The sequence below is a fragment of the Populus trichocarpa genome, chromosome 4 (genome assembly GCF_000002775.5).
Source record: "Populus trichocarpa isolate Nisqually-1 chromosome 4, P.trichocarpa_v4.1, whole genome shotgun sequence".
Taxonomy (NCBI): Eukaryota; Viridiplantae; Streptophyta; class Magnoliopsida; order Malpighiales; family Salicaceae; genus Populus; species Populus trichocarpa.
The window spans coordinates 4,039,526-4,104,293 of NC_037288.2; the positions used below are offsets into that span (position 1 = coordinate 4,039,526).

Consider the following 64,768-nt stretch of genomic DNA (forward strand, 5'->3'; position numbering starts at 1 on the left):
TAACTTTGAAATCTCATGATTAAAATCTTTATTTATCCTAAGTTTCAAATTAAACCGCATGAGAGTTAGTTTGACACGATCCAGTCAACTTGAAATGTTCAAAGACAACCTGGATGACTGGTAAAAACATGGTTTGATTTAAAAAAAAATGGAGGTGACTCTTTTTTTATATATACATAAGTATTGAGAAAGAAACATATTGGATCAATTCGGGTTTCGTGGCATAACCTGCCAAACTCATGACTTAAATCATAGATTCCACTGAATTAAATAACTTTTTTTAAAACTACTTTTTATATAATTATATGATATCAAAAATAGTCACTCGCAAAATTAAATACCAACTCAATATTAAGATGTTTGTTTAAGATAACGATAACTCTATATAAAGCAAAAAAAATAAATTACAAAGTCAGATTTTTTTTCTTTTTTTTTTGTAATCTATGAACCTTTATAAGTGTAACCAATCAAGATAATGTTGTTAGAATTTTGAAAAACTAATTACATTGAACTCGTGTGCATCAAATTATGAGCAGTAAAATTGGAAGGATATATGATAGAATTCTTGGCATCAACCTAGTCTGTATTTTTTATATATATTATAAGTAATTTAACAAATAAGTATATTAAACAATCTGTACAAGTGTGTGTATTTATATATAACCAATAAGCCTTTATTTATTAGTTTAATATATCTGGTTTAATTTTGTCTATGATTATATGTTTGGTAGTTGCTTTCTCTTATAAAGTTAAGTTTTATTCTAGTTTTGTTATCTTTCATTTTCATGTAGTTTATTTAATAATCATGCTAAACTATTTATAACAATAAATTATAATACTATAATATATTTAGTTTGGCATAATTAAACCTAAATAATTGCAACTAACTAGAATATTTCTACTCATAGCTAGACCTTATGTCACTTTACTTGGAAACATAAGCAAGTTGAAGGAGAAAAACAAAAACAAGGATAAAAATTAGCCATACTCTGTACCAAGATTTGTTCAAAGGAGATCCATATAACTCACGGGCGAAAGGAAGAACCAGTCTAAAGTTGCCTGCCCACCAATATCCTTTGCATCATGCATTGCATGTAACACCCTCTTGTGACTGTCGGGCCCTACAAATCAAGACCCAATTGCCGCAATTTAATTATAATTGTTTCGGTGCTTAATTAACAGAAATAATTAATTTGGCGTATCACGCTACTCATCATGATCGTGGAGATGAAATAAGATAAAAAAAATTATTGTTGATTGGTGCATAAACTAATTTAAAAATATTTATTGTAGTTAATATTAGATTACTTGCTTGTAAAACGTTACATGTTAGATCAATTTTATTTTTTTAATGTATAAACTATATCCAGGTGTTACATGTTTTCTAGTAAAAAAAGATTTAAACCTTATGAGTTTTAATCTAGAGTGTCCTGCTCAACTTGATAGGTTAAAAAACAATTTGAGTTAACCTATTAAACTCGCAACTCGTGTCATGTAACTGAGATAACCTAACAAAAAATAAATCAAAATAAATCATGAAACTCAATTCTCAATCAATTCAGTATTAAAGAATGAAATTGAAAAAAATTAATTAAAAATAAGAAAAAAAACTGAGTCAACCAAGATAATGAAATCATATTAATCTTATAGAAAATAGACTTTAAAAGTTATGAAGTCTAATTTCACTAAATATTAAATTATAAAATTAAAAAAAAATAAAAAAATATTTAAATGAACAATGAAGGAACCAGGAACTTCCCTTTTCATTTAGTTTTTGATGATAATAAAAATAGTTGTCTTAAATATTTGATAACTAATTTTTTATTCTTTATTAATCAAAATGTCCATATTCAATGAACTTTCAGCAGCTGCATAATGTGGACGGCAGTACTCTTACATTCATATTTGATCAAAAGAGTTATAGATTTCTATTACCAATTAATAATAATAATAAAAAAAAAAAAAACTAAAAGAGAATGACGAGTAACTGTAAATGTATTTTAGCACTAAACTTAATTTCACTGCCACTGGTGGTTCAAATATTGTTCACCAGGGCAAAAACGACGTTGATTTAGATTGTTCTGACATAAACAGCGCTGTTTTTTAAAAAAGAAATTAAGTGATTTTTTAGAAATATATATTCAATCTGATCCTTAGATTTTAATGTCTTACTTCAATGGTCCCTGCCCTTTATTCGTAATATATCTTGGTCCCTGGATGAAGATAGAAAAGAATCGAGGAGGGAGAAGACACGAGTGAGAAAACTCCAACGAGCTCCATTCCAACCATGTAATCCAAAAACCTTGGTATCCATGTGTCCGTGATTACGAGGAGAGTTTGTTGCCAACGTTTTTAGCGAGGAAAAAGAGATAAGATTTTTTTTTTAAAAAAAAAAAACTATTGAATTTATGTGTTTGATTTGTTTTTGAGAGATTCTAGAGTGAATTAAGATATATTTTGAGGCTATAAAATGATTTTTACATGTTATGGGGATGATTTTGAGCTTTTTAAAGATACAATTGGTGGAGTGGTTAAGTTTAAGGTTGTCAATATGTTAATATGGTTATTTTTTAAAATGATTTTTGTTTAAAAATATATAAAAATATTATTATTTTTTTATTTTAAAAAAATTATTTTTAACATCAGTATATTAAAATAATTTAAAATAATTGATTTTAAATAAAAATATTTTTCAAAACATCATGAAACACAATTTTTATTGAAAAAAAATTGAAATTTTTTTAAATTTTTTTTTTATGTTTTTATATCGATTTAATGTGTTAATTAATAACAAAAATAATTTTTTAAAAAATAAAAAAAATATTATTTTAATACATTTTTAAATAAAAAACATTTTAAAAAACAACTTTTACCAAACTTTTAAACTCCATTTAAATTTCATCGATTTTTTTGTTTTTTTTTTGTTTTTTTTTTTTTATCTTTTGACCTAATGGTTGTATTCGTCCAGACTTGAAGTAAGGGTCTAGGTTTGACGTAAGGGCTTGTCTTTGTCTTGGCCGAGGTTTTTTTTTTCTTTTTTTTATACTAATATTTTTCTCATTTTTTACTATTTACTCAAAATAAATTTCCTTCCATAATTATTTTTTTCAGATTTTTCATGCAACTTCAAAAACAAAGGATGATTGTTTTCCTAATTTGAACTTTTTCTTGTTTATTTATAAAAATTGTTATATGTAATCATTTTCTTAAAAAATAATGATACCACATACAAACTTATAAAATAAATTTAATTATCAATTTTTTTAATATAACATACAAAATGGAGTTAATATAATACTAATGTTTTTACAATAATCGAGGTTTAATATTTAATAATTAATCAATCCAGGGTGCATAGTTTTCAAAAGTTTAATGATAATTAGATCCAAAATGGAGTTAATACAACACTAATGTTTTTACAATAATGAAAATCTTGACGCTATCAGGATTGACATTTAGAAGAGAAACGGTCTAAATAATAAAGATTTAATAGTTGATAATTTATCATCTTTTAATTTATATTAGTTTTCAGTCTCTTTTGTCTTGTCGAAAATTGATCATAGTTATTTGACATGTCTAAATAATGTGATTCCTTATTTTTCTTAAAATTCCATCAAAGTCTCATATAATTTATTGTTTGATTTTATCATTTTCCTATATAAATTTATAATTAGATTTTAAATTATGAAAATAAATTTCAGAATTATATCAATATATAAAAAAAACAGAACAATCAAGTAGAAAATCATAGGATTTATTTTTATTCACGTGGGGTGTCCGGATCAACTTACACGCATCTCGACTAATTTCCACGTGCCCTGAAGTTAACGACCAGGTAAACCTCCAGTGACCATCAATATTAGCAATTTAAGGGCTCGAACCTGAAACCACATGTTCTTCTAATTATATTTTTAAGTGTTATCAATAATTAATTACTTGTTTGTTTGTTTTTTTATCTATCAAAATCATATACATTCATAAAATATATTTGAACTAAAAAATAAAAACATACATGATGTTAAATACTGTAAAATACATATTAAATAAAAGAATTTCTAAACTTAATATCCATTGATTTTATCTCATTCACCTAAATTTTCAAAATTAATTGAAATATTAAAATAGACTTTATAACGTCACTTGACGTAGTGTGCGGGAGACAAAACTAGTGGTAAACTATAATTAATATGCTGATTCGAAGTGATGAAGATGAGCCCCCACATGCTTCTACTTCAACAAATGTCATCATATTTTCCATAAATAATGTTTACACGGCAAAGCAGATTTCGGTAACTCTTATTAGATATTGTTTCTCATTCCGGTTTAATTATAAATTTAAAAATATCATTAATTTTTTTTATATTTTAAAATTATTTTGATGTATTATATCAAAAATAATTTTTTAAAAAATATATTATTTTAATTCCAAACAAGCGTTTAAAGCACACCGTCCACCATAAATATATGGGTTATTAAACAAATAAAATAAAATATTTGTGGTTTGGCCGGAGTTCGTTATAAGGATGCTTCAATGACCTCATCACGGAGCACATCAATAATTTCCGTGGTCCATCTAAGATCCCCATTTTCTGGGAAAAATAGAAAAACAAAAAATCTATGTGCTTAACGTGCATCCCAAGGAATTAAGGAAAATATAAATGCCTAGTAATTTTGGTCTCGTATCCGCCCGCAATTTTTGACTCATAGACATGCAAACGACAAAATTAGAGGTAAATTTCTTGCTGACAAAAGCATCTGGCTTCATCAAATTGCAGGTCCATAAGCCGGCTCTTTTAAGGTAAAATAACGAGTTTTTTTTTTTCTAAATTAGCATAATGATAAAATTTACTTTCTTTATAAAATAATTCTCATTCTAGTATAAAAATAGTGATAATATCTGCACCCATGAACAAATTAAATTAAATTTAAATATATATATATATTTTAAAAAAAATATCTGCACCCATGAACAGGTGAGGTGAAGATGGTTTTCAATTTAATTTAATGAATGAACTGGGTTTTCTTCAAATTTAGCAAATTTTCAGTTTTTTGTTTTTTTGTTAAAACCAAGCAGTTAGCTATGAAAGAGACAGAGAAGAAGAGCTTGGATCCACAACTATGGCAAGCCTGTGCAGGAAGCATGGTTCAAATCCCTCCACTCAACAGGATATAGTCTTTTATTTTCTACAAGGTCACATGCCGAGCACTCTCAATCCCCTGTCAACTTCCCTAGCTAGCTCAAAGAATCCATTCTCTCATCCTCTGCCGCGTTGCCACTGTCAGATTCCTTGCCGACCCTGACACCGATGAGGTCTACGCCAAGATCGGCGTCGTCCCATTACCAGCACCGATGAGGGACTTTGTGGTTAATGATGATTCAGGTCCACTTCCGATTCCAACCCCCCTCTGGCGCGGCGAATTCCAACGCTAAAGATATATTTAAATTGAATTTAATGTATTTTTTTCTTAGATAATTTTTAATATTTAGTATCATCTTTAAAAATCATAAAAGGATATTAACAAAGAAACCCTCTTCATTCAACGCTAAACTCCAAAACACTCTTCCTAGTACAAGCTCTTTGTTGCGCATTTACTTTACGCTGCAAGACCAGTTTTGATGCCTAACCTCTAGGTCATGAAACTACATGGGCGATCTTAAAGTTGCGCATGTAGCTGCTTGCAAATTTTATAGGTCACACATTTATTATATGCAGGATCTTAAAGTTGTGCATGTAGCTATCATCATTTCTATGATAGAGTGAGAATTTTCTTTTTAATTGTGCTAATTTGAAAAGAAAAAAAACTCGTAAAATAACACTGTTAAAAAAGGGCAAAAGCCCCTCCAAGTTTTCTCTTGAGCTAGAATGTCTGGCCTACATTATAATGGCTGATCTCAGCTGTAAAAATGAAGTATAGAAGCGGCGAGATCGAGGAATTAAAATTCCTACTTGGTGTGCATATTTCATTCCTGCTGGATTTTTCTAAAACAAGCATGAAGCTGGTGTATCTGAATCTATATTCTGTGTTGAAGACTTCATGGAATAAAATAAAAAGGGCTTGCGGGAAGTGTTCTACTGTCAATAGCCCTTTTGGCTAGACGTTCTTGAAGCAAACAGAACAAGGGTATAGAAAAGTGGTCCGAAGTAGGGAACAACTAATGGATTGATATAACGATATCCCTAATTGATGTGCCCTAAAAAAAAGTGCAGACAGGGTGTCCATTTGGGCCTAGGCCCAAATGAAACCAAACAACAAAAAGCCCAAAGGAAAGGAAATTAACCGATCAAACAAAAAAAAGGAAGAAGAGCAGCTGGCACGCACAAGAAGGGAGAAATAAAAATTGGCATTGAAATTGAGAAGAGAAAAAAGAGAGAAGGGAAAGAAAAAGAAATACTTGAAGAATGGGACGCTTAAGCATATTAGAGATCTGATCATGACATGTGTTGTATCATTAGAAAATTCTCGTCGAGACATATTCATTAACACCGGAAGGCCACCATCAATGATGGGATAAAGCCACATGAGCCACTCCAAGGCTTGTCTACATGTTGACGCGTGTATTGTGATTAGATCTCAATACACATACTCTTTCTATTAAGGTGTGCAGCTTATAAGATCACTTTATAAACTAAAACAGTCTTTCATAACATGGTTTGAAAGATTCAGTCTAGCAAGGTGAAAACACGGATTTAGCCAAAGCAACTCAGACCATATAGTAGCCTTAATTATTTATGTTTATGATATTATAGTCACAGGAAATAATGAAGAAGGAATTTCAGAATTACAAATATATCTAGCAAATGAATTTGAAAAGAAGGATTTTGGTCGGTTAAAGTATTTCTTGGGCATCGAAGTATACAGATCAAAACTGGACATATTCCCCTCACAAAAGAAGTATTATTGGACCTATTAGCCGAAACAGGTATGTTGGATTGCAAACCTGTGGATACATCAATCGTACAAAATTATTATTTAGTGAAATATCCAGATCAGGTTCCCACAAATAGAGAACGATATCAGAAATTGGTGGGAAAACTCATCTATTTTTCATATACACGTCCTGATATCGTATGTGCAGTCAATTTAGTCAGCCAATTCATGCAGAACCCAAGTGAAGTACATATAGAGGTAGCATTGCGAGTACTTAGATACTTAAAATCCTCTCCAGGAAGAGAAATTCTTTTCTCAAAGAATGATCACCTTAACATCATTGGTTATACTGATGCAGACTGGGTAGGAAATCTGACTGACAGAAAATCTACTTTAGGATACTTTACCTTTGTTGAAGGAAACTTAGTAACCTAAAAAAATAAGAAGCAAAATGTTGTTGCTCTATCTAGATGAATGATAAAAGGATTATGTGAAATATCATGAATAAAGAGGCTATTTAAAGAGCTAGAATATCCTACGAAGACTGGTTGACACATTATAGCTGCTGAGTACTCATGAATCGCTCTCTTTTTCTATAGGGTGTGCCTCATTTCTCACATCAAAACCTTCAAATGAACCACTTTTTTTAAGCTCCTGAGGCTGCTCAGCATTGTCTTCTGCTTCCTCCGATACTTCAATAGCAGCGCGATCACTGTCCAATAGATTATTCGGGTCTAGAATGGAGGCTGAAAGAAGGTGAAGAGTCAAGGGAAAGTGAAGTGTCAAGGGAGGGGCGGGCTGAGTAGGAATTTTTCAGGTTTTTCCTAGCCTTCGCTCGCCATCTTTTCAGCCCTTCAATCACATCTTCTGTGAACACAGCTGGCCTCATTGAAGTACCCATCTGTTTTGCAAGTCACATTTAGGATCAAATTCTTGAATATATAATCACAGTTAGTTGAATAACCGCGCTGTAATGGTAGCTGTTCTAGGTCAATATACGTGTTTTCTGTATGCTATGAAATTTTTTGATGCTATATAGGATCTGGTGATCATAAACATATTCAGATGCATACCTGTGTGACCAAAGCATATAGAGGTAATGTCACATAGCCACAGAGAAAGTGTACCAACACTCCCATGACAACCCTTATGACAATGTCTTCAGTTCGTCGGTGGAAGCATGATCTAAACCCAAATTTGTACTGAATTTTGAAGCAACATTAGAACTGGAATTTTTCGTCCTTCAAACAAACTAATAGAAGAAAATTTAAACAATAAATCACCAATGAATGCTTACCCAAGTCCATGTGAAGAATGCCAATTGAAAGGAGTTCTGCAAAACCCAAAATACAATTTAGAATAGATTCAAACAGCCACATATATATAATTTTTCTTTTCTTTATCTTTACATATACAGAATTGCTGTGCTGTTTTAACAAAAAAAAATTAAAAAAAGGAAAAATTGGTTAAGGTATTGAAGAATGACCTGAAACGATATGAAATGTAGGAGTTGGAGAAGCAATTTAGGCCTACCAAACCAGAAGAGATGGTCACTAGGCCTAACAAGTAAAGTTCCCTTAACAACATGAGATTTATCATGGCTATCTAAGCACATTAAAGTTATGATGGCTTGTAGTTTTGTCCCAACCAGCAACAACATCTGCAAAACACAACACCAAGTTCAACATACAGGTTCTTCATGCACAATTACTTGAATCTTTTTCAAGAATATCAGTAATTATTGGAGTCGATTTACTTACCACTAATGGAATAAATGGAAGCCAGTAATAACTGTAAAATTCTACACGCATACACGGACAAAAAGTTAGAGCTATAAACCTTTGATAGGGTATTCAGGTATATATAGAATCTGATTAAATGAAGTGAGAGTGTATTTGAACATACTGTGTGCATTGAAGAATATGAAAGAAATAGCAAACATCCAAATCCAGAAACTGCAAAAACAGAAATTTAGGCAAATAATTAAGTTTCCAATGTTTGGGTTTAATGTGTTTATAGTGAGCTTTCAAGATTGGAAATTATTTTTCATCATCAGGATGGCTACCTTATCCCCACCATCACACCAAAGTCTTTATCCAAAGCTCTTCTAATGTATCTGTGAAAATCGAAGTTGTTGTCTTGATCAAAATGGGCCTGCACAAAGAGCAGACAAAAAACACCAGTTTGAGTTGATGAGAATTGTTCATTATCCTTCCTCTGTAACTTTGTCCCTATTTCCAACTAGTTGAGGTTGGTGTATCTACCATGATAAATCCATGTCTAAGTGTGAAATAATCCACTTTGGAGACAGAACCATAGAACTGTCTGAGGAAACATGCCTGCGAAAGTTGGCAAAACAACAACATTACAGAAATAAGCAGATAAAATTTAAACATGATCAAACATTCTTTTCCTTTTTTCTTAACTAACCGGCCAGCGAAGAACTGAGTTTTCATTCCAATATCTCAAATGCCGCTTCCCAAATGATGTTTGATGAGTGAGCTGGAATCTCCTGGGATCTGAATGTATGATCAGAAACAGCAAAATAAGTACAAACTTCAATAATTCAGTAGGTCATCTGGTGATTTGTTTTTTACATGCCTTACATAAAGTTATTAAACATGTTGCAAGTCCGGGTCATGAATTTAATAAATTAATTTAAAAATATATATTTTTAATAATTAATTTAAAAAAAACAATATTATTTTAAAAAATTATATAAATAAACCTTTACATCTTGTCAATTCAAACCCAGTTTAATTTAAAACCTTATCTAAGCCTGTAGCATAGTCGGCATTTGGAGCATAGTCGGCCGGTCAAGTCACCAGGTTTAATGATAAGCTTGTATTGTAATTTTTTTTTTGTTTTCTAAATGGTGACCAACATAACCATGAAATTTTGCAAGTAATGTAATCACAAATTTAAATCATGTCGAATTACAGACACGGTCTCAAGTAAGATATTTTCGATTTAACGATGAAATTTTTAGGCCATAACATTGATTCCTGGATTAAACAAAATAAAAGGGTCCCAGAAAGAGTAACGTGACCATTAATATTTAATCTTACCTGTCGAAAATTGATAGTCCAGTGTCCTTGTCTCTGCCTCCCATGATTCCCATCTTCTCATCTGAAAGCAAAACACAAATTTTCAAACACAAGTCCAACTTTCCCATTTCAAAATCACTTGAACTAAGGTTTGTTAAGTTCACACGTCTATGTGAGAATATTTCAGGACAACTTCCATTCCTTTTTGGTGGGCTTTCTTTAATCGATTTTGTTCTCAAGAGTAAATAATTTAATAGTAGATTATGGAAACATCAAAATTGTAAAATGAGAAATTTTGCTTAAAAAATCATTTTCAATTCAATAGTTTAAATTATTAAATAACATCTCATAATATAATTTATATTATTTTTTAATATATATTTTTAAATGAAAAAATCTTTTGGACTTGAAATTTACATAGACCTATTTTATTTTATTATTAATTTTATCAAATAAATAGAAACGATAAAATTCAAACTCGTAACCAAAATTTTAATAATATATTTTTAATTTAATAATTTATAATTTATATTATTTTCTAATGATTATAAAAGAAAAGGCAAAATTTACCTTGGCCATCCCTAAGCAGAATGTGAGAATGCTTGACACAGAATGGAAGGAAGCCAGCACAAAAATCAAGTACTGGAGTTGCGTCATACCTTCCGTGGACAACAAAGAAGCCTTTCCCTGTTCAAGAATCCAGTCGAAATAAACATTAGTGTTAAAGATTGTTCTTCTAAATTATATAAGGATATGTAAATATGGGTGTACAAAATTATACCTGCTCTGAACATTTGGTTTCTTGTTCACTCCAATCACTTGAATCCACGCTACCACAGGGAAGAAAGGTTTCGCCTGCACTCTTTGGGATACATATTTTTGCAACTGGCTTTTCCAACACAGTCATCAACAATGAGATGAAACCCAGTAGCATCAACTCTATACAAACAAAAATTAATAAAGGTTTAGGTTTAGTAATGAATTAGCAAGATAGCAGTCTGTGAGAAATTATTCTTCCAGTTATATCTATATTTTGTAGTGTACGATCACCTGTTTTGATCTTGTACAGAGCCTGAATGAGGTACTTCCTCCTTTTCTTGTTGAAATACTGTGTCCCCAGAAAAATAAAGAAGTGGGAAGTTAATACCAAATGATCAACGGAGATGATAAAATGAGCATGCTTGTATTTCAAAAGGGGTGGTTGATCAATATTCTTGCGTAGTTGCATGTCAAATTCTGAGTGTTATATGTACGTACCTTAGCTAAAAGATGGAGCAAATACTCAATAAAGATGGATATTAATATCAAAAAGAAGCAAACAGTAGCCACAGCCCATGTTGGTGTTTCTTCAAGTGTTTTTGCTTCTACAGCCATGATCTCGTACGACTATTTCTCTTTCTTTCTTTCTTGTGAGTGATATTGGATCCTCAATTGAGTAGCCTATGTTCTGTACAAGGAGAAATAAATAACACTAGAGGATTCGTTTTCCATGGAACCTCTGTGTTTCTCTTTTGTGCTAGCTCTATATATTTCAGGTGGAAGTGAAGACAGGCCGCCAGAGAAACTCTGGGTCCTTGGTGCGTGGTTCTTTGAAATCGTTGCGCGAGTTCTGACATACCGCGTGGGTGTACGGAATCAGAGACGTGTATGCTGAAATGTCAAGTAGTAGAACGGACCCAGTCCATCAAATTGTAACGTCCTTTCAGTACTGTAGACTTCATTTTCACTTTACAATCACCTCTTGAGGACTAGTCAAATTCCTATAAATTTTGGTCCAATTAACTGCTAAATAATATCTTCGAGTAGATGTTCATAGAGAAAAAAAAAACTCTACAGGTAGTTTTTATTTTCAAAAGTGAGTCTTGGCCCTCTTGGGTAATACAATAATACTTATTACATTATAATAATAATAATAATAATAATAATAATAAAATAACTAAAATCATGGAGACTCTTAAAGGTGTTCTAGCATATAATAGCGATGCGAATACCCTTTTTATATAAGATATGGTTTTTGAAGAAATGCAACGTAGGAAAAAAGGAAAAAAAAAAAAAAAAGAGCTCTTATTTAGGTTTATTGGTAGGCTCATTATTAGGTTTTGAATTACATGATGAACTACCATTAATGAACCTCTTCATCTCGGATTTGCTTAAATATAGGTGTGAACAGCATTTAAGATAATTAATTTATTAATTAGGGTACTGACTATATTCCAAATATACTTTACGTGGAAATTAGAAGGGCAAATTTTCCACATATGGACCATGATGAAATACCAGAACCTTTCATTCATATTAGTTCTTAGGTGGGAAAGCAATGGACGACGCCACGCGTAATCAGAAAGCAAAAGTAGACTCTTAGGCAGGGGCGGAGACAGGGCAGGGCATTCGGTTTGCAGTGCCGGCCACCCCTGCTCTCAGGTTCTTAGATTTATGACACCTATTTTTGTCATGTTTTATACTTTAATAATCTGAACATTTACACTTTGGTTAAATTAAGATATGAAAGTTTTGACTTTCTCTAGCCCCAGAGACTCTTGCCGCCTCCAACATCCATCTACCTCACTGATTGACTTAGCTGGGCAGCCAAGCCACCAGGTTTGTCTTTGCGGCTGTGAAGTCTATTAAGTTCATCAGCTTTGGAGATATTTTCAAATATTGAATCGCTGGTAGTATTTATCATTCAAAGAAAAGAATATCATTTGCAATCTTATTCCTTTCCAGATACATGCAAAATAATGCAAATGTCCTTCCAAAACGTAACCGAAGGAAATATCAAACATCATATTTCACTGACCAACATTATTTCTCTCTGCTCAATTATATGGTCCAAATAGTTGAATCAATTTCACATATTGATAACCCCACATCACCAGTGAGTCAAAGGAAACCTTTTTCAATGCCATGCCCTTCAGGCAATACCTCAAGGGTACTGGTCATTGGACTTAGAGTTCTTACATCCTTTACTGTTTGGCAATGCGGAAGCAAAGTTCAAACATCTCGTGTAGTAAAAATAATAATAATAATAATGAGGTTTGAAGTGTTTTCCCATGGTTTTGCCTCTGGCCTATGTTAGCCAGGTCATGCATCAAAAACCATCACGAAATTTACCAGGGTAATATTATTATCCTATCAAGCAACTAGAACAGGAGTATTCTTGTTGTAGTCTGAAACCATCTTCTCCAAGTTCAAATTTGTATATATTGGGGCAGTTGAAAGTTACATGTGAAGTCTCGATCCTCTAGTAATTCAAGATATGTTAAATTTGGCGAACAAGTCCAATATGTCGAAATCACAAATTGGACCAACAACCGCATGGTTCAAACTATAATGCAAACTGATGGTGCTGGGGGCATTTTCATGAGTCTTCGGTCAGTGTTGTTGAAAATATGAACGGTGAAAACTCACAAGCTGCAATAGTTTCTGTTGGAACTTTTTCCTGATACACTAGGAGGACCGTCAACAACAAACTCCAGCTACTTCTACGATGCATGCATGCATCTTATATCTAGATACTCGGTTCGTTTGAACCTCATGAGCATCATATATAATCACACAGTTGCGTTGCTGTTCAGAAGCAGGGGTATGAATACAGTGTAGGCTCCAACTTTTATTCTGCAGGTGCCTTTGCGTTTGTTATAGATATCAGAATACCTTCCAGTCATTGGCCATGTGGGTTCCAAGAGTACAACAGCTGATCTTAGATGGAAACAAAAAGAAAAATGTACAGGAAAAAACAAACAAGAACAGAATAATTCAAAATCTAGTAGGCTCGCATGCATAGAAGAAAATATATTGAGAGATGACAACCTTGTAAAGTATCAGGCGCTATTACAACAACAATTTGGTCCAAATTGGACTGAGCCAAGCAAGTATGAATAGATCATTCTTGAAGGAGGGTTATCATGGGAAACCTAATATATTAGTACAAGGTACAAACAGAATCTGTCGCATAGTCAACGGAGTTAGGATATAACCGAGTTGCCTTGGGAGATTAGTTACATTTTTCACACAAGCTAATACATATGAATCCAAGCAACTGGAGGCATTCCCTTGCGCAGCCTCAGATGCATCAACAGGGTCTTCATTAGTATATACGATAATTTTCAGCATGATGTTGCAGAATTGCCTGCAAAACAATGCCAGAGATTTCAACGAGATCACAGATTGACTCAAACAGGTGATGAAAATGTAAAGTTATTGACTCGATTAAATAATGCTAATACACCATAGTCAGTAAATAAGACCATAAACACCCATCTGACTTGATCCTGAAATTAATTTACGGATCTAAACTGAAACTAATACAGTATCAAGTACCAACCTAAAAGCACACGATGCCACCCTTAACTTTTGCACCAATCATACTGAAGTTTGCCATTTGAGTGGCAAGGCTTGCAGTCACAGAGGTTTTATACTCGTGCACAAAGCTCTACAAGAGCAAATAGCATAGGCAACTGTAGCAAAAAGGCACCAACTGCCCATAAAATCCATCATGTAAAGATCAAGTTTCCTAGTAAACTATCAAATCCAACATTAAACCAGTCAAACCCTTTCAGAACAAATAAATGCCCATCAACTAGTTTATGATCGAGCTAAATGCTGCAAAGGATCCATATAATAGTTTGGGTTGAGGCTTAGTTGTTTTAAATACCTCGTTTACATGTGACTCATATACCCATCACATTTAGAAAGATCAGTTGCCCTGCCTGCTACACTCTTTCTTGTGAACCTACAACTTTTTTATGCTTGAAATGTACTATATGAACTAGCAAAAAGCTTGTTTCTAATAGAATAGAGGCCACTTACTTTGGTACAACTGCTCCCAACTGCATTGTTTATTGCTGGAGGCTTTGGATGGAGCTGTTCTCCAACACGAGGCAGAAAAGAGGATTCAGGATTCAATGGAGATGTTATTGAAGCAATATTGTCTTCCTTGTTGACAACATGTCTATCCTCAGTCAATGAGAAACCAAATAGTCTGCAGCTGCTTTTGCACAACACCATATCTTGACTGCTCCTAAAGGCTGATTGAGCTACAACAGGTTGTGAAATGCCATGCTGAAGATGCTCGTGGGAAAGAACATAAGGATTCGTGCTGCATTGGCTGTCTCCTCTTAGACCAGGGTCAGAATGTGAGGACAGCTTGAATTTCCCCCCATGTGTTTCAGGATAAAACCAACTTTGAGTGTTAGTTGTCTGCTCCTCGTGATCATTGGAATTAAAAATGGAAGTTGGGTTTGAAACTTGATTGCTAGCATGCTGAAACATCAACACTGATGATGGTGATGATACTTGTGTAGGAGGTCGCATTTGAGTATTATAGCCCTGCATCATGGTAGACCATCCATTTCTTGAGCTTGACCTTTGAACACCATCAGAGAGTCCAAGACCACAATTTTCACGAGCCTTGTTAGCATTTGGAATTCTTCTATATGGTGAGCGAGGAAATATTTCTTGACCTTGCAAGACCTTATGGAATCTATAAGATTCATTAAAGCCTATGCCTTTAAAGGAATTTTCAGAGGTGGGAATTGAGCCTCTGATACCACTTCCTATTGCAGCAATCCCAGATCCATGTGAACCAGGAAACCGACTCCTTATTTCAGATGGGTGCTGATTTTGACCATCAACATCATCATAAAGAGTATTAAAACTCATAATTTCTTGACCTTGCAAGACCTCCTGGAACCTTGAAGATACCCTAAAGTCTGATGCTCCGATCCCATCTGTTAGAAAAACATGCAGATTAGTCAAGAACATTGCACAAAGAAAGGAAAAAATAGGGATAGGATATGGTGGTGCATTTGCAGAGGGAAAGCAGATCCTACCAGGGATTGGAAATTCTGCCTTCAATGAAGGCAATCCAGACCTGCTTCTCTTCAAACCAGGTGCCATAGAGTTATTGGAACTAGAAATAGAACCAGAACCAGAACCAGAAACAGAACCAGAAGGCTCAACTTCCCAAGGAGAAACCCTGCTGTGTCTGTTAGCCTCCGTATCATCCCACCTTACCTGAGAAAACAAGGATACAATCGAAAAATATATAAATAGTCATGACACATGAAAAGTCAAAAATTGTAAAGATGCTTTATGATAGGAAAGCTTAGTTGCAAGAGCACAGATAGATTCCAGAAGAAGAAAAAACAAAGCAAAACCCAAAGCCCAGATTGGCAAGCAGGAAAATATACAAATATCCCATTTTTAAACTCACCAAGCAAAATAAATTACACCTACATTTCTATTATTGAAAAAATTCTTTAAATATGTGATATTCAGTAATAATAATGAATATAGAACGTATCATCATTCCAAAGTACCGACTACAGAGCAATAGGAAAATACCACGGAGAAAAACCAAGACATTAATTATTGGTAAGACACTGAAGAACACAAGAAAGGTCCCATGATGAAAGGTAGAAAAGCATCCTGACCTTTGCAAGCTATACATATTATTTCAGTTCTGTAGATCTTCCACACTCAAGACAAATAAAGACTGAGGATGAGGCAATAATGCATCAAAAGTGACAAGAGAAAGATAGAAAAATACTTAAAGCCTAAAAAAGCAAACCCAAGTCTAAGAGCATCCCCACAACTAAATCTCAAAACGAACCTTATTTGTATTACAACAGATTTTCCACAAACATTTAGGAACTTGAAAGTAAATCTTATAAAATATACTTTTCAACAATTACATACCAATAGACATTTCCATTTTGAACCAGGCCATCTAGTAGGATCTAGCTCACTGATTCCAGTTATTAGTCCAGTATATCTGCGAAAAGTATTTTAGTTAGTAATTAGATAACATAGTTAGTTAGAAGCTCCAAGCCCATGGATGGCAAACCTTCTTTCTGCTGCATCTTCAGTTTCAAAACGCATTTTGACCCTCATTCCAGCAGAAAAGGATTGGTCAAGGCTCTTCAAGAACTTATTGAAAGGTATAATGAACTCTGATGAGCTGGCCCTACAAAGTTAAAATTTGCACTTGAAAATTAGAGGAATGAAGAAAGTAATAAAAACCTTAAATGAAGTATTGGTAGCAAAAGCAGAAACTAAGAAACTGTTCTGAAGAGTACACTAGGCATTAAGGATCATTGGCAACCCAGTAAAATTTATGTCAAATACATAATCTCAAAGCTGAATAGAATTTGTTAAGGGATGTGATTGACTATAATTGTAATAAAGGATGTTGAGTAAGTTTTTTTCTTTTACTCTTCAGAAAAGCATTAAGAAGTGTTATACACAATCCCCTTATGGTCAGTATCTAGAAAGGGTAAATTTTTCTCCATAAACTGTATCATATTGCGCACTAAAATTTTACATTTTGAAAGACAATGGCTCATAATCCACCCATCCAGAGAGAAACTCAATAAGCAATTGAGTTCCAGTGTATTCTCAAGTCATGGGTAAATACTACAACAGCTTGAGGGAACAGGGAGCACTTTGGTGAGTTACACAGGATTTTGGAAGAGAGTTAACAGCTTGTTAGACATACCAATCTGGATTCTGAAGCGACTGTTTTGGTAAGAAGTGAAACATGGTGAGCAACAATGGGAATACCTTTGAGGTGGTGTTACACACAATAGAAGGTTAAGAACTTTGGTGACAAGTAAAATGAACACTGGAGACGACATCACCATGAGAGGTGGTATCAGATGATGAGAAATGCAAAAAATCTATTGGAGGAAAAGACATGGATGCTATTTGTTTTCTATTTTCTGAGCATGTTCAAATAAATTGCACTGCAGTAGCTGTATGGAACCCATAATGGAAAGTAAATGACTCAGATTTTGAAGCTTCTAGTGTGACCAAAATCTTAACAATAAGAGTCACATATTACCTCGATGAAATTTCTCAGTTAGGTTTCCCTCTAAAATTGCAGTTCAGTATCTTCATCTATCAAACAAAATGATGTATAAAGAGCACAACATGTGCCAAAACTAAATAATTTCAAGTCACTGGAATGATTGAAAGATGCTGCAAACACCTCATAAAAATTTCCCAGTGATATTTGCATGCAAGCACTCTACCAGTGCAATTCATTCCAAAAGTTTCATTTACTGAAATCAAAATACAGGCTACATATTTTCCTACATTTACTGAAATCAAAATACAGGCTACATATTTTCCTACCAACATTATTTGAAACAAGAAGAAAAATACCTTGGATTGTAGTAAATGCGGAAAGCACTTCTCATAGAAATAGCATTAGCTACATCCGCAAGAGAGCTCTGATTCAACTGCTGATTCCAAAGAGCCGGAAAAGTAGGACCACATTTAACTTGTGCTGCTCTTCGAACTCCCAGTCTCAATTCTCCATCCTCACCCCTGATGGAAGATACCAATGAAGAACCACCAAGTCGGGCTTAGAATATCCTATTGATAAGAAAAGAGATTTATACCTGAGAAAGAGCACAGCATCCCCAGAGACAAGTTTTTTCTTATTGACAAACGCACTCCATCCAGTAGTGAGCAAATGCCTCCGAGGTTGACCTGCTCAAACCAAGAAGGAAAATGCAAACTCAAGAATCAAACAGGGGAAGGGAAATATATAAAATCACAGTCAGCAAGCTATTATTTATCATTTGAGAGACAGACTAAAGTAATGAATCTGAAAATGCAAGTGATATTGCCTCGAGCATACCCCTGTAGATATGTCGAAACTTCCACTCAGAGCCATGCAGATCCTTTGCTACAAGCTCTTGCGAAGGCCTTTGTTGAGTATAATCCTGCAGTAAGAGTACAATCGAGTCAATAACATCCGAAGTTGAGCCAAGAAAGTAAGTTGGTCACAAGTTGAAATCACACATGAAAGGTTATCAAAGAACAGGAATAAAAAAAATAGAGTGTTGTTTACCAGAGGAGGGAAGCAGTCCTCGGCAGCTCGACGAGGGACTGAGAAGCCTCCATGAGTGCTGGTATCAGAAGCAGTTAGTGTCTTGCAGAACATATGCGGTGTTGTTGTCTTCACTGTGGCTTCAACATCCTCCTCTTCACCGTCTCCCTCAAATACCCCCTCCCTCAACTTCTGCTCAATTTCCTGTGCACAACAAAAAATTTGAAACGAAATGAACCCCATCTCAAGAATCTTAGGTTACACCATAATAAATCAAGAGAAATAAAACAAAAGATGCACCATTGGCAACAAAGTAATAAAAAATTAAAATGCAGGACTTCAATTCAAAGAATGGTGCCTATTTACAAGTGATAAGTATTTTGTTTGTTAATTAACCATTTAATTTCTGGTAAAATGAAGTATTGAATCTAATATCTTGAACATTTTGGAATCACTAAGCCAATCACAATTAGAAGCTCAAATAGGAAAACTTTCCCTTTGGGGGTCTTGGTAATATTATAAATTTGTCATCCAAAAGCTCAATTTACTAGATGTTCTTATTACATCCATCAACAATTGAAGTTAAAGTAAGATTAGAACAACACCCACCTCACTCTCAGGAACCAGAGAAACCTGTGCATAAACATCATCACTTGCTGCCTCTGCCTGCCAAAAGGGGGGGGAAACGACATTTTTACCACAAATCTGTCTTAACAGATATAGCACTCCAGTTCCCCAAAAGAAAAACCAGAACAAAATTAAAAGCAACCAAATACATAAATAGGCATCCGCACATTTACAATGCTAAACAACTACAAATCAAATTCTCCACAATTGCAAAAAACAAATACCAAAAATGGAACCCTTTGATTTCCTTTCAAACCAAGTAGCACCAACAATTAAATAGAAGATTTTTTTCCAAAAAAAAAAACACCCGTTTGGCCACAGCAATTCCATCAATAAAACACACAGATAACATACACATACAAAATGACATAAAGACTTACATGGAGCTTGACATCAACAACCCTACAGAAGACATGAGGAGGGAGATCATAAATCCCAAGAGGCAAATCAGGGAGTTGCTCTAAGTGACCTTGAGGGACATACACAACAATACTTCCTCTCTTTGGTAAAGATATTAGTGGGCCAGCACAAGCATGCCAAAGCTCCAAACAAACAGGAGAAGTACCAGACCCAGAACCAGAAGCACTTAAAGCAGAAGCAGCAGAGGACGATGATGGAGAAGATAAAGACCCAGAAGATGGTGTTGTTTCGTCTTCTTCAGTTGTGTTAAGATCTATCATACCCACCATTTTTTGCCTTAGCTATGTAGCCTACCTAAGCAAAAACAACGACAACAAGAACAAGAATAGTGTAGAGTTCTTGAAGACTAATAATAATAAGGAGAAGTTGTTGATAACAATAATGAAGATTTATCAAAAGACAAGTGCTTTTGTGAATAAGGAGAGGTTTCATGGCTGCATTATAGTGCAACTTTGGTAATGACTTAAAAGGAGATTGGAGTCAAGACTCTTAAAAAGAGAGACCCTTTTACTCTCTTTGTCTCTCTCTGCTTTTTTAACATATCAAATCAAAAGCTTTAAAGGTTGTGTTACTCCTGTTAATAATTTATTAAATTAAAGATTTCATCTTTTTACTTATTTCCTTTATAATTTTTTATGGGTTCTCTTTGTTGTTGTCGTTGCTCCTCATGATCTGCAAAACTGAGATGCAGTGCCTGCTACAATGCTGTGAACACTCTGCAAGGATGCGATGTGTGGCAGCAGAGCCAGAGAGAGAGAGAAATGAGAACTAATAAAGCTGTCTTTCTTTTCTTCTTTTTTTAAGTGCTTTTGCTTTTTGTTAGGCGTTTGTTTAGTTAAATACCACTGTCCAACAACATAATACTAAATATTAAATCTAGTAGGAAATGATTAAAAAAATGCTACAACAGTTTATAAATTTATTAGTAGCTGTAAAAGGGGGGAGAGAGAGAGAGAGAGAGAGAGAGTTGGTGTACGGATCCCTGTATTTCCGGGGGGGTGTCTATTCTGTCCCCTTCCATTTACCAAATCTCCCCCATGTCCCTGCATTTCTTAAGACCGTAGAACTCCGGTTGCCATGTTTGGTGTTTGTTCCGGGCAGCGTTTTAATAAGAATATTTTTAAGAAAATAAAAAAATGCTTTAAAAAACAAATCCATATCTATTTATGTTGTTAATCTCGAAAAAGATGAACTTCTAGTTTGCTGTAAACCAGATTTTAGGATGTAGCCAAAAAAACACATTCATGGCAGCAAGGAAGCAGGGGGTAGAAATAGAGAAACGCTTTTCAGAGGGCTTTTTTTTTTTTTGCTTTTTTTAAAGGAGGCCGGCCTCCACTTGTTTGTTTACCGTTGAAGTTTCTAGTTAAACTCATTTGTATTTCATGAGCATTTTGCATAGCTTTTGTGGTAAAAAATCATGGGATATTGCCAAGCTCGAGAGTTGCTAGCCATCTGCTATGGAACTTTTCGGTACTAGCTAGCTCCCTATCTTTTCATCTTCATTTCGAATCTAGTCTGTTGTCTGTTTGAGCATCGATCCAATTGGTCGAATTCGGTATTCAAGATGTAAATCAGTGAATCGAGAGCTATGTAAAGTTACAAAACATCCATGTTTTTCCATCATGATGTTGCTTCCTATTCTGCCTGCTCAAGTTTTGACTCTACCCTATGAAACTATGGTCCTCTAGGCAATTATCGTTGTTTCCTTTGCTAAAAAGCAATGGTTGCTGCTTGTCATTATGCCTGGACTGGACAAAGAGTGGATAAGCATGTATATATTAATTCGAATCGGAAATTTCTCTGCCTTTAATAATTGGCATTCATCCATGCCTAGTCTTTATTAGGTTTAACAGGAGGAGGAACCCTAGCTCCTCTCGCAATCTAATCTGTATTATTTGATTTCATTTCGTTTCTTTTCATTTACAGTGTTGTCTCCTTCGAGTCAACTAGTGTCCACACAATCAGTTGAAAAAAAAGACGAGAGAATTTGGTGCTGAGGTAGCATTCTGCTTTTTTACACGGCCTCCTCGAATGATTCTTAAATCTTATTTCTATAAAATTAAAAATCACTTACTTTTTTATTTGTTGATATTTTTAAAACTTTCCATGTAAGAATTTACAATAATTTTAATTAAATGTATATTTTTTAAAGCTGCAATAACAAAAATTACTACATCTACGAGTGACTTTAATTTTACCATGCCCTGGTCCTCTAGTTTATTTTCATAGATTCATTTATTGTTACGTGTACTTTCTGTAGTTTCGACAAAATCTGTATGTTTAAATATTAAAATGTGTAGTTTAACTAGTCAGATTTTAAGTTTGTTCTTTAAAGATTACTAATTAGAGTCCTACAAATTTAAGGATCACTAAAAACTTATATGATTGTTAACTTCAGGAATCGTGTGATTAGTCGAGGTGCTCGCAAGTTGACCCGAACACCCACGTTAATAAAAAAAATTATCTATTTATTTGGAATAAAACAAAATCCTAGATAACCCTAAATATGACTTAGATTTTCTGTTTCAGACAGTCTAAGCAAGTGGACACCAATAAAATCATCATTATTTGTATGTGAATATATTTCACAAAAATCTAAAAAAAATAAGTTTTGTTTATATTTTTATATAATAATATCAAAAAGTAATTTTAAAAAAACTAATATAATTTTAAATATAAAAATATTTTAAAAAATAACTCCAACAATCTTCCAAGTGGACAAAAACCTCCATAATGGTTGGTGTTAAGGTTTTGATATGGTCCACCTTAATCAGTAAGAACTGAATCAGCACATGTCAGAAAACAATTAATTGGTTTTTAAATACTGTTGGAATCCCATAAATTCAAAGCAACCCTATACCCTAAAAGGAAGTGTAGATATAAAGCTCTGTGGATGAAAATGAACCTAGTAACTAAAATGGGTAATCATTCTTGTACACATTATTATTAGTAGGCTACTAGACGTGGTCCGCGTTACTATGTCTATCCATATTATTATTTTTATTAAAAAAAAAATATTTTTAGATACAGCAATCATGTTTTTTTAGAAAGAAAAACTCTATTACTCAGAATTATAACCTTGATTAATTAAATAATTTGGTTTTATTTTAATAAAATAATAGAAAAATAGAAAACAATAATAAGCTAACAAAATTAGATGAAAAAAAAATGATGATAATAACTTGGAAAATAACCTTTCTTTTGATAGCAGAACAACGATGTGGTTCAATTTTCAACTAATTAAATAAGAAATGATGAAATTGGGTAAAAAAATAAAAAAAACTCGAGTCAACATGAGTTAGTATGATAAACATGTAAACTGAGTGATAAAGGTCAAGTTAGCTCAAGCTAGCCCCCCAAACTCACGTCTCGGGTAATAAAATTAGAATAATCCGATAGAAAAGCAATTGAAAAAAAATCACATGGTCAATTTTTACAAAAAAAAAAATAATGTTGAATAATGAAATCGAAAAAAAAAAATAAGTCAAAAAAATAATATCAACTCCCATTAACTTTTCAAGCTTGTGATCCGGGTCATTAGATCGAAAATGCTATACATGTAAAAATTGTGAAGCCCAATCCTAAACAAATCAAATGTTGAAGGATAAAATCAGAAAAAACAATCAATTACACAAAATGATCAAAAACAAAAAATAGCAACTAAAAAAATAAGGATAAAAATCAAAATATACCATAAATTTAGATGGAATGATAAAATTTAAAACCAATAAAACCTTGATAAAAGGGCCAATAAAAATATTACAAATTAATAGAATAAGGACTTAAATTAAATACCATTAACAAAGAAAAATAAGCTATAATTTTCAAGGGAGGAAAGAAAATAAAGGAAAAAAACTCATCGATGATGAACTGTCCCAGCACCGCTAACAAGCACCGCACCAACAAGAATAGAACGCAGCGTCGCTTCCAACAACACAATAAAATAACATTTTTGGTCGTCAAGCGAAGCCTCTACATGCTAGTGTGTACTTTGCCTTTTCCATTAAAATAATATTTATTCTATATAAAAAGATTAAAATGCCCTCCACAAAAAAAAAAATGATCATAGTGAAAAGACCTAAAGGCCTTTGGAAGCATGTTTTAATTTAATGGATAAAATTATTATTTTACTGTATTTTAAAAAGTAAAAAAATTGAAATACTCTTATATGTTAATTTAAAGTTTTTGACTTAAAAGGTAATTAAATCATTTTATTATTCTTAAAAAATTTAAAAGACACAAACACTCATGTTAATCCATTAATGATTAATGAGTTATGTAAAAAAAACAAAATACCTCCAACACCAAAACTATTGATTTTCGTTAAAAAGAACAAAATAATAATTACAATAACATAATGAAATGAAACTATGTATAAAAAAATCCCAATAATTAATAATCATTTTACAGTCCATTATCATAATCAATCTTAAAAAGAAATTATATATTTTCAACATATTAACGGTTGTCGGTAGAGCATAACTTGTTGATTTTTTTTTAATTTACATTTTCAAGAATACCGTAGCTTAAAAAAAATTATATAATTATTACAGTGTAACCTCTAGAATTGTTGTAGAAGGTTATGGTGTTCAAATATTTTATAATTAAAAGAATAGTATACCTTATTCTCAATAACACAAACTAAATTATTTTCTTCAAATATTTTTTGGGTTATATTAATTTGTCCAAAAAAATCTTTTCGATATGTGTTACTTTTGAAAAGAAAAGAAAAAAACTAATCTTTTCGTTGGAAGGACAGATCAGTCAATATGTACAGTGTATGGACAAATGTTTCACAGTAATGAAAAGGGGGCAGGTCTTTATCAGAGCCATCAATGGCAAAGAACCCAGTCCCTCAGGCCTATGGCTATATAGGCTCAACTTGAATAGCTTGGTAGGTGATAACCCGGTCAAAACGGGTTGCAACTCGATGCCCAGTTGGCTATGACCATGCCGGAAACTCCACATTCCCACTCTCACTCGAGGGTTCTTTCAGAAGAATTGGAGAGTAATTCTCAAAAAGGAAAAAAAAAAGAAAAAAAAAAGAGAGAAGAAGCTAACTAAGATGTTAGATATGGAGAACTGATTCAAAGCTTTCGGTCAAATTCAATCGGTCCCTTTCAGAATGCTTAAAATTAACTTCAGATGCAATCCATCAACGCATCATCAAGTTGACGATAACATTTATATGCAAAAGTGAAGCAAAATAATAATTATAAGACATTATTATTATTATATATTTTATATGAGTTTCTCATTGTGTGAATGGAATGAAATACAAGATAATTAAAATTAAAAATAAAAAGAAATATAAAACCCATGGAGATGTCACTATACTGGTACGTACATGTGTGCATGTAGCAGGTGAGGAGATGGAGTTTCCTTTTTTATATCCATTTATTTATTTATTCATTTTAATTTTGTCATCTTACATTGCCTTGACTAATAATTTAGCTTGATAATTTACTTTAATTTATTTTTATAGAGTTCTCATAATTTTAAAAATATCTCAACATAAAATTGAAGCTGGATTTTATATTAAAAAAAATTTGTTACTTATAAAAAATTAAAAATATTAGGATCAAGATTGATAGCGAGGTAAATGTTTGTCTTTTTTAAGCTGATTATTGAGCGTCTTTTCAAAGATTTTGACCTATAGAATTTTTTTCATTTTTCTTTATAACCCTTTTCGTTTGAAATTTTTATGTTTGATCTAAAATTTTATTTTGTTCACATTTCAATTTCTAAATTTAAGATAGGTAAGAAAGTCACTGAAAAATAATAAAGGGGAGAGAAAACACATTGTCTATTCTTGTTTTTTTTTTAAAAAAAAAGGACAAACAATGCATCATCCACCCATTTCATGAAAAAAGAAAAGAAAAAAGACTTAGCCTTGCAGGCTCAGAGACCTCCTTTTAATGAGTAGGGTGCTTTCGCTCACCCAAATCTAAGTACCCAACCTCTTTGTGAGCTTTGTCTTTTTCTCCTTTAGTCTTAATCACAATTTATTTATATAATTTAATTAAGAATTTATTTTGGATATTATTTTATTAAATATCATTTGATTTTTTTTCCAAGTAACATCACAGAATTTGTTTTTATAACATTAGTAGGCGTTGTTTTCGTACAACCCTTCATAATGCTTTTTTATTTTTAAAAATTTTATTCGGTTTCTTCTTTGCCCATGTCAATTTTTATTATCATAAGATTAAATAAAAAAAAGATTCTAAACACCAAAGTTATTAAACCTGGTCAAGTCTATAATCTGAGTTATGGGTTTGGGAGGTAAACTTAGATTGACTAGAATGATCCAAGACATCAGTATCTTAATATATATATATATATATATATAAATAAAGGGCTAGAAAGGCATTGTCTTGATATTTTTTTTCTTAAGTCAAGTTGGTTTTCGACCGAGTCACTTTTTGATCAGTTAGATCGACTGGGTCATATCAGGTTAACCCCCACCTGGTTTGATTTGAAGCCCAAGCCAAACAAGGGATTGGGTTAGGTCGTCTCCATGTTGACCCACTGAGCCGAACCAACATGGAGACGACTATATCTCAATTTCACGGTAGAAGATTAGATATCTTAATTTACATTTATATCTCAATTTCTTGTCTTAGTTTTTATTTGGTATTAATTTTTTTTTAATATTTTTAACATATATAATTCTCATTTTTTATAATTAAATGCACACATTATATTTTTAGTTCACAATTAAATTTTTTCTTGGTACTATAAAATACAATGACAACATCTTCACATTATTTTTTTTTAAAAAAAGAAAATTCTGATCTCACCTTAAGCATAACGCGGGTGAACTAGCTTGTTGAGAAACTAATAGTTGATCATTGGCGGAAAAAGATGTTATAAAAATATTGGGAGGACTTACTCTAATATTTAGTCAACGTTAATTTTTTTAAAAAAATGTTATGTAGACAAAAAAAAAAGTTCTCAAAATACGTGTGAAGTGGTAACTTTATTTGCATATGATTTTAAATTAATTACAGCCACATTTGCTGATAAAGATTTTGGAGTTGCAATTAGTCCGAAGGAAACTCAATTTGCTGATGGACCCCTTGACTTATTTATTAGCTTTTATTTATTTATTATAATTTAAAAGTGTTTGTGATGTGCAATTTATCCTTAGGTTGTTGTCTTGCTTCCTTGTATTATGGTGGTTGGCTGATTTTCCATTTAGCCACACATTCTTGATGGGTTTATGTACAACTTATCTAATCCTTATTAATAAATTAGATCACACTTGAATGAGTTGAGAAAATTGTAATAAATTGAGTTGTCAAGTTTGGTCATTTTGCTTTCAAAAAAACGACATTCAGGGCTTTCGTTGTTTGCTAATTGCTTACATGCGTAAGCAACAGCAACTTCCTCTACCATTTTGTGTGAGTTTTTTTCCTCTTTATTTATTTATTTATTTATTATGTGGAGCCTCTAACTTGATGACAACAAGGGTTATTTGGTGAGGTTTTCAACCTCGTCTATTTGGATCCGAAATAAATCTTTATTTTACTCTAATATCATGGAGTTTTGACCTATTTTTCTCGAAGTTCAAGTCATTCCTCCATCTTTCCTAACCCTAGGAGTCCTTATAGTAGATATCGATCATCTGCACACATGCATCCTTGTCGTTTAAAGTGGTCACGAATTTGTATTATCTTCATTAAATCTCACTTTGTTTCTCTAAGGTTAAGGTTTATATGTTAGTTTCACCTAAAACCTTTATTTGTTTCGATTATTCTTGATATCTTTTATTGTTATTAATCTAATTAGTTCCCACATTTTTCATTTTTGCTCCAATTCTTCCTTTCTATCCGTCTTCGACTGCAATAGTAATGGAAAGCATGTGTAGATTTTAATCCCATCCTCAAGATTTATGAAACATCTCATATCACGTGGAGAAAAAATAAAAAACAATCGAAATTGAAAAAAGTAAAAATCAAATATAAATTGGAAAAGATTTTTTTAAAAAAACAAATATGATAAATCTTGAGAGGATTAGAGAAATACCCCAATTCTACCAACTTCAATTCTTACTTATTTTTATTTGTTAATACTACAATTAAATAAAAATAGAGATTCTAATGAACTAACTCTAGGTAATGTTAAACTTGTCCTATATATCTTTATTTTACAATTCCAACCATATAAGATTTCCATTTTTTTTCATAATTCCCATTAAATGTTTTCTAGCATATTTTGATGGAGAATTGGATAAAACACACATGTATACACATGCATGGGTCATGTGATACACCACATGTTGGATCAATTTTAAAAAAACATAATAAAAAAGTAAATGTATTGTTAATGTGTTTCCTAGTAAGAAAAATAATGTAATCATGAACTCAAAAGTTGATGCATAGAAAACATTTTCTTTAAATACTAAGATAGTAACATACATACTGGAAGATATATTTTTGTTTTCTAAATATTGAGATGATGATATACTAGATTGACCAGGACCAATCTTGGTGAAGCTACAAGATTCATGATCTAAGTTATGAGACCGTAATATCGTCATAGAAAATAAATAAAATAAATTATGAAATCAAATCCTAAACAATCAATGTTGAAGGATAGAACTGAAAAAAATCAATTTAAAAAAGAAGATAAAAAGGAGCGGCTCAGGTCAACTTGAGTAAATTGTTGAACCCATGACACAAGTAACGAGAACATGATAACCCTGTAAAAATAAAATGAAAAAAACAAATACATAGCTGAAATCTCAATCAACCTAGTGTTGGAGGTTGAAATTAAAAATAAAAATTAATTTTTTTAAAAAAAAAAAAATAGACACAAATCAACTTGAGTTAAGCCTACTAATCCAAAAAAAAAATCATAAAAATAAGATAACCTAAAAAAAAACAAAAAAAAATTACAAAACTCAATTGCCAACCAACTCAATGTTAGAAGAGAAAGTTGCCAAAAAATATTCTATTTAAAAAAAATGACCAAAAACAAAAGATTTGAGACAACTCAGACTAACCAACCAAACTCACGACTTAGATCATGATACTGAGATTACCTCATATACAGAAAATATAAAAATAAATAAATTATGAAACTCAACTCAATTTCCAACCAACATAAATTATGAAACTCAATTTCCAACCAACTCAATTGTTGGGAATGAAATAAAAAAATCTATTAAAGAAATAAAATTAATTTTTAATTTGAATTGATTCATTCTTAGCTTTTATGGTATATTTAGATAAATATATTCTATTAACTTTGAGAATAAAATTGAAATTTACACATATTTTCTATTACTATTTTCAACATAAATGAAGGGAAATGGAGGGTGGAACAAGTATAAAAAGGATAGAATCTGGTTACAACAAACCAAAAGTTCAGACAATATTAAGACAACACATAAATATAAATTTTAGGAGGACAAATTAAAATTTATTCTATTATGTACACTTAAGTATGTATGATTAGACATTTATCAAGTTGTAAGAAAAAAGATGTGAAAATTATTTTGATTACTTTTACCTATTAGTTTCTTTTAACGATTAATTTTTATGCGCATACAATTGCATTTGTAATTTCAAAGTCACATTGGTATTTACTATTGGGAATACTAGTTGAAAGTGGGGGTAAATGTTGTGTTTTAAAGTATTATTTATTTAAAAATATATTAAAATAATATTTTTTTAAATTAATTTTGAATCAACTTATCAAAACAATTTAAAAATATAAAAATAATTAATTTCAAGCACAAAAAATAAATTTTATAAAAGTTAAACTAATATATTTTTTATTTATAAAGACTTATTTTTTATTTATTTTGTAAATAAAAATCCATCTTAAACCATTTTAATTAAACACATATTTTGTAATTTATTTTTTTAAATAACATCCTAAATTATTTATTTTAAACTATAACAATAAAGATTACCACAAATACCAAATACACGCTTTGTTCTTTTGCGTCAGCCCCAACCACCGCACTAAGATTGTTTCATTATCAGACAGGCTCTGCTTATCTGGGCACCCACTTGCTTTTTTGATAATTGGGGCGGCTCATATAATCAAGCCTGTATTAAAACCATGAATTGAAATTGGCCTTGCAGCTTTGCTTATTCAACTCTCTGTCACCCTTCCTAAACATACAAAAGCAAATTATCTTTCCAAGTGGGTAAACCATGATTATCAACACCATAAAGAGTGCCCATATCACTTCCCATCTTCCATTTTTCCATATTTTGAATGCCAATAATATCCATGATGGTCAGTTGCCTTGTTGGGAGCCCTATCAACATGAGACATTCTCTTTTCACCATGCCTCTGTGCAGGTAGCTCAGCTTTACTATTTTCTGGGCACACTATGATGATTTTTCGAAGCATTTCGTCTTAATTGCAGCCACTTTGCTTTTCTGATTGGAATGAGAATGTGGGATGGTGCTTCTCCTTTTCTTTTATCTATTTCTTGGCTTCCTTTCCTCTCCTAGGTTTTAAGGTGGAAAATTGAAGTATAATGAAGACGACAGCGTATCTTTTGCCATTTCTTAAAACACAGTATTTAAATAGAAGAACACCTGTTTTTCAGGATTTGATCTTGATACTAGCTAGTATTTACCACTATGATGTCCCCTTGTAAACTTGCTGAGTCTGTTTCTATGTATAAATATGGTAATATATATATGAATAATCTAATCAAATAACTTCGTACGTAGGTCAGATAGGGTTTTTTTTTTCCTTTAAAAAAGAAGAAGAAATACTCAAATCTAAATCCCTTTTGGAAAAGAAATATACAGATGCCATTGAACTAGAAATTCAATGACAAAGTTGACAATAAACTAAGAAGGCCAGCAAATCTAATCTTGGAGGTGCTCAAGGGCAGACAAAACCTTCGATTTTTTCTTACAGCATTTAGAGACATAAAGATTTAAAATGATGAAAAGGTTAAACCTTTATAGCAGTGATGAGTAACAATACTAAAATCTCACGTGCACCATAGGGTAAAACGCATTAGATGAAATCGATAATGCTTGTGATATCATATTGTTTTGGTTAATCATGACTAAGAATTGCATAAATCTCATCTTAACCAATCTTATGATGGTATCTTCTGACCAAATTGTAGGACAGCCGGTTAGTTTGTCGCATGTGGGATTAATTGCTACCATGATTATTATTATTCTTAATACTAAAAAACCAAAATTATTACACCGAACGTACGAGTTTTGCTAATCAAGCAATTGCTCAAAGAACAGCAACGGAAGTACCATAAAGTTGTTTATAGATTCACATAAAGACCGATCGATTCGAGCCAAGGTGAGCTTACTTCTTTTGAAATTAGCCAAAAGAAGAAGGCAAATGGGACCTCCAGAAGAGGGTATATTCCCCCTCTGCTTGCCCAATTGCTCTGTTTCGTATTTAATCATGTAAAATTGAAAGATGAGACTTGCTAAAGTCTAAGATAAGGAAAAGAACAACAATGTACTGCCTGAAAGGAGCTTTGCGTCCTCCCATCACAAAAGAAAAAGGGATCCTTGTGATTGCTTCTCAAGATGATGTACTATGGTCGGTTGATATCATTATTACTTGTATTTTTAGCTAAATAAACCTCAAATGTTTCGTGTCAAGCGCTGCTTCCTCCTCCTAAAGGAAATGCATGAATCTCGAGATACCCCCCCCTCCTCTTATAAGACCTTTTTATCAGCATAGATTTTTCTTTTTTTTTAAAAAAAGTAGCCTGATAAAAACAAAACATTTTAAAAAATAATACAATTAAAAACTTAGCTAGATAAACAACATAATTTTTAAAGTTACAAATGATATATATATATATATTGCATGAACATGAAAAAAAAACATTTTTTTATTTCTTATCCTCCTCCTCCTATTGAGCATTATCCTTTATATAATAAACCAAGAAAATAAAGCGTGGCACTCTGAACAAGGTAGTTTGCACTTTAATTAAGCTGTCAATACTAGGTAACAACATTACAGACAAAACAGGATTTTCTTTAAGCTAAGTAGATTTTGTTGTCTTGATTGATTAATGCGCACGCAACAATTCACAATACCATCATAAAACGAGGGTTAAATGTTGGTGACAATCCTAATCATTCTCTATAATCCTTTATTTTCCACACTCTAATCCATAACCCAACCCGATAATCCACCCAACCTCAAAGATAGATTTTCATTCTCAATGTCTTGTCGGCAAAATTTGTATGGATCCATGAGATCAAACTTGACTCTCTGCTCGGTTTTTTTTTTTAAAAAAAAAAATTCGAATTTTAAAATCATTCTAGATTTAGCCATCCCTCATGGATTTCTTTTATTTTTGTTTATTTTTTATTATTACTCCCCCCCTCTCTCTCCCACTTGAAATTTGCCCTCCATACTCAATTTCGATGATGAAGTTGCAACGAGCTTAGGTACAAGAAGTCAAGAACACACTAACAAGCGTAACTAAAAATGGGTTCTCCATTCCATTTACCCTACAATATTTGAGAGTATTTAGAAACATAGTGTAAATTATATTCTAAAAAAGTTTTAAATATTTTTTTATATTTTTATATTTTTTTAATGTGTTGATATTAAAAATAATTTTAAAAAAATTAAAAAACTTTATTTTAATATATTTTTAATAAAAAAACACTTTAAATTATTATTTTCGTCACAATCTCAAGAATATAATTCTCTCGCATGCTCACTCCCTCCCCATTTCCCAACCAAGGAATCTCACCTCACAAAACCCACCCCACCCTCCTACACACACGTGTCAACCACAACACCATCGCCATCGCCATCACATACACCAACAAATTCTCTCCCTTCTCGCCATCACATACGATACTTCCACGCAGGCAGCAGATAGTTAACAGGGAGAAGGTCAAGTCTCGAAGAATTAAAAAAAAAAACAAAAAACAAAAAAATGGAGAAAATTTAAAGGTCCCCCACATCCACCGATCAAGAGTAAAGTTGATGGCTTTCTGCAGAGGGAACCCTCGACTTTTACGCGGGTGCTTGCTGCCCCTCTCTGCTCCCCTCTGTGCCCTTTGTCGCAGCCTTTCATCGTACTTTAGTCGCGTCAATCATCGCTCCTCACACGCGCCCCTATGCTCGTGTTTTAGAACGCGCCCTGCCTTTCTCTGGCACTCTCCTGGCCGTACACCTGTTAGACGATCACTTTTTTCTATTTTATTAATAAACAAATAAATTATCTCTCAGCTATATATTTTTATTTGTGGTTGCAATATCTCAGTGCTATTAATTATTACTGCTAAAGTTCTAATAACTATTCATTTACAAAGGCTGTTCTTTTAATTATTTATAGGATAAAATTCAATTTCTACTCTAAGGTTTACTTATTTTTAAAATTTCACTTAAATTTTTAGTTTATTCCAATCATACCCCATGTATTTCATGGGAGTCCCACTTTCCACTTCCATCTATTTCTATCCAAAATAGTAACAGAAAAGGTATGCAAATCTTATTTTAATCTTCAAATTTAATAGAATATCTTAGTATAACTTGAAATATAATAATAGATCAATTTAAATAAAAAATTTCATCAAAAAGATATATTTTTAATGAAATAGATATGATAAAATAGATTTTTTTTCATCAGTTTTGTCTACCAATCATTTAATAATACAAAAGAAAGATTATGCTAAAAAAAAATTTAATTAAAGAAATAAATAGCATCAACCATCCATATTGCTATTTCACTCCCAGTTTGGGAGTGTGGTTACGGTTGCTTTTATTAAAATAATATTTTTTACTTTTTAAAAATTATTTTTGAAAGCAGCGTATCAAAATGATCTAAAAACACCAAAAGATATTAATTTGAAACAAATAAAAAAATAAATAAAATTCAATTTTTTTTCAAAGACGCTTTTGAAACGCAAAAACAAATAAAGTAAGCTCATCTACACATTTTATCCAATTCTATATGAAAACCTACTATAAGATCTAGAATAAGAAATTTGGAGGAAAAAAATCAAAATCCCATATAGCTAGAATGGTTGAATAAGAATAGAACAAGTTCAACATCATCTAGATTTAAATTTATTTTAATCTTAATTTCCATTTAATTGTGATAACCACAAAGGAAAAGATGATACTGCTAATTAACTGATAATTAAAGTTGGTAGGATTGGGGTATTTTTTGAAAAGTTAGCCATCTCAAGTTTTATCATATTTGTTTGACTAAAAAAACTCTTTTTTCCGTGTGATATTGAGATTTTTTTTATAGATCTTAAGAACATAATTAGAATTTACACACATTTTTCATTGCTATTCCTGACATAAATGACCAGATGATGGAAACATCATGGCAGAAGTGAAAGATACAGGGCTAATTCAAACAACCAAAAATTTGAGTTTTATATTTTACACGTGGATTGATATCGTTGCTTACGCGTAATCCTGTTTGGGAGTATGGTTGCGGTTATTTTTCAAAATATTTTTCATTCAGAAATATATCAAAATAATATTTTTTTATTTTTTAAATATAATTTTTGACATCAGCACATCAAAATTATCTAAAAACACAAAAAAAATATTAATTTGAAGTAAAGAAAAAAATAAAAAAAATTAAATTTTTTCAAAAGCGTTTTTGAAACATAAAAACAAACAGGGTTGCTTATTTCATATTTGTAATGGAGTAGTCGAATTTCAAATCAAACATTTTTAGATGAATAAGTGAATGAAGACAACATGGTTAAGTGAACCAATGGGATTATTATTGTTTTAAGATTGCAATGTTTGTTTGCTAATTTTGAGAAATTATTATTCTTGAGTATATTTTAAATTTTTATAATTTCAAACTAGATTTCTAGATGAATGAAGGCAATATGGTTATATGGTTATGTGAATTTATGAGATCAAGTGAGATAATTAAGTTAATCACCATTCTTATCATTTTACACGTTAGGTTACATTCTTATGATAACCAAGTGCGTATTATAACAATGGTGATATAACTTGAGTAATAAAAAGTTATAAAACTTTTACAATATTTTGAGAAAAAATAAGACAAGTGATGGGAATAATTAATTGGAGCATAAATGATATAAAATATTATTGGGTTGGTTTTAATACAAGTAAAAAAGTTAACAAAATGGTTATATGATTGAATGGATTGATTTTAGGTTTGGATTTGGAGACTGGGGCTAGGGTTAGGGGTTTGGATATGTGATTTGATTTTAGGTTATTGGGATTGGGCTTTGGGTTTAATACTTGGATTTACGTTTAAGGTTTATGATTTAATATTTAGGGTCTAGGTTTAATGGTTTATATTTGGAATTTGAGTTTATGGTTTGGGTTTGGGTTTGGGTTTGAATTTTGATTTTGATATTTCAAATTTAAAAGGATTTAGGGTTTGTGTTTGGAGTTTGAATTTTAGGTTTGAGTTTGGGGTTTAATGTTTAGAGTTTGGATTTTTGGTTTTGCTTTGGGGTTTGGGGTTTAGAATTGGAATTTGAGTTTCCTAATAGCTATTTAGGGTTTGTATTTATGATTTTGAATTTATTTAGGGTTGGGGTTTTGAAACTTAGATTTTATGTTTTTTTAGGATTCGGGGCTTAGATTTAGTGTTTCTATTTTAGATTTGAAGTTTAAGATTGAGGTTTGGGCTAGGGTTTCAAGGATGGGGTTGGGGTTTGAGCAAGGGTTTTAGCTTTAGATATGGTTTAGACTAAGGTTTTTTACTCAAAATACATAAAAAAACATCCTAAACACCTTTAGAAATACATCAGTTGTCTCAAATAATCCAAAAGATCTCAAAAACCCAAATTCAATATGAAATAAAAAACTTTTCAAGCTTAAATCTTCCATCTCAAGTAATGAGTAGGAAAAAGAACACCTAGATCGATTTCTTCTCATCAAATGAAACTCGCTGACACCAAAATCAATATTTTCTATGGTCATAATAGATATCAATCAAGACTTTCTCCTTTTACAACAAAAATCCAACCACCTTTTTTTCTTCTTTCTCAAATTAGAGACTAAAAAAAATAAGAAAAATAGATTTTTGTACCACAAACGAACCAAAAAGTTATTATTTAAAAGTAAGAGTGTCAAAGTGAACTTTTCACCTCATTTTTTGAATTTTCTCTTTGTTTTACATGTTGGTACACTTTGTTTTTATCTTGTCAATTCTTAACAATTTTTTGATAAATTTATCATAAATTAAAAAGAAACACTATGAATTACTACAATGAAATCCCATATAATTTAGAGTTTTCTATAATAATAACCATTTTAAGTATTTTTTTTTTATCTTTATATTTTTCTATTTTTTAAATTAAAATGGTCAACAATGACCACGTTAACTACAATGAATTCATATAGCATTTTGTTTGTTTGTTTGCCATTCTTAAAACACATAAAAATCGTTTTTCGTTGGGTATTTTTTCTTCTATGACGACACATTCAACATTTTTCTTTGTAATATAAACTTGGTTTCAGTTCTGCTTAATCAAATTTGTAAATTGAGGTTTCTCAAAAAAAAAAAAAAAAAAAATGTAAATTGAGGCGAGAACAAAGAACGTGGCTAGGAAGCTGGGGCGAGTCGGCATTTATTAAGGCCCACTATCGATTCCATCTACTAATCTTCAGAGGCAACTTTAGTTGGATGGGCCCGTCTTGTCATTTCAGTGGAGCGTCTTATCTTAACACACAGTCCATTTATGGCTAGAGTTAACTCAACAAAGTTATGGGGTGCTATGGTATTTTACCAAATAATTGTACTAAAAAAATTGAAATCCTGTGCTTTCCACTTTTGATTTGTGGCATTGGATCTAGTTGTTAAGATGCTGATTGATCAAGACTGGTTCAGGTTTTCTTCATCAAGAGGGAAAAGATGCAATTAGATAATAAGCAAAGCCCACATAAATTGGTGTGTGATCCAATTGTTAGGAAACCGTAGAGCACCCTGAATCTATTTTGGAGTTTAAATCATGTTTTTTTTTTTTTTTTTAATTTTTAATTTATTTTTTTATATTTTTAGGTTGTTTTGATATACTATTGTTAAAAGTAATATTTAAAAAAATAAAAAAAATATTATTTTAATATATTTTTAATCAAAAATCATTTTAAATCGTAATCGTTAGTATATTTTCAAACACACCATTAGAATAATAAATAAATAAATAAAAATCTACATATATGTTTTTGGTTCAACGACAAAATCTACACATAAATTTAATTTAATTATTAAATTTCTCTTCTAAAAGCACACCTCTTACATTAATCTAATATATTGATTTTCTTTTTAATAATTAAATTAAACCAAGACATGTTTGGCAATATATATATAAAACAGAATCATACGATTTTTATTTTGGTTATGTATCAAAACAATGGGACCTCAAACTTGACCTATAAACATTTATATAAAAATAACCTTTCATATTTAACTAATCTAATCAAATATTCATATGAACTTATCCAGAACATCTTGATTTCCGAACATTAAAAACAAAGCAAAGTTCAATTCAACACAAATAACACATAATTATATCAAATAGGATCACCACATAATTAAAAACTAAATTTAAAATTTTATTAATAAATATTTTTTTTTTCAAGTAGTCTAACTCTCTAAAAGATTTACAACTCCCTAAATAAACTAAAAAAAACTAACCTGAATAAAATAAAAAACCTAAAAATAAAGAAAAAGCAATAAAAAATCTTAACAAAAATAAAATAATTACAATTATTAAGCATAATATTTGTTTTTCAACTAGATACATATCTTCGCATGTATTAGTTGAGTCAGGAAGAATTACAGAGGAAATAATTCTCTTCGTCAACTCAAAACATTACAAGAAGCTGTTTAGCCATGGCTTCCGATATTGATGTTATTTAAGATGCTACCGATGCAGGAAAACTGTGCATTTGGGAAGAAGAAGAGGCTGCAGGATTAGATGCCTGACAAAAACATGAGAAAGAGACAGCAACACATGGCCCTATATATATATCTTGCATGCCTTAGTGTATGCGGCAGGACGTAATACACAGTAAGAACCCAGTTACATAAAGTTCCCTAGGCCACATGGATTATGGCAAATCCAGCAGGCTAAAATTACTTTGTACCCTTGACTATCATATCAAACTAGAACACATATTCATCCGAAAAGGAAAAAAAATAACATCCCGAATCCGAAACAAATTCTCAGGGATACACCATAATAATAGAATTTAGCCCAGATGTGGCTGTAATCTTGTAGTGACTAAAGCCAGCCTCCAGGAAAAGTTTTTTCCATTCTTTCTCATTTCTTCCCCTTCCATTGCATATAAGCATCGTTTCCATGTCAACAAAGAGCCTTGTTTTGGTCAATTCATGTTCATCTTTCTTGTCATTAATCACCATTTCTACGAGTACAAGCTTTCCTCCCTCATCTTTGCTTGGAATTGCTGCTCTGCATCGCTTCAAAATCTTTATGCAGTCCTCATCACTCCAGTTAAGCAAAACTGACTGCAAAGAGTTCAATGTCACCTTCAAAAAACTGAAGAGAGGAGAACATTGTTTCTCGTGTTGTCCTTGAAAGATTTTATACTAGTACCATAATTAATGTTTACAAATTGGTATGCTATTAATATTAATTGATCAAATTAAGAATCAATTAATGAACAAAGAAAAACTGGTCTGCATACCTTGATAATAATTGCATCTGCAGAAGGGATGGACTTAAACATGTCACCTCCAACAAATTTCAAGTTCTCACTTTCTGGCAAGTTGGCAACAACTTGTGGGAGGTCCAAGACTGTGCATTTCATATGAGGGTATGCATCAGCTATGCTCCTAGCAAGAGTTCCTGTGCCACCCCCTACATCAACCAACGAATCCACTGACTCGAAAATCTCCATGTGCTCTTTGACAACCAAGCTCACCAATTGAGAATCACTGGCCATTGCTTCATTCAAGTTGTTGATGAATTTGATGTTTCTCTTCCCATATTCCCTAAAGCTCATTCCATGGCAAGCTTCAAATGGTGTGCGCTCCTTCCCTTGGATCCACTCGCCGAGAGAAAACCAGGGACTCATTAACACAGGATCTAGTATTGCTATAACAGCTGGGGACAAGTTGGTGGGGCTATCTTTGAGCAAGAGCCTAGAAGAAGAAGTGAGAACATAACCTTCTTCTTCTTCTTCTTGATTCTCATGCATTTTGGTTGTATCAAAGACACCAGAATGCACCAGTATACGCATAAGGCGCTGGAGGAAATTTGCTTTTGATACAGGAATATCTAGTGCTGAAACCAACTGTGGAAGGGTAATGGGTTGGTTATTTTTGTGGATTATATCCGGTATGCCTAGCTGAAGAGCACATTTTAGTGACATTGATTCTATAAAGTAGTAGATATGTTTATAAAGTTTACACTGAGCCTTAAACAGCTCACTAACTCCATGCCCTTGATCTACATCCATCTTTTTTTGCAGGTTTCTACCTTATTTGCTTTCGAAACAGTCCAATGCAGTTGGTTCTTATAATGCAGTCTCGACTCTTGCACTGTGCATTACGTGGATGAAAGGTGAACGAGGAAGTTTCATTTTGTCAGAAACTACTACGTGAACAATTACGACCGCTAAACTAAATTGACATTTGAAAATTACAAAACAGTTGTAAGAATATATGCGTAGAAAAAAGGGTAGAAGGCTGAGCTTAATAAATGGCTCTTGACTGACCAAATCAAAGAGACTGTAAACATGGATTTTCTTATTCCTTTTGATGTAGTCTTTTTATCATTCTAAAGATTTAAAGGATGTCTATTAAAGTTTTATCAAGAAGAATCACCTGTGATAGACGTAACAAGACCACGATGTGATATAATTTTAGTAAAAAACATGTGTGCAAAGTCCACAATTTGGGCTTCAACTGGACAGGTATTTCTTTATTAACTTGGCTTTGATCAAGATGAAAGCAAGCATCATGAATCATTCAACAAGCCCCCTTTTTTTTTAATCAAATTTTCGTGTTGCTAGTTATTTACATGAATGGACAGCGTGAAGAATCAAGAATGTTTATTATTCAAATATGGGATTTTTCCAGGATCTTGATGATCGATTTCTGAGAGGTGCACGATTTGACTGCAAAGATTGTGATGTGTGCCGTGTGGAGTTCCAATTCGCATTGAAGTTGATATCTACTGACCTGCATGCAAATTAAGTAAACAAAGGACTAGTACTCGACCAGGTTAACTGTGGAAAACTATTGCAGATGTTCGGTGGAAAATAAATTCAGTATCTCTCTAGGTTGACTGGCATCAAGTTGAGTCCCAAGAGTCTCCATGAGGTTTTGGATCCTGCAATGAAAATCTTGTTATTGACATAGCCTTGCAGATTCCGTGTGATTTTGATGCAAGATTTTCAGCATAAATTATTTGTTTATTTAGTTATTTAGTTATTTTTATTTAGTTTTAAAAAATAATTCTTATGATGTTTTTTCTATTTAATTTAAAATTTTTTGGTAATTTTATTTATATTATTTAGTTTATGAATTTCTATAATAACTTCATAATTATTTATAAAGAATGTTTTTTTTGAATTAGCATGAACAAAGTTGTTTAGCATGGATTTTTTTTAAAAAAATATAAGTAATAAAATTTTAAATTAGAATTTTTATAAATCAACATATCAGTATAGTTACGGAACTAAAAACAACTTGAATTTTATCATTTCAACACGCAATAAAGTTCAATACGCTCATCTACACATTGTTGCATCCCCTCTTTGAACTTAGGTCATTGAAAAAGGTCAGTTTATTCTCTGTGGCCATACCAAGGTCCGGACTAAAGACAAAAATCTTTAGCTAACTAAGTTTTTAATGGTAGAAGTTTCTGTCGTAGGATTAGTTAGAATACAATAAAGAGAAGCAATAGACATAAAGCTGGCCTTTTTCTCTGAAGTAACATTATCTTAAAATTGTGGCATGTTCTTGAATTTTAGGTGGTGTCATTAATTAATTTGATGCCAGAGTAGTGTGTGTACACGTCCTTTAGTATATTTGGTATTGCAGTAGCTTTTATGATTATGGTATGAATTTTTTTTTTTAAAAAATCACTTTTAGTTGTGATTTTTTTATTAAAATATATGTTTAGTTAAAATTGTGATTGAAGTTATTGTTCAACAAAAAACACATTCAAAATATTTAGTTAAAATAACGGTTGAAATTGATGTTATTAATAAAATGATCTAAAAATATATGTATTAATTTTTTATTTTTTAATTACATTAATATGCATTTTATTATTAATAAATTTTAAAAAATAATAATGTGAATTACAACACCGATTTTATTGTTTCATTAAACTTACTGCAATGCCATCACAAACATAATTCATATAGAAAGACCTCTAGTTATAATGGGATTGTGAACATGAAACCATATTAATTAAAAACAATTCTCAAGAACAAAATTAAGATGGGGATCAAATTATATAAATAATTGGTGATAATTAAAAAAAATATATTTTTATAATTTACAGATATAAAAACTTGGATTTTGACAAGTTTTTAACTTATACAAAAACTACCCAGCATTAATTTTTTATTATTTTAGTTTGGGTAGCAAATTAACAATAATAAAATAAAGTTGAATGAAAAGCAAAGGACAAATATAGCAAAAGCATGTAGAAATAGCTTTTCAGAAACTAAATTCAAAACTTATTTATTGATGGGTCCATACATAAAAATTACATTTTGTTTTGTAACTGAAGAAGATGAAATCACGCATAGCCAAACAGACTCCATTGATACCATGAACAAGCCATTCAAGTTCAACTTTGAGCGATGTAATTAATATGATCAATACTTAATAGAAATCAACATAGAAGGTTGGTGCTTGGACATGTGCCATCACAACAATGTCTCAAGTAGGATACATAAATTTATTCAGCAAGCATACTATATAGTTTTTAATTCATAGTTTCTTCATCCTATGGATAAACTTCAATTAGGGACCTTAAACCAAACAAGGGTGTAATCTTGTAGTGACTGAAGCCAGCCTCCAAGAACAGCTTTTCCCATTCTTTGACACTTCTCTCTTTTCCAGCAGCCACAACCATCATCAGCATGTCGAAAAGGAGCTTTGTTTCGGTTAGTTCCTTCTCATCTTTCTTCTCATCTATCACCACATCTACTATAATCACCTTTCCTCCCTTTTCTTTGCTCGAAATAGCTTCTTTGCATTTCTTCAATATCTTCAGGCAATCCTCATCACTCCAACCATGAAAAATTAACTGCCAAAAATTGATTCATCATTAGCTAACTGAGAACGTTGGCTACATGTAAACGTTTATGCAAGATAATTAAACAGACAATCAATTTCTTAGAAGGAAGAATAATTTTTGAATGCAGAGAGCAGCATATACCTTAAGTAAGACGGCATCTGCAGAAGGGATATGCTGAAACATATCTCCTCCAACATAATTAAGGTTTTTGGTGCCTTCCAAGTTGGTAATGACTTGTGGAAGCTCAAGCACCGTGCAATTCATATGAGGGAATGCCTCGGATATGATCCTGGAAAGTGAACCGGTACCACCTCCTACATCGACCATTGAATTCAACCCCTCAAAAATTGGCTTACAGTCTCTAATAACCAAGTTCATCATCTGAGAATCACAGGCCATTGCTTCATTGAAAAGACGGTTGAGTTCAGGATTTTGGTTATGGTACTCCCAAAATGCCATCCCATATGCATGCTCAAATGCAGTAGGCTCATTTCCTCGAAACCAATCTCCGAGGGAAAGCCATGGTGTCACAAATGCTGGGTTAATCAATGACATAAACGGTGACAAGCAATTGGTGTTATCTTTGACAAGTAGCTGGGAAGGTGGTGTTAGAACATAGGCTTCTTCTTCCCCTTCTCCTTGACCATTAGCAGCTTTTGTGGTGGCAAAGAAGCCTGAGTGCACCAACATGCGCATAAGCCGGTATATGATACTAGTTTTGTTTGGTGCGATGTGCAGTGCTGAGACCAAGTGAGGGAGAGTGATTGGCCTGCCATGGTTGTGGATTATGTCTGGTATGCCTAGCTGGGCTGCACACATGAGTGACATAGAATTTATGTAATTGAACATTTGGCTATGCAAATGAGTGTGAGCTTGAAACAACTCAGTTGCTTTCTGGTCTTGAATAATGGGATCCATATCTTTGCAAATCCCGTTACTCCTACCAAATGTGGCTGGCACCACATCATGCTTTTAAGGTGGGAAATTTCTCCTTTTCTCTGTATGGTGGTAAGATTCGTGATGGTAACAGGAAATTTCACCCTGTTTAAGGCGGGCCCACATCATTTATTCTAAACTAGTTGAAAAGAGACAGTCAAGAACTTGATCACCTACACAGAATGAACCTACACGGAACGAATGTTCTGTCATTGGATAATACTGAGTCTTGATTCCTAGTTAATCAGATCTTCGATCACAAGTAAAGAGAAATTAAAAAAAGAAAAGAGAAGTTCTAGCCACGTCGACCTTTGAAAATTGAAATGTGTAACTTTGATGCTTGTCATTACTCATGACTTCAAATGTATCATTTTGTAACTTTAACAAATTGACGTGCAAAGATTTTTTTTAATGCATAATTTTATGTTAGTGAATATAATTTTTTTATGTGATTATTAGATTAAGTTAATTTTTTTCTAAAAGACTTTAAAGGTTTTTTTTCCTATAAAGTAAAGTTTACAGCAATCAGATATCGGGAAAGTTTTACGATAATATTCATAAGTTATTGTTTGGGATTTGTTATATATTCTTAGTTGGTTTATGAATTTTTTTTTCTATTTGATTTAGAACTTGTTATTTTTCCAATCTTGTGTTAAGACTTTATTAGTTTTCCTTTATTTTCAAGTTTTTTAATTTCTTTAGGTTAATTTTTAGGTTTATTGCTTTCATGTGCGTTAGTTAATATCAGATTCTAACAATCCCAAGTTATTGATTGATGTATATTGCAATCCCATGTTTTTTTGTTTTTGTGTGTGCTACTAATGATTATGGCCAGAAGAAGTTGCACAATAGAATGTGTTCAAGTAAGAGAGGATGAGGAGATTCTCCTTAGGAGATAAACCTTCATGAGTTAGTGATAGAAAACATGCAGAGATAAATTATAAAATTAAAAAGACATGTATAAGAACTGGTGATAGAAGACATGCAGAGATAAATTGCAAAGTTAACTCATTAGTTGGCGGATGTAAGGAGCCTGAAGGATCGTTAGAAGAGTTATTATTGATTTATGGCTGGTTTTGAAACCTGTTTTAAAAGCATGAGCAAATAAAAGAGCTTCTTGATCATGATGACTATTGTGAAGATTTTGGTGATCCTATTTATAGGGAGATAAATATGGGTTTGTATTCTCCATCATCTTATGATTTTAGTTTGATGATGATAACGTTGATGATGATATCATAAATAATGTAAGTAATAGTAGTGATGATATCATTGATGATTCCCTTCTTGATAAAATAGAGGTTAACTGCAAAGAAAACATGTAAGGTGCTTAAAAAAGAAAATTATTGATTTAAACCATGTTGATCCTTTTAAGTACAAGGTTTATGTTTCATAAAAATAGATGTGTTCAAATGTTATATGGACATAATACATTAATAAAGCAAGTTTGAGGTTTGCAATTTATTATTTTAGAAGTCAATGGAAGAGAGATAATTTATCAATTATTGTTTCTTATTCAAGTCTTAAGATGAATGTGATGTCTAAAATTGTTATAGACTTTAAAGAGGAATTTAAGAATTTTGATTGGACATCTACAAGATCAAAGTGAGAACAATTTGAACTCGATGATGATTTCTTTTCAACCTAGAAAGATTAATGCATAAGATTGTTTTTTTCTAATGTGCATTTTTACATTATTGGACATCATTTTTGACCCGACTGTTGGATCGAGTTGAATTTTTTTTAAAAGATTTTAAAGGTTATTTTCCTATAGTATTATAATTTCATCGCAATCAGATATTAAGAAAGCTTTCCGGTAATGTCTAGAAGTTACTGTTTGAAATTTGCTATATTTTTCTAGTTGATCAATGGTCTCTTTTTCCTATTTGATTTAGATTTTGATTTTGATTTTTATTTTTCCAGCTTGGCTTAAGATTTTTATTGCTTTTATTTTGTAGTTTCAAATTTTGTAGTTTGTTTAGACTAGTTTTTAGAATTATTTAAAAATTATAAATTTTTCAAAGAGATAAACCACCTAAACATAAATATTGAATATTAAAATTTAAATGTAATATATTTTTAGCATAATTATGTATTGTCTTCCTTATGTTACTTTTCTCTCCATCACAAATGTGGCACAAATCTCTTCGTATCCTTTTCAATTGCTGTCACCTTGGTAGCTTAAACAAGTGCATTGATAGTTATGCTTCAACAAAACATCTGACTATAACGAAGTCACAATTATGAACACAAGAAATTACAGGGAATTAAGCCATTTATAAAATATATACAACGTATATGCTCCTGTCGTTTTGCAACCATTTCTTGTTGACAAAAATAAATAAATAAATAAATAAATAAACCATTTCTTAATCAAACTAACCGCTACGATTTATCAAATTCATGGCTGACCATTTACTCACACTTTCATACACGAGCAAGACAATGTCCACCGACTAATTTCTGGGCCTTTTCCTGCGTTGGTTTAGGGCCAAATTGACCGCTGCTTCTAAGTTTGACTACATTTTCGAAACAAAGACTACGAAAAATATATGCTTCTATGATTTGATGGATGTCTGAGTGTACTCTCGTGTACTTTGATTTTGTCTTAATTCCCTTCGTAAGCTAAAAAAAAATAACCCAAGCAGTATGTATTTATAAGACTTTTTTTTTTTTATTATTAGGAAAAGTTCTTACATTAATTAATGGAGGAAAATTAAAGTCACTAGTTCCAAAGGGACGTCCATCCTTCATTTAAGACTTGAAAGTATGAGATTCAAATCCTAGGAATTGTGAGATGGAATTTAAGGATTAGCCCCATTAAATTTATGAATTCTCGGACATATTCATTTTTTTTATTAAGATGGAAATAAAATCCAAACATTAGTAAACTAAACCCTCCCTGTATACCAAAATAAAATCAGAATCAACTTAAGAAAAAACAATTAATTAAAAATCAAACTCTCACAAAAAAAAAAAAAAATCAGCTCAGTCATTGATTTAGTCACTAAAAAATGAAAAACAAATATACCCAACAATGAATAAACATATGACATGATTTCACTAAATATTTTTATTTTTTGTGGTATATTTTTTTCTTTAATTAGCTAATTTGTTACTGACCCAGATAAGTTTTTTTTAAAAAAGGAGTACAAATGTTACAATTGGCAAAATCCAACTTGGGATGCTGAGCAATATTTGTTTGGCTCTATGATATTCTATGATTCCATCCCAAGTATTCTCTCCTCAAATTTATTTGTATACTTTGTTTTTTATTAATTTTTTATTTAGTTATCTTTATCTTTTTTTATTGGCATAAGATTTTCATCTTTTAGTGTAAAAAAACTTGACACCATTTTACCTTTCATAAAGCTTTATAAGCATTAATTGGTTATTTAGATTTTTGTTTCATATCAAAATAGAATATTACTCCAAATTCCTTTCCTCATAAAGAAGGAAAGGTACAAATAGAGTAAAGTCCACTAACTTAAGACATAATTAATTAAACTATTTCTTTTTTTATTTACTACTGATGAAACCTCAAAAACTTTGGATTGGATTTGGGTTTTTTACAGTTGTGTTTTAGGTTAAGATTGGTGCTCGAGTCATGCTCGAGTCATTGACATGAGGTTAGTGTTTTGAGCCTTCAAAAATAAACCAAATTTAGGCTTCAACCCAATCCCAAGTAAATTCCTAGAGATTTTAGCACTGGCACACACCATAATATAGTGTTATGATCTTCAAGTTAGCACGACGCCGCAAGCCTACTTCTGTAGCTACATTTAATCAATATATTATGCTTACGAATGCACAAATTGTTAGTGCTGCGCCTACTTTTCTTGCTAATGATTATCATTTATCTGCATGTCTCACAAATAGCTATCACTAATGGTAACTATGACGCCTACCATATCCAGTGCAGTGCTACTCATTTTACAGGTTACCTGAAAGGTATAGATAATTTTCCTCCATGATTACTCTCATGCAATATATTTGTCACTTCATGCTTGCTCTGTGAGTTAAGTTTACATCATCAAGATATATAAATATATAAGGTTACTAGGTAAACAGACAAGATCATACAAAACCAAAGAACAACAGAACATACAACCATCACAACATATATTTCTTCTATGTTCTTGTTCTCATTGTCATACATTCTTTCCCCTTATAGTCTACTGAGTTGAGTATAAGAGGATTTTCTATCTTGACAAGGGATTTGTTTTTGCGGGAGCAGTTGGAAACTGGTTGTAGGCTTCCAAAAAACATTCTGCAACTCAAGAAAATCACAACGGGAGTTTCAGAAATTTACTTCCTGGAATATTTTCTGGAAATTCCAGAAATTTATGTGCCAAAATGAACATAGGCCGATGATGATTTCTAATACACTGGCAAAGGGAATTCACCATGTCCAAATAATGAAACTTGAAATGTTTTGCATTGTTGGATGCCATCTGGAACAGTAGATTATCATTTCTACTTTTAATAATTAAAGAATACAACAAAATGATTGTTGAGAAGTGAGAACCATTTAATCAGGGGTAGAGAAGGATTAGCATCAATGGTTGGAGCATCGAAACAATCGCTAGCAAAGATGTTCAAACCGAAATCAAAACCAAAGACAAATATGAGGTTACCACTACGATGATTATTTGCTCCGTCCGCCAAAGTAGAGATTAAATTTAAAAAAAAAGGCTTCATATAACTATAGCATTGTTCAACAGGGTTTATGGATCAAACTGGAGTTTTATTCATGACATGAGGTGGAAAACCTTTATTTACAAGATAGAGCTTAGACACTAGACTCCCTCTTCGACATTTAAAGAAACTTGAAAGATCATTGAAACAAACACTGACTACAAGGAAAACAATCTCAGCTTCAGTCAGGCTATAAATTGCGCAAAGCTTCCTCATCAAGCGCATGGTCTTCTGACATGTTGTCGGTTTCTGGTGACTGACAGATGGTGCATTTGTGAAAGCATCCCTGCATCAAGGAGCAATAATGTCCTTTACAAAAAGCACTAGCTTCAAATTCTCCATTGCACCAGTTATTGATTCTGTCAAAAAGTTCTCGTTGCCGAGCCTGATACCACCCATACCTATTGTTTCCATAAATACGTTTTCCCAGCATCAAGATTCTTGAAGATATTGCATAAATCTTCAGGTAAGGACAAGTATCACGAAAAATATAGCGCAAAGTCTCGACTATAATTTTCATGGATAATGCCTTTCTCTTCTGCACCTCTTTTTCTTCCATCCAGGCTTCTTGCCATTCCCGCTTTATTGAATGGATAGGCTTCGCCTGAAGTTCCTCATCATAATCCATAAGAATTAGATGATAACTGGGGAAGTAACTAACTCCATCATTTTCCCAATCTGGCCCTGTGCTGTAGAATCTCAAGAAGATTTTTTGTGGAACGATCTTCTTGAGCCTCCGAACTTCTGTGACATAGGCCACCAGAGATTGTTGAACACATCCTGGAAGTAAAGTGGCTTCTCTGTAACTTGTAGTGTCAACTTCAAGTTTCTGTAGTAACCCATTCTCAAAGAATCCACTGACTAATGTTTCTGGACTTCCAAGTCTTGCAACGACGAGACTAATTAATCCTGAATCTGAACTGAGCATTGTTGGAGTGACATGGGTATTGATGGTTGCCATTTCTAAATGTTGCTTTAGACTCTTGAATCCTTTTGATTCTGAATGAAGTTTTTGGATGATCAATCGATAGACTTCTTCAGAGGCTTCTTCAAGGTACTTCAGATTCCTTTTGATGGCTTCTTGTTGTAACATGGTATATGCAGGCAAATAAGTTTTCAAATTTGGCATACACCATCCTGTTTTGGCATAGGTGATTTCCATTGCATGACTTGTGTCTTCTTCTGTATTTCCTTTGCGAAGGATATACAGATCTTCAATATCCTGCAACTGCATATAACTCGAGAATATATTTCTAAATTGATCTTCATCCGGTAATCTACCGATTACTGGAACTAGATCCTCTAAAGCAAGTTTTACTCTGCGGAGTACATCTTGCTTTTCAGATAATAAATCTTTATAGTGTTGCTGACAAGCGGCCAGAGCATTAGCAAACACTTTTCGTAACCTTCTTTCGTGCGCGAAAAAAAGGTTATCAAGTATAATTTCTTCTTTTTCTGATAATACATCTTCTTGTTGGCTACAGTACTTGTAGTTTCCATTGCTCACTGCAGTGAGCTTTATTTCTCCAAATAAGATTTCTTTAGGAAGATTAGAGTCCATCTTTGCCTGCGGACAAATAATGAACTAATATTTCCATTCCTTTCACCTGCAACATACTCAACAGTAAATGAGAATTGCTTGAAAACCATGGCTGTTCATTTAAGTTTCATTATCAAACGTATCACTGGTCTATATATGAACTCAAATAGCATGCAGAAATTGACTCGAAGGATATTTATTGTTTTTTTTTTTTTTTTTACACGAGGAAGTCTTTGCGAAGATCTTCCTTTTAAATTCCTTGTTCTATTACTCAGTATCTCCTAGAATCTGCTCCTATGAGTTGGGATATTTTACGCAGTTGTTCCTGAGCTTTTTCTAATTCTCTTTCAATAGATGAATCCACAGGAATCCTATCAATTTTTCTTGATATTTCATTTCGGATCTCTTCTAGTTCTCTTGTTTGTTTTCTAATAATTTGCTCCAACTCTCTAACATCAAAATTTTTAAGTATCCTATTATTTTCTTCAAGCTGTTGTAAGATATTTTCTTGTTTCAGATCAGTTCTTCTTACTAAAGTTCTAGGATCTATTTGCCTTTCCAAATCTTTCAAATCTTCTCTTCTTACCAGTTGCTCTAATCCTGGGATTCTAATGTTTCTAATATCACTCTGAGTAGCCAACTTTTCTTCATCCAACTTTCTTAGTATTCGATTGTTTTCGAGTACCAATTTCTCCACATCTGTTTTTCCACTAGAATTTCTTACTTCTTCCAATATATCCCTCCCCATTCTTTCTAATTTAGATATCCTGTATTCAACATCATCTAGACAATCTCTAATCACTTTCTCAGTATGTTCAAATTTTCTGTCCAAATTCTTCTCATTAAATATCTTTTCAATTTCTCTCTTAAACCCGCTAAATCTTTCCAATATTTCATTATTCTGATCCTCTATTACTCGACCTGCACGATTTACTATATTTCTAAGATCCTCGGTCTGTCTATTTAGATCCTCCTGAGAGAGTGAATTGTCTTTGAAATATTCCAACTTTTCTTCTAACCACTTAGCCTGAAATTTTAATATGTCCCAAATTCCTAGTAACAGATCATTAGTAGTGTTTCCTAGGTCCTCACCCTGCTTATGATAAGCATGGTCAAAAGGAGCAAGTTGACAGGCAGGCTCAAAATTGTTATTATAAGCGCTAAATTGATGAACTCTGTAGACGCCAGTATCATAACTCATTTTTAATGTTCTTGGTGCAAAATAGATGATATAATATCTTACTAGCTAGTACCTATAGATGACAGTACTAGAAAGTTTTACCGAGAAGCACCACTAACCAGAGTTGTCGAAGACAGGACACAGAAGATGAAGTAGTTGTTCTATACCTTGTCGACGCCAAGATGATAAATCCTACCTCAACAATTATTACTCGTCAAGACTTTGGGTTTAGCTGAAGAAATTTTGGAATGGATTCATGGATCAAGCTGGGATTTTATTCTTAACGTAAATTAGGAGGTAGGAAATAGAGTTTTTACAAGGTGGATGTATGAGATAGTATCTGGATCTTGACTCTGGTACTCCCTCCTCGACTTCTGATGAACTAGTAGGAAAATGTCTAAAACAAACACAAACTACAAGGAAGAGTACTAGGCCGAATGGATGCAGTCTACCTCTTCTGTTTGCAACTACCCAATTTATAGAACTTTATCCGAGACTTAAATGTTGTTGGAGGGATATTATGCAAGGGCAATAGCCTGTGAGCGAAAACCGGTCCGAAAATAAGGAAAGAAATGGAATTGGATATTTTAAAAAGAAATTGTTTTTTCATAAAACAAAATATTGTTTTCAAAATAGCAATTCAGTTTTCAAAAAAAAAGAAGAGAATTTTAATAACTGTTATTAAATGTAACCTGATTTAACAAATTAATCTAAAATTTAATTTAAATTAATTTTAAAAAAAATTGAGTATGAGTTGACTCAATTAATCTTAGATAATTGAACAAGTTATAATCCGAATTTAGTTTGATTTTTTTAAAAAATTTATAACAATATCATTAAAAAAAAATTAAAACCACATTATTTTAATTGACTCAAATTAATCTATTCAATCAATAATACAAGTTTAGACCAAGTTATAAATCGGGTTTAATTTGCTTTTAATCATGCTTTGACATATATATCCGGCTGCATGATTCTTATTCGCATTATTATTTTTGGCTTCGAGGTGTTTTATTTTTATCCTCAATATCGTCAAGTGAAAATCATGTGCTGTTAATTTTTTAAAACAAACAATTTAATGAAAATCTTCCGACAAATTTGAGTCATGCTAATCTGGATTTCTCGCAATAATTTGTTATCTCTTTTAATTTATGATGTGGGTCAAGCTGTCATTTAATTATTTGTTTTTGAGTTTTTATATATTTAATTATAATGAAATTCCTTTTAACTTAAATGATTAAAGTTTTTTCATCTTGTCAATTTCACAAATTAATGCTATGAACTGAGACAGATTGATTTATCTTTTGTTAGTCATGTGGTTAAAGATGCAGACATGTTTAAAGGGTAGAGTTAGGGCTTGATACACGGGTAGATGGTCATACAGCAATTCTTGAGAATGAAGTATACAATATCCAGGGATATATACTAATTTTCTATTATTTTATATATTATACAAAAAACAATATTTTAACTCTAGATAAAATGAAGCACCTAAGATATCACCATAACTAATAATAATACATGGACAATTGAAGGTGATAATATATGGTTTTAAAGCATGTTTGGGAGTGTGGTTGCAGTTGTTTTTTAAAGTGTTTTTCGTGCCGAAATGCATCAAAATAATATTTTTTTATTTTTAAAAAATTATTTTTAAGATCAACGCATCAAAACGATCCAAAACATACAAAAAAACAATTAAATTTTTTAAAAACACGGGTACAACCGCGTTTCCAGACGATCACTTGAAAAAAAATGCCATCATGTTATTATATTGTTATTTATATATATGCTTTACAATTACAAATGAATTTAGATATCAAAAACTAAGTTATATTGATAAATGTTTTGATGATTATGAAAGGATCAATGACCATTTCATTTTTCTTTTCCAAATATAATTATTGCTACTTATCCCTCTTTTCAGTTCGGTATTTGTGATGATCTCTGTTTTCAATTCGGTATTTATGATACTGCTTCTCATATTATATTTCTTCTTATAAAAATTGCAAAAAAATAACTTATAGTATAAATGTTTTCGTTGAAATAACTCTCAGACAAAAATAACTTATAGTATAAATGTTTTCGTTGAAATAATCCTCTTTAATTATCGATCATATTGCTCCGTAAATCAACATCATTAAAATAAATAAAATAAGGATGTGGCGAAAGGTTTTAGGGTGTACTTGCAGGTTGAAGTAAAATCCTTTTGAATGCAATTAAAAAAAGAAAGAAAGAACAAAAAAAGAAACAGGTCATCGCTGTGATAGTTAGAAAATTGTGAGGCAGAGATTCTTAAGTTAAAAATTAATTTTTCAATTAATTTTCATTCAAAAATATCTAATAAACATTATAAATATCTTCCTAAATCACATCTTAACGTCAAATTAAATACTCCAAAATAATCTAAGAAATCTAAAATGAACCGGACCTGAAAAATCTTAATCTTCTTTTCAGACATGTTTACAGGAAAAACCCATTATTATCAAATTTTTATAATCGAATGAAACATGTTAACACAAAGTTTAATTATTTTTGTTATTAGTATCGTGATAACTAACTATTTTCTCTTTCTTTTGCTGTTTTTTGGTAATTTTATTTCGTATTTCTCTAATTCGTGGACTGAAAAATAAACTAAATAAATTTTTAGATCAAAATAAAAATTATTGTGAATTTGTGGTGAGCCATGTACTTTCTGTGTTTTAATTTGAAGCTTAATTTTATATAATTAGACCGTAAATTGATGCAATTAAAAAAAAAGTTTGAAATTAAAGGGAAAAAAAACCCGAGGTTTATTACTGTCGATATAAATAGTGGTCAACCTTCAACTTTTTTAGTTTTGGTTAATTTTCTTGCTGGAAGATATCTTTAGAAGAGCAATAACTTGCCAGCTAACTATTTGGCTATATATCTACTAGCTTTTCTCCTTCATAATGTGAGGTGCTCATTGCTTTTAGGCCCTCTGCAATTAATAGTGATAATGTCCAGTTCATAAAGTGGTGATATTTCACATGCCATATTAATGAGAAAGCTACACATAGCGGATTAATATATGTCTAAAAGGGATCAGAAATGTGAAGAAAGCGCAGCACGCAGTAGCTAGCGCTGAAAGGGAGGCAAGTTGTATTTGCCTAAAATAGGATGAGTTCATGAGGTTGCCAGGGCCACATTCTCAGCAGCACGTTCAAGATGACACTGGTTCTTCACTGCCTAATTTAAGACTGTGACCTGACAATCTTAATTTCTGACAATTCACTGGATCACCACTTATTTTTCATCTCTTTTCTCTCTTTTTTTGTCTAGTTTTCACATGCAAATTCAACAGACATTGTTGTCACATTTGTGAACACAAGAAAGTCCAGAGAACAAAGTCATTAATGAGATTTGTATTAGTCTTTTTTCTGTCTTTTAGCAAATTATAATTCATACTCAAACAAAAATAAATAATGTTTCCATCGGCCGACAAGTTAGCTGGTCCTCCATTTGAATTATAAACCATAAATATTTGCACAACGGAAGCTGAAATTGGTTTTGAACAAAAAGATCACTTGGTGAATTCTAAACCATAAATATTTGCACAACGGAAGCTGAAATTGGTTTTAAACAAAAGGATCACTTGGTGATGATGTCTCAGAACCTATGATATGTAAATAATAGATTGTTTAATGTTTGATATAATGGTTAATACATATTTTCAGATACTTAGATTTTTTTTTTAGACTAAGGAATTCTATACTTATGATAAAAATTTAAGTACTTGCAAAGACAGTCCTAATCGAATGGACTTAAAGATTCTTCGATGATAAAATCAGTATATTTATGAGAAAAACAATAAATTACTTAAAAGAACCTTAAATTCAAGAAACAAAATTATTTATTCTTGAGTTTTAAGTTAGCTAATGCTCTGAAATCTATACAAGTTTATTTTAAGAGATAAAAAATTTTGAACTCTTACCTGAATGGTTCAAGATGTATTTATAACCTCTGAACTTTGTCGTTTTCAGATAAGGGAATATTAGTCAGCCAAGAGATTATACAGTGGTCATCCCTAAAGCTAGTGACCATATTTCTTAGGTCATAAGTAAATACAGTGGTGGTAATATTATCACTATTGCCCCTATGTCTATACGAGTTTGGATACTCATTTCCCTCGGAGAGATTTGTGAGGGATGTTCTGAGGTATTACAACTTTAATCTTGCTCATATTCATCGTAATAGGTGGATTATTCTATCCTTATTTGAAAAGTTATTGAGGATTTTGAATGAAGAGCCTTCGATTAAGGTATTTAGGCAATGTTATACCTTGATCAGTAGCATTGAAGGGGGACATTCGATCCCTTGATTTCTTACCTTCATCAATAAGCTAAATGGACCTATGAAGAATACCATGAGAGGAAAGTCCTCTCGTTTAAAAAAATAAAGGGAGAAATGGGTGATAGTCAGGTTTGATTATGCAACCAAATCTCAGGATGGGTATAGTCCAATTTGAGGTTATACCCACTATTAAAGGACACCCCCAACTGGTGTGTGGCAGGCGTGCCAGGTGTTAGCGTAGTCGTTGGCAGTGTTTCACCTTTTTTCTAACAAAGGCTCCATTACCATTAGCGGAAACTATAAAACAAAATTATTCAGCAGTCCCTGGGATCTCTTTGGATAGATCTAGAGTTGTTTAGAGATTTATTACCTTAAGATCTAATCTTCTTCAGTTTTGAATAATTCTTTAGAGGTTGGGTTATCGCAAACTACAACATGTTCAATTGTTCTGGCTCTAATGGTAATCTACACAAACCACCAATGAGAAATCTCTTAAATCTCTATTTAAGAGAGAGATTGTTATGCCTAGAGTGATAGCTCTCTATTCTATGACTTATATAATTTTTCTGTCTAATAGACATCCACCCAAATAAGAGGCATAGCTTATTATTTATAGAGAAATTTGAAAAGACCTATAATGTCATAACCCAATTCTGGGTTATTCCCCAAAATTCATTTTTTTTTTTTTCAAAATAAAAATAAAAAAAAATAAAATACAGGCTGCAAAATAGGCAAAAATCAATATGCAATTTTCAGAGGAAATTCAAGGCCTTTCGGCGCCCCATTGTGCCCAAAATCGGAGAAAAAATGCAAATTCAAGGTCAAATTAAATGATTATTGGACAAATTTGCATAAAAATTAAGTCCAATAACATAATTAAATTTTTAATAGGCCAATTTGATTTAATCATGGGCCAAATTAAATTTTAATTATGTTTAAGAATTAATTTGGGTCCAAATGAAGGATTTAATTAAGTGCAAGGACTTAATTATACTTTAAATGGGTCAAATTAATTTTATTTGGGGCTTAATTGGTGAAAAATTAAGTTTGAGAGCCTAATTTGGGCTTAATGGAGAAGATTGGAATTTTAAGAGACCAAATTTAATTTTTACCAAGTTAATTGATTGAAATTAGGGGCCAAATTGCAAGAAAATTAAAGTTTTGGGGCCAATTAGGGGTTAAATTGACAAAATCCAAAGCCAAGGACCAAACTGCAGAGGCGCCAAACTGGAGGGGCCTAATTGACAAAATCCGGGGGGGCCAAATTGAAGAAATTGAAAGTTTAATGGTCAATTAGGGACGAAATTGCATAAATCCGAGACCAAGGACCATATTGCAAAAGGCGCGTAACTCTGGGGCCGAAGATGAAGTTACGCCGGGATTAAATTGCATCAAATCCGAAGTTTCAGGGTCAATTAGGGAATAGTATTGAACGAAATTGAAAGACGGAGGACTAAATTGAAATTCAGCAAAATTCCCTATTTTATCAAAACGGCGCCGTTTTGATCCAAAAAAAGGGGCAGGACCAGGCGACGCGTCGCCGGATACTGTTCATCTTCTTCTCCACTGAGCTGCCCGAGTGGCCGACTTCAGGCCGTGTTTTCTGCCTCATTTGGCACCCAAATCCGACAAAGCATGCGCAAAAATGTCCACCTGGAACCCCGTTATCCCGGGGAGTGGTCCGGTCGGGTCGAAAAGGTTTGAAACGACTCCGTTTATTGGCCCAAAGTGTGCACCTCGGGCAGTCTGCAAATTTGGCAGTTCGAGGTGCCCAATTTGAGCCAACGGTTTGGATCACTCAGGTCGAATCAAGGGCTGATACTTTTTCCCCATTGAAGACAAGATTGCCCTCTTTCCAGCCCTATAAATAGGAGCAATTTTCATGCTCAGAGGGGGGAGAAAAACGAGCTCAAAGTTGGCCGAAAACCAGCCTTCTGTATTTCCTGCAAACAATCCTTTTTCTGCTTTCTCTCTCCACCGTGGCCTTCAGCCACCACCACCTTCTTCACCTGGCTTCTCACCATCATCCCCACCTCCAGTGGCCATAAAACCATCTCACGTGACAGTTGCACCACTTCTCTCCCTCTCTCCTCTGTAAAAATCTTCTCCTCTGCCACCGTGACTCCTGCAGCGGCGGCGACGGCAGAGCCAGCAGCCACCACCTTGCCCAGAAGCTCTCTTCCTTCCCAAAGGCAGCCGGGGTAGCAGCTCTTTCCTCAGCTACACCAACAGCTCCAGCCGTGAGCTTTCCTTCTCCTTTGCAGGACTCTGCTCCTTCTTCTTCCAGCCGGGACCAGTGCACGCCGCCGTCCTCGCCGCCTCCAGTCGCACCGCGCACCACCAGCCAGGCCGCCAACTCCCTCCACGCCAGGTAATTCTCTCCTCCCCTTCCCCTTCTTCTTCGCCGTCTCTGTTCACTGAGTGAACAGTGGACGTGAATTATAATTCACGTCCTACTGTTCACGCATGAACAGTGGACGTGAATTATAATTCATGTCTACTGTTCATGCAGTGTATTATATCTTTTTCTTTATCTTTTTTTTTCAGAAAAAAAACAATTTCAAAAATATAAAAAAAAATCAAAAAAATTCAAAAAATCATTTAAAAAAAACTTGTGACTGTCTTAAATATTTTTCTGCCAAGTTTGCTTAATATTGGATTGTATACTTACATTGTAAGATACAAGTCCGGTATTAAAATACCCGGTTTTCTCCGAAATATTTAAAAAAAAATCAAAAAAAGAAAAAATATTTTATTGCATACGGCCAAGTCCTAAAGAATTTTCCAAGCATGTTTTCAGAAAAAATTGCATCTTTTTCACGTTTTAAAAATCCAAAAAATGGATATCATAACTAGTTTATGATCATTCGTTAGGGTTTGGCCAAAATATCAAAAACCTTTTTTTTAACTCTTTTTTTTCAGGATCCAGGTGTAGACTTTAATATTTGTGGGGTGTAAAATTACACGATAAAGTACACCCTCGGGTATTAAAGATACAAGGGGTAAATAAATGCAATCCTAAAATTTAGACTTTAGAACGGTTATGATTTAACCCAATAAGGTAGAGACTCCTTCACGAAGGGAGATCTGCCTTGAACCTTAGAAAAGACCAACGAATAGAAACTCGACCTAGAAAAAAATAATCAAACAACAATGCAGCTTACCTTAGGTAGGGTGCACTGGGGGTGATGCGTCTTCCCCTTGCACAACCAGTCCCTTACTCAGATTCTCGCAGACCATAGGTTCCTAGTGACCATAATACTAGGTGGCGACTCCAAAGAACCAAGCAAAACACAAATAATAAATAATCGCCAGCGGACGCCGCGCGGATTTTGACGTGCGACAGAATGGCGACTCCACTGGGGACAACCATGTCTGGTCGGACTAAGCATTGATTGTTTGATTGTTTTCTTTTGTTGGTTTTTAATTTTAGCTTGCATTTCTACTGCTTTAGCATGCATTTTAATTTTACGAATAAACCCAATTCTAGGTTAGGTGGGGAGTAGCGGTCTGCCTCATGACTTTCAGTCGGGGTTCAGATTCGTGAAACATCCAACTATGAACTGAGTGTTTACTCGGTAATGGCAGTCACAATGTGTCCCAACCATTCCTTGTAAACCCCTATACTGCCTTCACGTGAGGTGGTCACTGGGCAGTTCATAGACCCTTTTGAAGACTAGGTAGAAAGCCTACCCATCATGTAATGACCTAAAATATTCCTTTAGAGCGTGAACCCCTTTACATATTCATTTTGCTTGGGTTTTTGCCAGTCATACCCAATGTACCTACATTTGCATCCACACACATACATCCATCCATTGTAAATAACATACATACATGCGCCAGGTTGAAATATAGGTCCCCAAAGCGCCTATAACACCCGACTCTGAACACAAAACATGGAAGGTGAAGAGCGTGCTCACCGTGACGCCCATTTCCAAGAAGAGTTAGAATCTCTGAAAGTAAGCGTGGCTCGCCTCACTAGCTTACTCGAGCAAACACTTAGAAATGCCTCTGGTGAAGGTCCTTCCAACCGACCTGCTATTTTTGTTCAGCCTCCAACAACAGCTCAACCCGAAGAAACAATGAGTGAACATGGTCATGAACCTCCACACATTCCAGCTTTTGTGCACTCAATGCCACCAGCACCAACCCCCGCAGTCATAGATGCATTTGCCAATGAGTCCCACAAGACCAAGTCATCTGATGACATTGATAAGATGGCAGCGCTAGAAGCCCGAATCAAAGCCATTGAGAGGGTAGACTTGTACGATCCAGTACGAGCAATAGAAATGTGTTTGGTCCCAAATGTGGTTGTCCCGAAGAAGTTTCGTGTTCCTGAATTCGTCAAATATACTGGAACACAATGCCCCATGACTCATCTCAAATCCTACTGTAACAAAATGGCAGAAGTAGTATATGATGAAAAACTACTGATGCATTTTTTCCAAGATAGCTTAAGTGGGGCGGCATTAAACTGGTACATGAGATTGGACAACACCAAGATCCAAAAATGGAAAGACTTGGTGGATGCTTTTGTCAAGCAATACAAGTATAATATGGACATCACTCCTGACAGAACTAGTTTGTCCAACCTAGAGAAAAGGGATAAGGAAAGCATAAGGGAATATGCTCAAAGGTGGAGAGACCTAGCTGCTCAAGTACATCCTCCACTCCTGGATAAAGAGATGGTCACTCTATTTGCCAACACGCTCAAGGACCCATACTACGAGCATGTGATTGGTAGTTCGGCCCAACAATTTACTGACACTGTGGCAGTAGCTGAACGCATAGAGCAAGGAGTAAAGAGTGGTAGAATCTATGTATCTGTGGAGAAAAGGGGCTTTGAAGGTAAAAAGAAAGAGGTCGACTATGTTGAAAGTGGATATAGGGGTAGGAAGAACCCATTCCAGAACTATCACACTCCATCCCCTTCACCCCAAATTTCTAACATCAATCTCAGCCCTACATTCCTCACAAGAAAACCTGAGCCTCAAACCAAACACCAAAGAGTCCAAGAGCAACTACCTCCATTACCGTTGCCCTTAAATGAGATGTACCAAAAGCTACTGAGCAGCGGGCATATAGCTCCAGAACCTTTGACACCTTTGCAACCACCTTACCCCAACTGGTACAAGCCCGACCTCACTTGCGAGTATCATGCTGGTGCCGCGGGACACAACATTCATACTTGCAGTGCCTTTAAGAAGAGGCTCATGCATTTGATTAAAGCTGGATGGGTAACCTTCGAAGGAACTCTAAACGTGAGTTCAACCCTTTACCCAATCATGCTTCAGGTACTGGGTCAGTGAATGCACTAGAGGGGGAATGCTCTGGAAACCTCAAAGCACCGATGGCAAGAGCAAAGTGTGAAGAAGGCAATGTGCACTCTCAAGGATAGAGGACAAAGTTCTGCTATAGAATGGGAAGATGGAGCCTACCCAATTATTTCCTTTTGTTTGATCATGTCTGTTTCAACCTGTTTTAGTCTTATTAGCAATTTAGCTCATAATGCCATAAGACTTTCTCTGTCAAATGAGCATTTCCTGTTAATAAAATCATGTGTTTTCCTGTGTTCATGACATGCCTTCATTTTTTTGCTGTTTCATGCAAATAACACATTGAACATAACCTTTAAACGTGAAACCATTGCGCCAAGAATCGTTGGGCGTGTTTCCCCTTTCTTCCAAAACTATGCATGTTTTCACAAGGATTTTTGGGAAATCAAAGTTTAGTACAAAAACAGAAATCATGTTGGTGTTTGTTCAAACAAACAAGTTCTGAAAATTCAGGTGATTCCTTAGAAAGGTAACCATACACCAAGAAAACCCAAAAAAAAAAAAAAAAAAAAAAAACACAATGAAGTGACTCCAAAAGCTGAGTTTTATTTGCATGAATCACTCTGCATACTCGTATGAAAGCAAGGCTTACCGATCCTAAGTGCATGCATTTGAGATGAAGAAAGGCCATCTTTGATAATCCTTTCACAAGGCTAAAATATATCCTTTGCAGTCCCCTTTTGAACCTGGTAGTGTTTTTTGGAAATAACCTTGACTAGGATCACACCCTACACTGGGGGCAAGTGCTAAAAAATCCTTAATGATTGAAAATGCCCACACAGTACTAGGGGGCATAAAAAGTCTTCAACGATGAAAGTGCCCAAACAATACTGGGGGGCATAAAAGAAAATTCTCAATCATCGAAGGTGCCCATACAAAGCTGGGGGGCATGAAGAAAAATCCAAAGGATCCAAAATTTTGAGCATAAAAAAAAAAAAAAAAAAAGTCAATGCGATGATGCTCAAGACCAAATGAAGAAAACAAAGAGAAAAAGCCTGAGCCCAACATTGGGGGGCACCGTGGACAATTTTACAAATCAATTCCAAGGTCCAGAAATGTATGAACAAAAAAGGTCAGGATACAAGCACAAGTGATCCTTAGTCTTGAAATCCCTTAAACACCTTTTGAGCTTGTAAAATATCCTTTTCTTCATAGCCAAGAGCCCAAGCCTACATTACGTGCCTAATCAAGCCCTTTCTGATCAAAGGCGAGGAATCTGGATCGGTAGGCAGTGCTTTCTCATGCGAAACAAAATCATTATTCATGCAAATAAAATGAATGCTTTGAAAAACGGTTCTCATTAACCCTCAAATTGAAATTTAAACCTTTTTGTGACCAACCAGATGTCACTTCGTGTTCTTCACATTTTCGTTGAAACACGGTTCTCATTAACCCTCAAATTGAAATTTCAACCTTCTTGTGACCAACCAAATGTCACTTCATATTTTTCATCAAAAAATCAAAACAAAACGTTTTGATCACATCTGAAAACCTCTCCATAGGAATCATTTGAATTTCTTCAGAATGAGTCTGCTTTGAATCGATGTCAAAATGATTTCTGTTTGTGGAAAAGCTTTGAAATTCCAAAAATTCTGCATGAAAACAACTCCTTGTAAATAACCAAACCTTCCTTCATATAGCCTCATCCCCAAACCTGATTTGAATACTTGCGGGCATGATCAAGCTAGGGGCAATCAAAAACATCTAGTAGAGTTGGCTCCATGATTCCCTTTCTAAGAAACTATTGGGCAAAATTGGCAACTCTTGAGATAAAGGGGGGAGGACAAAGAAGTATGATGATATCAAGTCCTTCCAAGTGGTCAAGATCACAAAATATGACTCGAGTAAGCAAGAGCGAAAAGAGCCATCGAAGCTTGCTATTAGAGACTCAAACTTTTGAGAAAATGAGAACTCCATGAAGAAAAGAGAACTCCATGTAGAAAAGGGAACTCCATGAAGAAAGGGGACCTACATTTCTCAGGTAAGTATACATGCATATTGATCATGATACATTACTTTCATCCTTGACAGATCAGTGTCTCACCATCACCTTCCTTTTTAGTGGGCCTTCGAGCCCTCACACCATAGGTAGTGTGTTTTCTAACCTTGCCTCCTTTTTAATGCTCCTTCGAGCCATCAACCACCTTAGGTAGTGAGTTTTCCAACCATACCTCCTTCTTAATGTGCCTTCGAGCCATCAACCATCTTAGGTAGTGAGTTTTCTAACCATACCTCCTCTTTTAATGTGCCTTCGAGCCCTCGCACCTTAGGTAGTGTGTTTTCCAACCATGCCTCCTTTTTAATGTGCCTTCGAGCCATCACACCTTAGGTAGCGTGTTTTCCTAACCCTGCCTCCTTTTTAATGTGCCTTCGAGCCATCAACCATCTTAGGTAGTGAGTTTTCTAACCATACCTCCTCTTTTAATGTGCCTTCGAGCCCTCGCACCTTAGGTAGTGTGTTTTCCAACCATGCCTCCTTTTTAATGTGCCTTCGAGCCATCACACCTTAGGTAGCGTGTTTTCCTAACCCTGCCTCCTTTTTAATGCTCCTTCGAGCCATCAACCACCTTAGGTAGTGAGTTTTCTAACCATACCTCCTCTTTTAAGTGCGCCTTAGAGCCAACAATCACCTTAGGTAGTGTGTTTTCTAACCATACCTCCTTTTTAATGTGCCTTCGAGCAATCACACCTTAGGTAGCGTGTTTTCCAACCCTGCCTCCTTTTTTTGAATGTGCCTTCGAGCCCTCACCTCTTAGGTAGTGCGTTGTCCAACCCTGCCTCTTTTTAAGAGCTCTTTCGAGTCCTAACCTTAGGTAGTGTGTCTTTCTAACCCTACCTCCTTTCGAGTGCGCTTTCTAACCCTCAAGAGGATTCATCATTCCTCAACAAGATGAGTCGATCATATCTCATCCTTGTTTTTCTTCTTTACAATGCTTACTATCTAAAGTCTCTTACGAGACTTTCTATCATAAGCATTGTAAAGAGGGGGGCAACTGTCATAACCCAATTCTGGGTTATTCCCCAAAATTCATTTTTTTTTTTCAAAATAAAAATAAAAAAAAATAAAATACAGGCTGCAAAATAGGCAAAAATCAATATGCAATTTTCAGAGGAAATTCAAGGCCTTTCGGCGCCCCATTGTGCCCAAAATCGGAGAAAAAATGCAAATTCAAGGTCAAATTAAATGATTATTGGACAAATTTGCATAAAAATTAAGTCCAATAACATAATTAAATTTTTAATAGGCCAATTTGATTTAATCATGGGCCAAATTAAATTTTAATTATGTTTAAGAATTAATTTGGGTCCAAATGAAGGATTTAATTAAGTGCAAGGACTTAATTATACTTTAAATGGGTCAAATTAATTTTATTTGGGGCTTAATTGGTGAAAAATTAAGTTTGAGAGCCTAATTTGGGCTTAATGGAGAAGATTGGAATTTTAAGAGACCAAATTTAATTTTTACCAAGTTAATTGATTGAAATTAGGGGCCAAATTGCAAGAAAATTAAAGTTTTGGGGCCAATTAGGGGTTAAATTGACAAAATCCAAAGCCAAGGACCAAACTGCAGAGGCGCCAAACTGGAGGGGCCTAATTGACAAAATCCGGGGGGGCCAAATTGAAGAAATTGAAAGTTTAATGGTCAATTAGGGACGAAATTGCATAAATCCGAGACCAAGGACCATATTGCAAAAGGCGCGTAACTCTGGGGCCGAAGATGAAGTTACGCCGGGATTAAATTGCATCAAATCCGAAGTTTCAGGGTCAATTAGGGAATAGTATTGAACGAAATTGAAAGACGGAGGACTAAATTGAAATTCAGCAAAATTCCCTATTTTATCAAAACGGCGCCGTTTTGATCCAAAAAAAGGGGCAGGACCAGGCGACGCGTCGCCGGATACTGTTCATCTTCTTCTCCACTGAGCTGCCCGAGTGGCCGACTTCAGGCCGTGTTTTCTGCCTCATTTGGCACCCAAATCCGACAAAGCATGCGCAAAAATGTCCACCTGGAACCCCGTTATCCCGGGGAGTGGTCCGGTCGGGTCGAAAAGGTTTGAAACGACTCCGTTTATTGGCCCAAAGTGTGCACCTCGGGCAGTCTGCAAATTTGGCAGTTCGAGGTGCCCAATTTGAGCCAACGGTTTGGATCACTCAGGTCGAATCAAGGGCTGATACTTTTTCCCCATTGAAGACAAGATTGCCCTCTTTCCAGCCCTATAAATAGGAGCAATTTTCATGCTCAGAGGGGGGAGAAAAACGAGCTCAAAGTTGGCCGAAAACCAGCCTTCTGTATTTCCTGCAAACAATCCTTTTTCTGCTTTCTCTCTCCACCGTGGCCTTCAGCCACCACCACCTTCTTCACCTGGCTTCTCACCATCATCCCCACCTCCAGTGGCCATAAAACCATCTCACGTGACAGTTGCACCACTTCTCTCCCTCTCTCCTCTGTAAAAATCTTCTCCTCTGCCACCGTGACTCCTGCAGCGGCGGCGACGGCAGAGCCAGCAGCCACCACCTTGCCCAGAAGCTCTCTTCCTTCCCAAAGGCAGCCGGGGTAGCAGCTCTTTCCTCAGCTACACCAACAGCTCCAGCCGTGAGCTTTCCTTCTCCTTTGCAGGACTCTGCTCCTTCTTCTTCCAGCCGGGACCAGTGCACGCCGCCGTCCTCGCCGCCTCCAGTCGCACCGCGCACCACCAGCCAGGCCGCCAACTCCCTCCACGCCAGGTAATTCTCTCCTCCC

The 64,768-nt window shown here is 33.5% G+C and overlaps 6 protein-coding genes and 1 pseudogene across 8 annotated transcripts; 1 reads left to right on the forward strand and 6 right to left on the reverse strand.

Annotated features, from left to right (window-relative positions):
- Positions 1-7,149: 7,149 nt before the first annotated feature.
- LOC7470246 (MLO-like protein 12) lies at positions 7,150-11,513 on the reverse strand (annotated as a pseudogene).
- Positions 11,514-13,669: 2,156 nt separating this feature from the next.
- LOC7470245 (auxin response factor 3) lies at positions 13,670-20,606 on the reverse strand. 3 transcript variants are annotated; one of them, XM_024599762.2, is made up of 12 exons: positions 19,764-20,606; positions 19,366-19,422; positions 18,778-18,960; positions 18,565-18,649; positions 18,323-18,413; positions 18,084-18,248; positions 16,765-16,884; positions 16,617-16,692; positions 15,749-15,932; positions 14,727-15,646; positions 14,242-14,349; positions 13,670-14,046 (listed from the first exon to the last, which is right to left on the reverse strand). In XM_024599762.2, the coding sequence occupies exons 1-11, from the start codon at positions 20,070-20,072 to the stop codon at positions 14,242-14,244; spliced, it is 2,298 nt and encodes a 765-aa protein (XP_024455530.1). In that variant the 5' UTR covers positions 20,073-20,606; the 3' UTR covers positions 13,670-14,046. The 3 variants fall into 3 exon arrangements, with proteins under 3 accessions (XP_024455530.1, XP_024455532.2, XP_024455531.1); XM_024599764.2 differs by lacking the exon at positions 14,242-14,349 and having other exon boundaries at positions 19,764-20,603; XM_024599763.2 differs by lacking the exon at positions 13,670-14,046 and having other exon boundaries at positions 14,248-14,394; positions 19,764-20,605.
- Positions 20,607-37,734: 17,128 nt separating this feature from the next.
- On the reverse strand, positions 37,735-39,297 carry LOC7470244 (trans-resveratrol di-O-methyltransferase). The gene is made up of 2 exons (XM_002305068.4): positions 38,449-39,297; positions 37,735-38,269 (listed from the first exon to the last, which is right to left on the reverse strand). The coding sequence occupies exons 1-2, from the start codon at positions 39,220-39,222 to the stop codon at positions 37,967-37,969; spliced, it is 1,077 nt and encodes a 358-aa protein (XP_002305104.4). The 5' UTR covers positions 39,223-39,297; the 3' UTR covers positions 37,735-37,966.
- Positions 39,298-41,434: 2,137 nt separating this feature from the next.
- LOC7470243 (probable O-methyltransferase 3) lies at positions 41,435-42,985 on the reverse strand. Its single transcript, XM_002305067.4, has 2 exons — positions 42,165-42,985; positions 41,435-42,032 (listed from the first exon to the last, which is right to left on the reverse strand). Exons 1-2 carry the CDS (start codon positions 42,939-42,941, stop codon positions 41,730-41,732), a joined length of 1,080 nt encoding a protein of 359 aa, XP_002305103.1. The 5' UTR covers positions 42,942-42,985; the 3' UTR covers positions 41,435-41,729.
- A 4,700-nt stretch (positions 42,986-47,685) lies between these two features.
- On the reverse strand, positions 47,686-50,498 carry LOC127905239 (uncharacterized). The gene has a single exon (XM_052452502.1). It carries the CDS (start codon positions 50,396-50,398, stop codon positions 49,469-49,471), a length of 930 nt encoding a protein of 309 aa, XP_052308462.1. The 5' UTR covers positions 50,399-50,498; the 3' UTR covers positions 47,686-49,468.
- On the reverse strand, positions 47,686-50,840 carry LOC7470242 (uncharacterized). The gene is made up of 2 exons (XM_024598616.2): positions 50,497-50,840; positions 47,686-49,264 (listed from the first exon to the last, which is right to left on the reverse strand). The coding sequence occupies exon 2, from the start codon at positions 49,216-49,218 to the stop codon at positions 47,848-47,850; it is 1,371 nt and encodes a 456-aa protein (XP_024454384.2). The 5' UTR covers positions 49,219-49,264; positions 50,497-50,840; the 3' UTR covers positions 47,686-47,847.
- Positions 50,841-58,587: 7,747 nt separating this feature from the next.
- Positions 58,588-60,000, forward strand: LOC127905212 (uncharacterized). Its single transcript, XM_052452271.1, has one exon. The coding sequence runs from the start codon at positions 58,588-58,590 to the stop codon at positions 59,998-60,000; it is 1,413 nt and encodes a 470-aa protein (XP_052308231.1).
- The last annotated feature ends 4,768 nt before the right edge of the window (positions 60,001-64,768 follow it).

What these genes read in the sequence shown, in the direction of transcription:
- LOC7470245 (XM_024599762.2), bottom strand. Translation starts at nt 20,072, where the DNA reads ATGGTGGGTATGATAGATCTTAACACAACTGAAGAAGACGAAACAACA. An exon ending in CGCATTTACTACAATCCAAG is followed by an intron (nt 16,885 to 18,083) that starts GTATTTTTCTTC and finishes TTAACTTTGTAG; the next exon opens with GGCCAGCTCATCAGAGTTCA. An exon ending in TTGGGAGCAGTTGTACCAAA is followed by an intron (nt 14,350 to 14,726) that starts GTAAGTGGCCTC and finishes TTGCTCTTGTAG; the next exon opens with AGCTTTGTGCACGAGTATAA.
- LOC7470244 (XM_002305068.4), bottom strand. Translation starts at nt 39,222, where the DNA reads ATGGATGTAGATCAAGGGCATGGAGTTAGTGAGCTGTTTAAGGCTCAG. An exon ending in CAGATGCAATTATTATCAAG is followed by an intron (nt 38,270 to 38,448) that starts GTATGCAGACCA and finishes AACTCTTTGCAG; the next exon opens with TCAGTTTTGCTTAACTGGAG.
- LOC7470243 (XM_002305067.4), bottom strand. Translation starts at nt 42,941, where the DNA reads ATGGATCCCATTATTCAAGACCAGAAAGCAACTGAGTTGTTTCAAGCT. An exon ending in CAGATGCCGTCTTACTTAAG is followed by an intron (nt 42,033 to 42,164) that starts GTATATGCTGCT and finishes AATTTTTGGCAG; the next exon opens with TTAATTTTTCATGGTTGGAG.
- LOC7470242 (XM_024598616.2), bottom strand. Translation starts at nt 49,218, where the DNA reads ATGGACTCTAATCTTCCTAAAGAAATCTTATTTGGAGAAATAAAGCTC.
- LOC127905239 (XM_052452502.1), bottom strand. Translation starts at nt 50,398, where the DNA reads ATGAGTTATGATACTGGCGTCTACAGAGTTCATCAATTTAGCGCTTAT.
- LOC127905212 (XM_052452271.1), top strand. Translation starts at nt 58,588, where the DNA reads ATGGAAGGTGAAGAGCGTGCTCACCGTGACGCCCATTTCCAAGAAGAG.